The 71,129-nt window shown below is 46.9% G+C and overlaps 2 protein-coding genes across 2 annotated transcripts; both read right to left on the bottom strand.

Moving 5' to 3' along the window:
- Positions 1-18,115: 18,115 nt before the first annotated feature.
- On the bottom strand, positions 18,116-31,421 carry STX17 (syntaxin 17). Its single transcript, XM_053395126.1, has 8 exons — positions 31,309-31,421; positions 29,037-29,187; positions 27,139-27,204; positions 24,974-25,202; positions 22,419-22,537; positions 22,281-22,331; positions 20,998-21,084; positions 18,116-19,765 (listed from the first exon to the last, which is right to left on the bottom strand). The coding sequence occupies exons 2-8, from the start codon at positions 29,157-29,159 to the stop codon at positions 19,514-19,516; spliced, it is 927 nt and encodes a 308-aa protein (XP_053251101.1). The 5' UTR covers positions 29,160-29,187; positions 31,309-31,421; the 3' UTR covers positions 18,116-19,513.
- Positions 31,422-35,824: 4,403 nt separating this feature from the next.
- On the bottom strand, positions 35,825-69,459 carry LOC128416978 (transketolase-like protein 2). Its single transcript, XM_053395104.1, has 14 exons — positions 69,274-69,459; positions 67,838-67,955; positions 64,920-65,033; positions 63,616-63,713; positions 56,476-56,667; positions 54,800-54,927; positions 53,322-53,515; positions 50,948-51,112; positions 47,822-47,978; positions 43,825-43,955; positions 41,360-41,443; positions 38,722-38,818; positions 37,436-37,555; positions 35,825-36,592 (listed from the first exon to the last, which is right to left on the bottom strand). Exons 1-14 carry the CDS (start codon positions 69,381-69,383, stop codon positions 36,420-36,422), a joined length of 1,881 nt encoding a protein of 626 aa, XP_053251079.1. The 5' UTR covers positions 69,384-69,459; the 3' UTR covers positions 35,825-36,419.
- Between the last annotated feature and the right edge of the window lie 1,670 nt (positions 69,460-71,129).

Raw genomic sequence — 71,129 nt, 5'->3', positions numbered from 1 at the left:
GACCTAGCCCGTTCCCCGTAGGGCTAGATACAGGGGTTTTTGGAGAGAGTCAGTTTTAAAGGATTAGAGGGGTCACCTTTGCACGTCCAACTGCCTTCGGACTTCTTCAAACGGGAGTGATGAATCCAGGGGGTCACCTCAGCTACCTTCACCGCTGTTGGAGTAGAGAGCAAGATGGTGTAAGGTCCACGCCACTTAGGTGCAAGTGGATCGCGTTTCCACTCTTTCACCCATACGCTATCGCCAGCCTGGAACTGATGAATCGGCTCGGCAATGCTGCACGGCGTGCGCTCGAGGGCCCACCTGTTAAGAGAAACAAAAACACGGGAGAGAGATTGCACTTGTCCCTGTGTCACATAGTCTCCTATTTGTTTGAGGTCAGCTGGAATATCCTGAACAAAGGAGGGCGGCCTCCCATACAGGAGCTCAAAAGGTGACAACTTAAGTCTTTTTGTGGGTGCGCACCGAACACGAAACAGTGTTATGGGTAACACATCTACCCATCCCAATCCTGTTTCCTGGGTTAATTTTGCCAATTGGGTTTTCAGAGTCCGATTCATTCTTTCAGTTTTCCCTGAACTCTGAGGCCTATATGCTGCATGCAGTCTCCACTTCACTTGTAGGACTCGACATACTTCTTGTACTACTTGATCAATGAACGCTGGCCCATTATCACTTCCAATGCATCTAGGTAATCCAAACCTTGGGATCAATTCAGTGAGGAGTCTCTTAGTTACCTCTCGCGCCTTTTCAGTTCTGGTGGGAAAAGCTTCAACCCATCCGGTAAGAGTATCTACAAACACAAGGAGATACTTGAATCCCTTAGAAGGGACCAGCTCTGTGAAGTCCACAATTAGGCTTTCCATGGGGACGTATCCCACATGTTGGATTCCAGGAGGTTGTACCGGTCCCTGCCTGGGATTGTTTTTAGCACAAAGAACACATTTCTGGGAAATGCAAGTTGCTAATTGTGATAGGTTAATAATATACAACTTCCGACTGAGACTCTCTCTGGTTGCAGTACCGCCAAGGTGAGTAGATTCATGATAATTTCTTACAATTGTACCTGCTAGGTGATGAGGTACATAAATCCTATTGTCTGGCAGGATCATCCAACCGTCCTTCACAATCGCCCCTTCCTGTTCAGCCCACTTCCTCTCTTCTGGGGTATAGTGAGGTTTAACTTCTTCTGGAACTACCTCTGGTATGAGGGCTGCTATAAATCCTCCCACAGGCTTTTGGGCTGCCTCTCGGGCTGCTTTGTCAGCAGCATGATTTCCTCTGGTTATTGGATCCCTTCCACGTCCATGACCTTTGCAGTGCATTACAGCAATCTGTTCTGGAGCCCATACTGCTTCCAACAGGATTTCTACTTCAGGTCCATATTTCAAGGCCTTCCCGTGGGCTCCTATTAGACCTCTTTCTTTCCATAGAGCTCCATGTGCATGCAGGGTTAAGAAGGCATATTTAGAATCAGTATAGATGTTTGCCTTACATCCGGCTGCCAATTGCAGAGCTCTAGTTAAACCTATAAGTTCAGCCTTTTGTGCTGAGGTGCCAGCAGGCAAAGCTTCAGCTTCCACAACTTCCTCATTGGTGACCACAGCATATCCTGCTCGTCTGGCACCCTCATGCAGGTAACTGCTACCATCAGTATAATATACAACATCTGGATTTTTCAATGGTTCATCTTTCAGATCGGGTCTACTGGAATAAACTTCATCCATTATTTGGAGACAATCATGTGATTCTTCATCATCTACCTCTGGTAGGGGCAGCAAAGTTGCTGGATTGAGCATATTCACTACTCGTAGATGAATCCTGGGATTTTCACACAATAGGCCTTGGTATCTAGCCATCCTTGGGTTTGTTAGCCAATAACTACCCTTATATTCCATAAGTGTCAGAACAGCATGAGGTACATTCACATACATCGTCTGGCCAAAGGTAAATTTATCAGCTTCTTTGACAAGGCTTGCAGTGGCCGCTACTGCCCTTAGGCATGGAGGCCATCCTTTTGCTACTGAGTCCAATTGTTTTGACAAATAAGCTACTGGACGGTTCCAACTTCCTAATCTCTGGGTCAGGACTGCCGCTGCAATCCCATTCTGTTCATGTACATACAGCTGAAAGGGTTTTTCCGAATTAGGCAGTCCAAGGGCTGGGGCCTCCATAAGTCGTTGTTTGATAGCTAAAAAGGCTTGTTGCTGCTCAGGTCCCCATACGAATGGGTCCTTTTCTGCACCTCGAGTGCTTTCATGTAAGGGCTTGGCCAGACTGCTGAAATCAGGTATCCATAGTCTACAAAACCCTGCTGTTCCCAGGAATCCTCTGAGTTGTTTCCTTGTGGTAGGTTCCTTAATAAGGCAAATAGCTTCTTTCCTCTCTGGTCTCAATGCTCGTTGTTGGTGTGAGATGTCAAAGCCCAAATATTTGACCTTTTCTAAACATAACTGTGCCTTTTTCTGGGAAACTCGGTAGCCAGCTTCCCAGAGCAAGTGGAGCAGTTCCTCTGTCCCTTCTTTACAGGTATCAAAATCCTTTGCCGCTAGTATAAGGTCATCTACATATTGCAGAACCACCTTTTCTCCAGGTATTGAGGGGTATCTTGTTAAATCTTTCGCCAAGGCAGTACCAAATAAAGTTGGGGAATTTTTGAATCCCTGGGGCAATCTTGTCCAGGTTAGCTGGCCTTTTGTTCCTGTCAAAGGGTCTTCCCACTGGAAGGCAAATATAGGTTGGCTCTGTGGTGCCAGCCAGCAACAGAAGAATGCATCTTTCAAATCCAATACAGTAAAAAATGTTGCTTCTGGTGGGATCAAACTCAGCAGGGTATATGGGTTTGGTACATTTGGGTGCAAGGTCTCGATAGCCTGGTTTACGAGCCTCAAGTCCTGTACTGGCCTGTATTCATCTGTCCCAGGTTTCCGAACAGGCAAAAGGGGTGTGTTCCATTCTGATTGGCAGGGCTTAAGCAGACCATATTTTAATAGGCGGTCCAAATGTTTCTGGATGCCCTCTGCTGCTCGCCGGGGTAAAGGATATTGCTTTACAGATACAGGGGTAGCCATAGGTTTTAGGGTTACTACAATTGGAGCTATATTCTTAGCCATTCCTGGTGGGCTATTTTCGGCCCATACTCCTGGTGGCACCTGTAGGGTTTGGAGGAGCTTGTTTAATTCTGTATCCAATGTGGGTTGGACTTGCAGGGCTGACATTAGGCGCCATGATTGTTCCTTAGGTACTGAGAGGGTAATTATTCCTGCTGCCTTTGATGGCAGTTTCATTTCTGGACCTTGAGGAGTGAAGGTGATTTGGGCCTGCAATTTGGACAGCATATCTCTACCTAAGAGAGGTATTGGACACTCAGGTATATACAAAAACTGATGGGTTAAACGATGTCCCCCAATCTGGCATTCCAAAGGTTGAAGGAAAGACCTCTTAGCTGACTGACCAGTGGCACTTTTAATGACTACACTTTTGGATGCCTTTTTCTGCAATAGTTCTGGGAGTACTGAGTATTCAGCCCCAGTATCAATCATAAAGTCTATTAAATGGCTCCCTAATTGAATCGTGACCGTGGGCTCCTGGAAGCCTAACTTTATGGAGTCCGGTCGTTCCTAGTCTTGGGTAAAATCCTCCTCTGCCAGTCCAATGAAATTGTCTCTACTCTGTCCTTGTCCAGGTCTCTGATATCTTCCATTTTGGATCATTCCCCGTCCCCGTCCCTGGTTTCTTGGGCCGGAGCCTGGGCCTGGGCCTGGGCGTACTTCTTCCAACCTCAGGGGTTCAGGACACTCCCGCTTCCAATGACCCTCCTTCTTGCAATTCGCACATTGATTCCTTCCCAGTGGTGGATTCCTTCCCCGCCCTCTCCCTCCATTTAAAGGGCGGTAGTCTTGCTTCACTGCTGTGGCTAGCATCACCATCTTTTCCTTCTGCCACTTCTTCTTCTCTTGTTTCTCAGCCTCATCCCTATTCCGATAAACTCGGCGTGCAATGGCCATAATTTGGCTCATCAGCATCCCTTCCCATCCTTCTGATTTCTGAATTTTCTTACGAATATCAGAAGCACACTGGGCCACAAATGTAGCAGTAATCATTCTGCTGTTTTCAGGGGCTTCAGGGTCAAAAGGAGTCCATATACGATAGGCTTCCTGCAGCCTCTCTAAAAAGTCTCCCGGACTCTCATTTGGTTTCTGTTCTACTTCTGAGACTTTAGACATATTAGTGGGCTTCTGGCATGCCCTGCGGATACCTTGCACAAGCGTCTGGCGGTAGGTGGTAAGCCTGGCCAGGTGAATTGCATTGTTTGGATCCCAATTAGGATCTTCCAAAGGAAAGTTATCCTGGAGATGACGGTCAATATTAAAAATATTTCCCACTCTGGCCTGCTCACGCAAATATATCTGTGCCTTTTCAATTATGTCTCTTCTTTCCTCAGTGGTGAACAGAGTATTCAGGAGTTGGCGGCAATCTGTCCAAGTAGGACTATGAGTATTTACTATTGAAGTCACCAAGTCCATCATAGCCTGAGGTTTTTCTGCGAAAGATGGGGTGTGTGTTTTCCAATTCATCAGATCCGTAGTTGTGAATGGAATGTACTGGAGGGTCGAAGTTCGAGGTGGCCGTGGTCCGGGTTGCCCGTTAACCAGCACAGGCTCCTCAAGTGCATCAAATACTCTTCTAAGAGGGGCTACTACGTGACCTTTCTCTTCGCTTTGCTCTAGGGGCCTCAAATCATAGGGGATGGTATCTGTCCCAAGGCGTTCTTTTAGCAGCTTTATACGCCTTGCTGTATTGCTTGCTGACCGATCAAGGTCTTCCTGTAACTTCTGTAATAGTTCTCTAGGATTTGGATGTACAGGGGTTTGGGGTGGGCAATTAGTTGGTCCACTAAAGGAGACTGTAGATGGAGTTCTACTGGGACTCACAGGTGGAATAACCACTTCTGCTTGGGCTTTATTATAGGACTCCAAGGCCTCCTGAAGATATTTATCATAATCTATCAAGGAATCAAGTTCTGTGACTCCACCCCCATTATTCGTTCCACTTTCTTGCCTTGGGGTTACAACTGGTGGAGTATTTGGATTAGGCTCCCTTCGATGTGGAGCATAGGGTGGAGGTGGAAGCACCTCTTCCTCTGGTCCCTCAAAAATGGGTTTGAGTTTATTTGGCAAGATTCCTTTCCTAGCTTCGGCTTTTACAGCCAATAATTTGCATCGTTGGACTTTGCATTCCCTTATCCATGGAGGATTTTTATTTAATGTGCTCAGCCAAGAATCTATATATGAAAATTGTTCTGGGCACCCTCCCGTTTCTTTGGCGATATTAGTCCAAAGTTTGCTTACTAAATTTATATCAAAGGTTCCCTGAGATGGCCATTCAGTATTTTGTTTCGGCCACTCTAATTCACATAACGTTCTCAAGCGCTCTGGCGTCATTTTGACTCCATATGCCCCTGAGAAGGCTTTCTTAAAATTATTTAACATACATTCAAGAGGTGTATTTTCCCCCTTTGAACCTCCAACTCCCATTGTATGGCCCTGTGAAGTATCCACTCAGTCACTTACACACTCGCTTCGTGGGGTTCCTTGCCCAGTGAAGTCGCCTTACTGGGAACCGAAGTACTACCCACTCCACACTCAGGTTGTACTTTCTCACACATACAATGCGCTGGATACTTCACCACACTCTACCTCCCAACCTTTCCCTTTTCCCTACACCAGATCACCATCTGATGTACCCAGTCATGTAGCGTACTCAGTTTCCCCCTTACTGAGACGCAGAAGTTTGATCAAGACTTCTCTTCCTCCCAATTAATTGGAGGGCCAAAACCCCTTTGTGCACTTACCCTTAGCGGATCCCTCTTTATTTCTCTGGTTCCCCCCGGTCCGTCGCCGTCGGTGAGCAGGGTATCAGACAGACGAGACTTCTGCGTTCCCCTGGAAAAAATGTTCCAGTGCGCGCTGGGTAAGCAGTTAGTGGTCCTCCCTCTTGTACCCTGCCCAGTAAGGCGAAGGGGCTGCGTTCCAGCAGACCACTTATCCGAGTCACGGCACCATAAAATGTAGCACCCTGCTTGTGGTTAACGCTTAGCTGGAATGAAATATTCAACGCAGCAATAGAGAAATTAAAATAATAATTTATTTGTCAGACAAATAAATGAGAGGCACAGTGGTATATGGTTACCAAGCTCTGGCCTGCCTTCCTGCCCTTATGGCCAGCACTTATATTCCCTCAGCTCAGCCCCCTTGCTCCTCCTTTGGCTGCCTCTGTCCAATCAGCCTGGTTAAAATTCCTATTGGCTGTTTGCTAGAACCAATCATAAAAGATACACCCATTTCCTATTACCTTTTATGGGAGACAAAGAGCTATATTTCCTTCTATTTATAATTGGCAAATAAATAGCCATTAACCTCTACAAGGCACCTTAATTACCAAATAACCTTTTGCCCTAGACTAGGCGCCTTAACTAACATTTCATCTTTTGCCCTGTTGCCCTATTCACTCCAAAACAGATGGTGGCTAATTTTATCTTTGGAGGTCATTAAGCAGAGGCTTGACAACCATATGTCAGGAGTGCTCCGATGGCGTCTCTCTGTCTGGCAGGGGTCCGGACTCAATGGCCCTCATGGTCTATTCCAACTTCTTCTATGATTCTATGATTCTATGAAATAAGAATCTTACTTTCTAAATCCTTTGCATAATTACATTTAAGCCAATATTTCATACATATAACATATATAGATTTTTAGAAGCAAAGATCTTGTTTAAGTAAAAAGGAACTTAGTAAAAGCTAAGTTCTATAAGTTTTCTAAATTCTCTGAAGCTTCAAAGCAGTTTCACAGAGAGAGAGAGAGAGGCCTCTTCCCTTGGCCAGCTGCTGTTTGTATTAGCTCTTGCCCTTTTAACCTTAGGAAGATGTGGCTCAAGTTTAATGGGAGGCACAATAATTATTACTATTTAATTGTGTTTTTGCAACCTTGATTGTCTTCTATCATTTGTATGGTCAGTGTGACCTTTTGTTCCCAGCCTGTTTTATGACCGCAATAAACCAAAGGGGCCTCTGACAAAGACCTTGCCTGCTGGTGTCCTGTCTCGAAAGAAACATTTGTGAATTTAAGCTCATTTTTGGAATACAGGAATCTGATCAAAATATAAGCCTTGATTAAAAATGCAGGCTATGATCAGATGCCTCAAAAGGTGTGCCCGCCCTTATATAGACATTTTAAATTGCCCGCCCTGGAGTCCAAGACCACCCCCAGAAACATCATACATACATCACAGAAAGTGGCGTAGCTCAAGACCACCTCCCAGATACATCATACCTAAATCATAGAAAAGGTGGTCTACTCGAGGAATTTTGCAGAGAAAAACAGAAAAAGATAAAAACACAGAACAGTCAATCGATAAAATATAATTAAACATGGATAGAATTAAAACCATATGCATTTCTAAAATCTGTTTTAAACATAACGGTAATTGCAACAATGACCTCAGAAAGGGGTAGCCTTCTGGAGGTTTTTAAGCAGAGCTTGGATGGCCATCTGTCAGGGATCCTTCAGCTGTGATTCCTGCATGAGGGACGTGGGTGGCGTTGTGATCTAAACCACTGAGCCTGTTGGGTTTGCTGATCAGAAGGTCGGGGGTTCGAATCCCCGCAATGACGGGGTGAGCTCCCGTTGCTCGGTCCCTGCTCCTGCCCACCTAGCAGTTCGAAAGCACGTCAAAGTGCAAGTAGATAAATAGGTATCGCTCCGGCGGGAAGGTAAATGGTGTTTCTGTGCGCTCTGGTTTCTGTTACGTTGCGCCAGAAGCGGTTTAGTCCTGCTGGCCACATGACCCGGAAAGCTGTCTGCAGACAAACACCAGCTCCCTTGGCCTGAAAGCGAGATGAGCGCCGCAACCGCGTAGTCGCCTTTGACTGGAAATTATTATTATTATTATTATTATTATTATTATTATTATTATTATTATTATTATTATTATTATATTTATTTGCACCCCGCCCATCTGGCTGGGTTTCCCAGCCACTCTGAGCGGCTTCCAACCAGGATTAAAAATACATCAAAATGTCGCACATTAAAAACTTCCCTGAACAGGGCTGCCTTCAGATATCTTCTAAATGCCAAGTAGTTGTTTTTCTCTTTGACATCTGAAGGGAGGGCGGGTGCCACCACCGAGAAGGCCCTCTGCCTGGTTCCCTGTAGCTTGGCTTCTCGCAGCGAGGGAACTGCCAGAAGGCCCTCGGCGCTGGACCTCAGCGTCCGGGCAGAACGATGGGGGTGGAGTCCAGGGGTCCTTTTCCTTTACCTGCCCTGTAGAGAGTTGGACTAGATGACCTTGGGGAGTCTCTTCCCTCTCTAGGATGCTATGATTCCCCACACACACACACAAACAATGATGCATGGAAAGAGACCTCATTCCTCTGCGGGTCCAGAAGAATGCAGGGAAGATGTTTTTGTGGCATCTGTCTGTCTGTCTGAGCCCCACCCCACAACTGCCTTCCCCCTTTTTGCTCCCTCGCTGGTCTGGCGTTGGCTTCCTGGACCTTCCCCCCCCCCCCGGCTGGGAGGGGAGGAAGACCTCAGCCGGGCTCTTTCACGACTCTCCTGTGGGGTGACCTCTCCTCTCCTCCATCTCTCCCCACAGATGGAGCCTCAATTAAATTCGGAAATACATTTTTTAATACGACTTTCACCTCAGCTCCCTCTCGGGCTATTAAACCCATTATGGCAGAGTTAAGTAAAGAAGTGGGGCGGAGGCTGGCAGCGGGGGGAGGCAATAAGACTGAGAGCTCTGGCGGCCCCTGTCATCCTCAGCTTTATGGCCCTGACAATGTTTTCTTTATTAAAGATTCAGGAGCCATTTCCTACCGACCCGACTCTCTCTGTCCCTTCCATTAAAGGCTGGGCTCAGGAGAAGAGGGAGGCACCTTGATGACTGTGGGAAAGGAGGAGAGCCAGTTGGGGGGCAGCGAGGGATCGGGGTGCTCACCCCTCTGGGAAGGGGTGAACTGGCAGGCGCATCCGTCCCAAGCCAGACGAGGGAGGTTTGACTCCTCGACAGGAGCAGCATGCCAGTCTCTGAGCGGTGCAAAATTCCTGGGCTAATCATCATCATCGTCATCATTTTATTCTTCATACCCTGCCCATCTGCCTGGGTTTCCCCAGCCACTCTGGGTCGCTTACGGCACATATAAAAACATAGTAAAACTCCAAACATTAAAAGCTTCCCTAAACAGGGCTGCCTTCAGATGTCTTCTAAAAGTCAGATAGTTGTTTATTTCCTTGACATCTGGTGGGAGGGCGTTCCACAGGGCAGGAGCCACCACCAAGAAGGCCCTCTGCCTGGTTTATTTATTTGTATCCTGCCCATCTGATACATCAAAATGTCACACATTAAAAGCTTCCCTAAACAGGGCTGCCTTCAGATGTCTTCTAAATGTCAGGTAGTTGTCCTCTCTTTGACATCTGGTGGGAGGGCATTCCACAGGGTGGGCACCACCACCAAGAAGGCCCTCTGCCTGGTTCCCCGTAACCTCACTTCTCGCAATGAGGGAACCGCCAGAAGGCCCTTGGCACTGGACCTCAGTGTCTGGGCAGAACGATGGGAGTGGAGATGCTCCTTCAGGTATACTGGACCGAGGCCGTTTAGGGCTTTCAAGGTCAGCACCAACACTTTGAATTGTGCTCGGAAATGTACTGGGAGCCAATGTAGGTCTTTCAGAACCGGTGTTAATTGGTCTCACCAGTCTAGCCGCAGCATTCTGGATTAATTGCAGTTTCTGGGTCACCTTCAAAGGTAGCCCCACATAGAGCGCATTGCAGTAGTCCAAGCAGGAGATAACCAGACCATGCACCACTCTGGCAAGACAGTTTGCGGGTAGGGAGGGTCTCAGATGGAGCTGGTAGACTGTTGCCCTGGACGCAGAATTGACCTGCACCCCTGAGTCGAAAATGACCCTCAGGATGCACACCTGGTCCTTCAGCGGCACAGAGACACCATGAAGGACCAGGGAGTCCCCCACACCTGCCCGCCCCCTGTCCCCCCAAAACAATAGAGTCATACCTCGGGTTGCGAACACTGAGGGTTGCGTATTTTCGGGTTACGGACCACACCGAACCTGGAAGTACCAGAACAGGTTACTTCCGGGTTTCGGCACTCGCGCATGCGCATGCACAGAACCACAAAATGACGTCAAGCACATGCGCAGAAGGACCAAATCATGTCACACGCGTGCGCAGATGCGGCGCTGCGGGTTGCGAACATGCCTCCTGCACGGATCACATTCGCAACCCGAGGTGTGACTGTACTGCTTTCTAAAAGCTCGCTGAAGTTTGTGTTTCTTTCTTCTTATGTAACTCTGCAATTCCGCAGACGACAAAACTGCTCAAAGATGCCTGATCAAGTGTGCTTAGAAATGGCCAGATGTTTTTTTAAAAAATTCCTTATTCCTGACACTTAAATACCACCCTCCCTGGGCAGTTTGCAAAGCGGAGAAGCTGCTGTCACGGATGAGGCAAGGAGCTCTTCCTTCCTCTCTTCCTTTCCCCATCTCTCAAGCTGCGCTCAGGATCCCACCCTCCTCACATCAGCCCTTGTTCTCCTGGTGTTTAGCTACAGGGTCTGCTCAACCCCCTGCTGTCCCCTTGAGGTGTCACAGCTGTTTATCTGGGGCCGGGAAGCTTCTGGCGTCATAAAAAGTGGTGCTCAGCGCAGCAGGAGACAAGAGAGGAACAAGGAGATCATTGCGGGAAGGAAAGATGCCTCATTTGGGGAAGGCAAACATCAGCCTGAGGCTGACTGGGAAGGGACCTTGTGCCCAAAGCCAAGAATTATCGCCCCAGCACCCTTGCCAGCTTGGCATGGACCCCGGCAGTCATGTTATGGGGGAGGTGGGCTTCCTGGATCCCCCAAGGGTAGGGGGTGACCTGTGGATATTGCAACTGTTTGGCTGGGTTGGGCAGTTAGTCCATCTGGCATCTTGGCAGGCATTTAGGGCGTGCATCACTTTGAAATGCAGGAAGAAAAGATGGAAGGAAGAAGGTCTAACAATGGCTAGGTATGGTTTACAGTCACACCTCGGGTTACAGACACTTCGGGTTGCGTGATTTCGGGTTGCGCACCGCACCAAACTTGGAAGTACCGGAACTGGTTGCTTCCGGGTTTCGGCGCTTGCGCATGCCCAGAAACGCTAAATCGTGCTTTGTGCATGGGCAGAAGCGCCAAATTGCGACCCTCATGTGCGCACACGCCGTATTGTGGGTTGCGAACGCTGCAGGTTGCAAACATGCTTCCCGCACGGATCACGTTCGCAACCCGAATGTCCACTGTATTCTTTATATTCCACTTTTCCCCCAGACTCAAGGCTTCCCCCAAAGATCTCAGAGACCAGGCCAGTTTATAGGGGAGGATATCCTACAGATAGCCTGGGCTTAAGCCCTTAAGGGATAACTGTGGGATGTGAAACACAAGAGCAGTCAAGTACAACCTTCCTAGAGTGAACATGTTTACACATGGGGAGGAATGTTTGTCCAGCCAGCAGGTAAACTTCCTGTTTCCTTCTGGGCTGGGACAGACTTCCTCTACATGTGACTAGAGGTGGGTGTGGCCTCACCTGTGCAGGTAATGACAAAAGCACAGGGCAGGGCAGCCATCTCTCTCTCTTTGACTACATGCATTGAAGAAGCAACATCTGCTTAGCTAAAGATGCTCTCCTAGCCAAGAGAGGACAAAGGGACTGTCTCCTTATGAGATAGTTTCTAGGTATATGTTACTTTTCTAAGCTAAGTCTGCCTTCTGGGATCCAACTGTGAACAGAATGTGAGTGAGTAAACTCTTTTTATACTTTTATAGAAGACTGTGTCGTGTCTTATCTTTTATGAGGAAATAAGGGGAAAATACCAGCACAGTTATTATAGAGGCTTTAGCAAGCCTGAGCAAACACATCCGCTGTGAGTTTAAAAAGGGGAATGTTACTCTGCTAAAAACTTGTTTACACAAGTTGGAAAGGCTATAATCAAACAATATATCCTCTCCTGAATCCCTGAACATTCCCACAATAACCAGCAGATGAGAGCATAATGTACAAGAACAAACCATGTAAGGAGAAGAACTTAAGAAGAGCGCAGCTAGATTAAGTCAAGGGTTCATGTGGTCCAACTTTCTATTCCCAGATGCCTATGCGAATTCTGCAAGCAGGACTCAGACACAACAGCCATCTCCCCCGTTGTGGATCCTAGCAACCAGGATTCGAGGAGCATCCTGCCTCCATCAGTGGAGGGAGAAAACATCCAATTGGGGGAAGCAGTCCTTGAAAAACTTCTCCTCTATGGATTTGTCTAAACCTTTTTTTACAGCTGTCCAGGTTGGTGGCATCGCTGCATCCAGTGGGAAGGAGTTCCAGAGGTTAACTCTGCTCTGTGTGAAGAAGATCCTTTCTTTCATCTTTCCTGAATCTTCCAACACTGAGCCTCATTGGATGTTTCTGAGTTCTGGAGTTGTGCAAGTAAGTAAACCTTCCTCTACCCACTCTCTCCAGGCTGTGCATAATTTTACAAAGTCTATCCTGCCCCAATACTTGCCTTTCTTCTAAACTAGTAAAGGTAAAGGGACCCCTGACCATTAGGTCCAGTCGTGGACGACTCTGGGGCTGCTGTGCTCATCTCGCTTTATTGGCCGAGGGAGCCGGCGTACAGCTTCCGGGTCATGTGGCCAGCAGGACTAAGCTGCTACTGGCGAACCAGAGCAGCGCACGGAAACGCCGTTTACCTTCCTGCCAGAGCGGTACCTATTTATCTACTTGCACTGGCGTGCTTTCGAACTGCTAGGTTGGCAGGAGCAGGGACCGGGCAACGGGAGCTCACCCCGTCGCGGGGATTCGATCTGCCGACCTTCTGATCGGCAAGTCCTAGGCTCTGTGGTTTAACCCACAGCACCACCCGCATCCCCTTCTTCTAAACTAAACAGCCCCAAATGCTTAAACTTTTCTTCGCAGGGAAATTTCTCCATCCCCTTGATCATTTTGGTTGCTCTTTTCCTTTCTTTAAAATACAGTTTTTATTGGTGTATAGCCAAAATACTGGTTGCTTCTGGTTGCTCTTTTCTGAATGTTTTCCAGTGATACAAGGTTGTTTTTGAAATGCAGCGACAAGACCTAAACACGGTATTGTTCCATTTGTGGTCATACTGCGGACTTGTGATCAGGTTTGGTGAGACGTGAAAAAAGACTTTTGGATTTTTTTCCCCAGGGAGCAGGGAATAAAGACAAACACAGAGTCCAACACAAATCAATACTGCTTAGAGCTGGAACAGGCGCTAAAGGATTCCCTAGGCACCTCGAGATTTGATTCCGGCTTCTGGGAGTTTGAAATATTTGTCTACTTCCATGCAAGGTTGACGCCTAAAAATGTGAAATATTATTTTTCCCTTCCCCGGTTAAAAAGTACAGGAAATATTTGCTCCATTGCAGTGATGAGACAGGGATGCTAAATTGGATTCTGGTTCTGTCAGAATCTTCTCCCAGACCCACTTTGTGGCCAAGTGCTGAGCGTTACTGCAACCATCCATTTAGAGCAAAAGAGAAGGCGCTGTTCGAAACAGAGCTGCAATTCAACATATACCACTATTTACAGGTAGGTAGCCGCGTTGGTCTGCCATGTTGTTGTTGTTTAGTCGTGTCCGACTCTTCGTGACCCCCTGGACCAGAGCACGCCAGGCACTCCTGTCTTCCACTGCCTCCCACAGTTTGGTCAAACTCATGCTGGTAGCTTCGAGAACACTGTCCCACCATCTCATCCTCTGTCGTCCCCTTCTCCTTGTGCCCTCCATCTTTCCCAACATCAGGGTCTTTTCCAAGGAGTCTTCTCTTCTCATGAAGTGGCCAAAGTATTGGAGCCTCCGCTTCAGGATCTGTCCTTCCAGTGAGCACTCAGGGCTGATTTCCTTAAGAATGGAGAGGTTTGATTTTCTTGCAGTCCATGGGACTCTCAAGAGTCTCCTCCAGCACCGTAATTCAAAAGCATCCATTCTTCAGCAATCAGCCTTCTTTATGGTCCAGCTCTCACTTCTGCCGGTCTGCCGTAGTCGAAACAAAATTAAAAAAATCCTTCCCGTAGCACTTTAGAGACCAACTAAGTTTGTTATCGGTAGGAGGTTTCGTGTGCATGCACACGAAAGCTCATGCCAATAACAATCTTAGTTGGTCTCTAAGGTGCTACTTGCTTTTGAATTCTGGTTTTCTACGCCCAATTATTATTTTTAAAAAGTCACTTTCTAGAAGAAAAGCATGGAAGCTCTCTTCTGATGGTGAAGAAAGAGAATGAGGAGGAAAGCATTGCCTTTCCAACACATCTGAAATCTCTCACTTGTATACCAGTATACCCGAAGAAGTGTCTCCACCGCCATCTTCCAGCCCGGACACCAGGGTCCAGCTCCTAGGGCCTTCTGGCAGTTCGCTCCCTGCAAGAAGCGAGGTTACAGGGAATCAGGCAGTCTGCTCCTGAGTCCTGGGGGTCACAAGTGGGGAGAGATTTGCTGTTTCACTCAGGACCTGTTTGCAGGATTGCCCTAAGGGAGCATCTGGTTGGCCAGTGAGTTCAGGATGCTGGGCTTGCTGGGCCATAGGCCTGATCCTGCCTAGCTCTCATTAGGTTTTTACGCTGCAGCAAGTTCCCAAGTGTCAGATACCTGACATGCTTTGAAGTTGCCCCTTGCATTTAAAGAAAGCGCAGCTTCTGGAATGAGCTAAGCTGAGTTCGCTATCAAGCAACATTTTCAATACAGTGGTACCTCAGGTTAAGTACTTAATTCGTTCCGGAGGTCTGTTCTTAACCTGAAACTGTTCTTAACCTGAAGCACCACTTTAGCTAATGGGGCCTGCTGCTGCTGCCGCACCGCCGGAGCACGATTTCTGTTCTCATCCTGAAGCAAAGTTCTTAACCTGAAGCACTATTTCTGGGTTAGCGGAGTCTGTAACCTGAAGTGTCTGTAACCTGAGGTATCACTGTACCTGCCCAATCCAATGAAATAAACACACTCTCAAAACCAGGATTTTCAATGCCCTAGTTAATCATTAAAATGTTTAAAAACAATGTCACGCCTGCAGAACTCACTGGCCATTTTGGTCCATTAAAATATCCGACGGTCTGTAATTTCTCAGATCAAAGGGGTGTTTTGACCTGAGGCCTGTTTAAGTCTCAGGTGCACTCACTTGTATGCAGGTTTACTTGGGAGTAAGTGCCACTGTGTTCATCTTACTCTCAAGTAAGTTATGCATAGGATTGCAGTTTTTAATAGAGATTTCTTTCATTAAAAAATCGAGGTGGGATCAGGTCACTTGAGAAGCAGAGAAGGGAACAGGTCTGCTTTTAAGCTGGCAAATAGGCTGTAGGCTGTGATGGGCAGGTTTTATTTCTATCGGAATTTATTGTAATACCAAAAGGTACCCATGTATTACAGACCCACACCCAGAACTGGCGCAGGTGTGTTCTGATGCTCTTATCTGTATCTAAGCATGTCTCTCTCTCTCTCTCCACACAGAAATATATGCCCACTCAGCACCACTTTTTGCAGAGACGCAGGCACACTTTCAAAACCCACCAGGGAGCGGCAATAATCCCGCACACACACACAGTTGCGCTCCTGAAATCCCTTTAAAGTTCAATGGGGCTTTAAACAGCTTAAACAACACTCCGCTGCCACCTTGCCGCCTAAATCAGCAACTCATCTTTCTGGCAGGGTTGCCAGCTTCCATGGAGCACAGGGCTCCTGTGCTCTTCGGGTGCACCGATGAGTTTCACCCGAGGCATTTTGTCCCAGCCGCTGCCTGGCAATGATGGGAGAAGCTGCGCCGCCGCAGCTTCTCCCCTCGAAGCAGCTCAGGAGCCACAGACCCGCATCCCCACACCTGCGCATGCATGCAGGCACGCAGTTGACACAGCTGCAAGGCAAGAGAAGCCCAATTGCTTCGTGCACACACACACCCAGTAGCTGTTCAGAAACTGATGACCAAGCACATGTTGGAAGTGCAGTCGAGAAGGTTTAACCCTGCCTGTGCTGCAGCGCTCAGAGGTGTCTGCCAAACACAGGTCTGGGCTGCCCTCCAGCGGCTGTTTGTGGAGGTGAGCCTGCGTTGCCGAGGCAAGACCTTCAGAGAGAGAGAGAGAGAGAGCAAAGTTCCGGTAAATTTACTGGGGCTTGCTCCTGAGAAAAGAGCGCAGGATAGTGCGCACCCAGGAAATGATCTCTTTCAGCTTCTGCCTTCTGGGATAAGGTACAGTGTTATAAAGACTAGGACTAGCTGCCTGAGAAACAGTTTCTATCCAAATGCGATTTTTGTAAGGAGTCTCTAGAGGGACACAGAGCCTAGGACTTGTCGATAAGAAGGTCAGCGGTTCAAATCCCTGTGACGGGTCATGTGGTCAGCCTGACTAAGCCGCTTCTGGCAAACCAGAGCAGCGCACGGAAACGCCGTTTACCTTCCCGCCGGAGCAGTACCTATTTATCTACATGCACTTTGACGTGCTTTTGAACTGCTAGGTGGGTAGGAGTGGGGACTGAGTAACGGGAGCTCATTCGAACAGCCAACCTTCCGATCAGCAAGCCCTAGGCTCTGTGGTTTAACCCACAGCGCCACCTGCGTCCCCATAACCATGCATAGACTTGGGCAAATTGGACTCTAGTTCATGAACACTGATGCCCCAATAAAATTGTTCAGTTTTGAAGACTCCACAAGACTCTTTTGTTGTGACATTAGGCAGTGCACTGCCGCCCCCTCTTGGCCTTCTGGGAGAACTGAGAGACTTGTGAATTCCCAAAGGTCTCAGGAGGAGAGAATTATGATCCTCTTGCAGCAGGTTTCTCATTCTTATTGCTATTCCTTTTCCCTTGGGATAGGCTGACATAGTTTGCACTCCCTCCTAGAACCACATAAGGGACCCCCAGGGGACATCTATCCCAACCCCCTGCGATGCAAGGAATCACAGCTTTCTTTCATCGGTCCAGAATCTTCCAACATTCCTTGGACGGACACGAGTTCGAGTGCTACAGGAGAGGGAGGAAAACTATCCTCTGTTCACTTTCTCCACGAAGGGTTTTATAAACTTCTATTGTTTTGCCCCCGACTCACCTTTTGTCTAAACTAGAAAGTCACAGACGCCGAGTCAGGCTGCTGGTCCATCTAGCTCCATACTGTCTACACGGACTGGCAGTAGCAGCAGCTGTCCAGAGTTTCAGGCAGGGAGTCTCTTTCCCAGAGGTGCCATCGGGGACAGAACCAAACTCCTTAACAACCCTGAATTTGCAGCACCTAAGCGCAAGGGAAGGGGCGTGGGTGGTGCTGTGGGTTAAACCACAGAGCCTAGGACTTGCCGATCAGAAGGTCGGCGGTTCGAATCCCCGCGACGGGGTGAGCTCCCGTTGCTCGGTCCCTGCTCCTGCCAACCTAGCAGTTTGAAAGCACACCAGCACAAGTAGATCAATAGGTACCACTCCGGCGGGAAGGTAAACAGCGTTTCCGTGCGCTGCTCTGGATTGCCAGAAGCGGCTTAGTCATGCTGGCCACATGACCTGGAAGCTGTACACCAGCTCCCTCGGTCAATAAAGTGAGATGATCGCCGCAACCCCAGAGTCGTCCACGACTGGACCTAATGGTCAGGGGTCCCTTTACCTTTACATTTAAGCACAAGGGAACAAATCCCTCCATTCTTTATAATATATAGATATACTTATTTCATTAAAATTTATACAATGGTGGATTGTTTTTTTAAAAACCCTCAAAGCGGTTTACAAAACACAGAAAACCATGAAATTATTGGGAAGAATTAACAACAATAATTAAAGGCTCCAGAAATCAAAACAGCAACAATAACAGATTAAAACTCGAATCAACTCTCTGTTAGGCTCACCTAAAAAAAAGTTCTTGGCAGTTGTCAAAAAGAATACAGTGAAGGTGCCTGCCTTGCGTCAAGAGGCAGGGAGTTCCAAAGATTTGATAAATGCAGAGCGGCTATTACGTGGGACCTGAGACAGTGGCAGCTCCACGGATCAAACGGTCGAGTGGTGATTTCTTTTGCTTTTGTAAAAGACAGTCTTTGAACACACAAGTAACTACAATTTTTAAAATGGTTTTTATTTCCCATGTCATTAAGAATTCCGCTTTAATTAAATCACCCAGTAAAACAATTTGCTGCTCCGCTTAACAAATGGCGTATAATAGACGTTCCCCACAACCTCACTACCATCTTTGGGTTTAGGTGGGCAAGTTCAAAATATTTAAGAGTGGTTTTCATGTGGAGGGTGGTGCTTGTGACCCACACAACATAGCGACCCACTGACACCAGAATCCTAATCTCCTGTATACTGTTCTGTACAGGCCAGACAACAATGTTGAAGTCCCGAGTCTGCTGTCAGAGGAACGAAGAAGCCACAGGTCTTGGCCTTTAGGTAAGACACAAACCTTGATGAGAGACAATCGCACAATTTCAAGGAGACCCATCCTGCTACCAAGCCCTGGGTAGGACCGAGTTGCAGAGACATCATCTTCAGATGCTGAATTAAGACTTCTTTTGTGCCGGAGAAAAATGGAACTCCTTTTAAGCACGTATCAAACTTTACTTATAAACCTTGGAGCACTTAAAAAGAAAAAGGCTTCGTATTCAGAAAACTCAACACCCAGAAAAAAAAAACCAACTGTCAGGAGAGCAATGGCACAGTATGGCGTTATCTTTGGCTTATCTTTGATTCCCTCCCATCAGAATTCGGCTGATGTGGCAATGGGGAAAAGGGATTATGGGAGATCAGTGTCCCGTCCAATATATCCAGAAATTTGGCCACCACAGAGTCCTCCAACACTTGGTGGTCGATAGCGGATACTTCCGAAGAGAACCTGAAACACTGTGAAGATTCGTTCGCAAAGCACAGTTCCAATTTTCCTAAAAGCAACACTTTATAAAGAGAGAGAGAGAGAGTGTGCAGGACTTCTGTCCTAAAGCCTGAAAGGTTAAGTTTTGGGAAAGTCTGCGCCTTAAAAAAAAAAAAAAATCCCAGAAATGCAGCACTTGGGCAAAGGAGAGGGTCAGTTACTTCACCTGAGCCAAACAGGTGTATGAAAAGAGTCCAGGCTTTGAACTTCAAACTTGGCTAAAGATTCCACCACAAAGAACCCTGAAGGAGACATTTATTTGTACGCTTGCAGGGAAGATGGACCAGGCACTGAAAAATTTACGACTTAAAATTTCCCTTGTCTGTTTCTCCAGGAAAAGGTGTCTTGCGAACAACGCCCCCTTAATTCTCGGACGAGAAAGCTGCTCCTTTGGCACACGCCTTCTGACCTGCCTCTGGCTTCCCCACTTTTCAAAATGGAAGGGCTCGCCTTCTCTGCCCCAACCGAGAGAGGGACTCGGGGTTACCCTTTCCAAAGGCTGCCAGGGGTGGATCTGCTCTTCAGGTCCGTCGGGCGCAAGGGGGATCCAAAGCGGAGGCGGGTGACTCGCCAGAGGAGCCCCCTTCAGCTACATTCTCGATCGCTTGGTCTGGGGAGGTCTGGGCAGCTGCAGGAGGATGGAGCCGAGAGGCCTTCGATCATCCTTTGCTTCTTCCTCTGGATCAGTTTCCCACCTGTGAAGCCCAAAACTCCGCCGCCCAGCGCGGCAGCAATGCCAGCCACTTTGAACCCGGCCAGGAGGCCGATAGGACCCCCGACGACTCCGCCAAGAAGGGCACCGGCAACAGGCAGGGCGGCCAGCTTGAATTTGGCAGCCTGGAGAAGAAGAAAGACAAGAGAAAGGAGTGAGCTGGTGTTGCGAGAAAGTACCGTACGTTTCCATGTATGAGACAAGTGGGAGAACTCAAGTTGGGGGGCTCAAGTTGGAGAACAGCCTTTACCAAAGATGTCATGGGCTTTGAAGACACTCGAACTCAGGACGCAAGGGAGAAACGTGCTAAGAGGAAGGCACATTTGGCAAATCCACACCGTGATCAACTCCCGCCCAGAAATCTATGTCCCCACTGTGGATCCAGGACGTGTGGATCCAGAATTGGCCTCCACAGTCACTTACGGACTCACTGCTAAGACAGTGTTCATGGAAGACAATCTTACTCGGCTACGAGGGATCACCAAAGAAGATGACATCGGTCTTTTAAAGTTTCCCATAATACATTTCCAAAAACATCATCAAGACATCATAGGTATGTCACATAAAAGGTGTGGTCTCGGGTAGAACCTGAGATACAGGCATGGCCCTGTCACTCAAATATAGACTTTCACACTTACTCCATCACAGTACAAAGGAAAAAGCATTTGCAGTTCCCTGGTCCCGAAGTCAAGTCAAATAAAACCCCTTTGCTTTGACCCGGGTTCATCCCACTAGGGTGGGTAGGCATTGTGACTGAGATGGTTATCTGTCTGACACTCCTGGGGCAGGATATCACCCTGGGATTATGGTGGGTTCACTCCCCCCTCCCCTTATACCTCACTTCCCTGGGTCCTAAATGCCATTAGAACTGATGAGATTGATACGATGTGATTTCTTATGAATTTCTGAAGACTACCTGAGGAGGAGGCACTGAACTGCAGCCTTTTCTATGGTTTTCTTATGGCTCCAGGCTGAGTTGTCATTGTAGCTTTTTAGGGAGGCGTGTCACCTGAAAAACGGTGTTTTCTGCTGTTTCAGAGGCAGAACCTGAACCAATGGATTCAGGTGACAAGAAAAGAGATTGCAACTCAACATCAGGAAGAACCTTCTGATGGTAAGAGCTGCTCCACAGTGGAGTCGGCTCAACTGGTTTTTAAGCAGATTTTTGGGAGGTTTTTAAGCAGAGGTTGGAGGGCCACCTGCCAGGGATTCTTTAGCTGAGATTCCTGCATTGCCGGGGGTTGGACTAGATGGCCCTCGGGGTCCCTTCCAACTCTATGATTCTTTGATTCAATGGAGTATTGCTGGAAAGCAGAGTGCCACTGGTTTGCCAGGAGATGGATGGAGAGAGCCCTACCCTGGACAGATTCCTGGTCCCCTCTTCGACATTCACGGCGGCCGTGTTGACGTTATCTTCAATCCTGTCGATCTTCTCCTGCTGAGCCTAGAAGACACAAAAGAGTTTTCAAGCGAAACGGCAGAAGAAAAGCACACACCCCACTTCAAAGTACCAAGCGCGGAGCCTTCCAAAGTGCTGGATTCCGAAAACTAAAAATAACCACAACAATGGGCTTTGTCCACAAGGCTGCCGTCGAAGACGATGCAGAAATATCAACCGATGCGAAATGTGGCTGCCTAGGTGGTCATGGGCCAGAAAATTGGAACGTGGAGCCCAATTCTGCACTGGCTACTGGTGCATTTGGGGGCCCAATTCAAACTGCTGGTATTAACCTTCAAAGCAGGGTGTGGGCTTCCCCAGCCACTTTGGGCGGCTTCCAACAAAACACTAAAATACAATAACCTATTAAACATTAAAAACTTCTCTAAACAGGGCTGCCCTCAGATGTCTTCTAAAAGTCTGGTAGTTGTTCTTCTCTTTGACATCTGGTGGGAGGGCGTTCCACAGGGCGGGTGCCACTACCAAGAAGGCCTTCTGCCTGGTTTCCTGTAACTTGGCTTCTCGCAGGGAGGGAACAGCCAGAAGGCCCTCGGTGCTGGACCTCATCGTCCGGGCTGAACGATGGGCTTTCAAGGTCAGCACCAACACTTTGAATTGTGCTCAGAAAGGTACTGGGAGCCAGTGTAGGTCTTTCAAGACCGGTGTTATGTGGTCCCGGCAGCCGCTCCCAGTCACCAGTCTAGCTGCCGCATTCTGGATTAGTTGTAGTTTCCGGGTCACCTTCAAAGGCAGCCCCACATAGAGCGCATTGCAGTAGTTCAAACGGGAGATAACCAAAGCATGCACCACTCTGGCAAGACAGTCTGCTGGCAGGTAGGGTCTCATCCTGAGTACCAGATGGAGCTGATAAACAGCTGCCCTGGACACAGAATTGACCTGCGCCTCCATGGACAGAGGTGAGTCCAAAATGACTCCCAGGCTGCGCTCCTGGTCCTTCGGGGGCACAGTTGCCCCATCCAGGACCAAGGAGTCCTCCACACCCGCCCACCTCCTGTCCCCCAAAAACAGTACATCTGTCTTGTCAGGATTCAACCTCAATCTGTTAGCCGCAGAGACTAAACTCTCTGCATATTGCTCTTCTCACTCCAGAGACATAAGAATTGCGCATCTAACTTCTTCTTTTCGCCCCCTTTCTTCTGAACGCAGGAGGAACGTTAAGACCCTAATCATGCCATACTTACGTTAACAAGCAGAGAGAAGTCCGTCACCAGGTTGCTGAGCTCAATCAAGTCCTACAAAGAGATCCAAAAAAATGTGCTGTTACTCTTCTGCTGCTCTAGATTTGTCCAAGGGACCCTCAGAGTAGAAGCCCAGACTACCTCTTCAAGCATTTCCCACGATTCCGCCGCGTTCTGATCCTGGGGGATTTCGGGGAGAGGGGAGAACGTCTGGATGTAACTCTGAGAGAGTCCTTCGTTGCTGGCATCGTAAAAGGTTTCTGAGTGGAAAGATCACAAAGTCTCATAATGCGTCCCAGAGGGTTAACCTAGCAAGAGATAAAGAGCTCCCAGCCCTCCACCCCAATTTGATGTAACTGCCGTCAGATAAACGGGGGTGGACTCTCCTTCCTTGGAAGTTCTTAAGCAGAGACCCTCCCTGCCCGCGGACTGTCTCGCCAGAGTGGTGCATGGTCTGGTTATCTCTCGCTTGGACTACTGCAATGCGCTCCAAGTGGGGCTACCTTTGAAGGTGACCCGGAAACTACAACTACAACTAAACTACAACTAATCCAGAATGCGGCAGCTAGACTGATGACTGGGAGCGGCCGCTGGGACCACATAACACCGGTCTTGAAAGACCTACATTGGCTCCCTGGACGTTTCCGGGCACAATTGACCCTGAAAGCCCTAAACGGCCTCAGTCCTGTATCCCTGAAGGAGCGTCTCCATCCCCATCATCCAGCTCCGAGGTCCAGCTCCGAGGGCCTTCTGGCCATTCCCTCACTGCGAGAAGCCAAATTACAAGGAACCAGGCAGAGGGCCTTCTCGGTGGTGGCACCCGCCCTGCGGAACTCCCTCCCACCAGATGTCAAAGAGAACAACAACTACCAGACTTTTAGAAGACATCTGAAGGCAGCCCTGTTTAGGGAAGCTTTTAATGTTTGATGCATTACTGTATTTTAATATTTTGTTGGAAGCCGCCCAGAGAGGCTGGGGAAACTCTGCCAGATGGGCGGGGTATAAATAAATAAATTATTATTATTATTATTATTATTATTATTATTATTATTATTAAGCAGATGGTGGGCGGCCATCTGTCAGAGATTCCTGCATTACACGGGATTGGACTAGATGACCTGCAGGACCTCTTCCAACTCTACAATTCTTTGAGCGTTATTTACGCAGGGCTGTCAACAGGGGCAAACCCCTGCTGCAGGGAGCTTACAATCTAAAAACGAACACCAGGGAGACAATGGTAGCAGAGACTGTCAGAAGAAGAGTACATAGAAAGAAACACAGTCAAGCCTCGGTTCCCGAATGCCTCCGTTATCGTACGTTTTGGTCCCGGATGCCGAAAACCTGAAAGCAAATGCTTCTGTTTTGAAACGTTTTTCAGAACCCAAATGTGCAACGCAGCTTCGGCTTGAGTGCAGGAAGCTCCTGCAACCAATCGGAAGCTGTGCCTCAGTTTTTGAAAGTTTCGGAAGCTGAACGGGCTTCCGGAATGGATTTCATTCAAGAACCGAGGTACCACGGTAGAGGAACACATTTACGGTCAGATGCCTCGTGATCTTCAAATGGTAAAGGTAAAGGGACCCCTGACCGTCAGGTCCAGTTGTGGCCGACTCTGGGCGCTCATCTCGCTTTACTGGCCGAGGGAGCCGGCGTACAGCTTCCGGGTCATTTGGGCAGCATGACCAAGCCGCTTCTGGCAAACCAGAGCAGCGCACGGAAACGCCGTTTACCTTCCCGCCGGAGTGGTACCTATTTATCTACTTGCACTTTGACGTGCTTTCGAACTGCTAGGTGGGCAGGAACAGGGACTGAGCAACGGGAGCTCACACCGTCTCGGGGATTCGAACCGCCAACCTTCTGATCGGCAAGCCCTAGGCTCTGTGGTTTAACTCACAGCGCCACCCGCATCCCGATCTTCAGACGAAGGGTGGTCTAATAATAATAATGATGATGATAATGATGTGTATTTAAAGGTGGGCCTGGGGGGGATTTTAAAGAAGTAAAAGAACTGGCACTATGTGCAGGTGTGGTGGGGGGGCAACAAGGGAAGGGTCACAGCTCAGTGACAGAGCATCTCCTTGGCAGCCAGAAGGTCCCATGTTCTCCCCTCTGCATTTTCAAGCAGGATGTGAATGTTCCGTCTGAAACCCTGGAGAACTGCTGCCGGCCGGTGTAGACTCTACTGAGATAGAGAGACCAACCGCCCAATGCATTTTGCTGCTTAAACAGCAGATTGAAACACTTCCACTGGTTTTCATATTGGAGTACAGTAGTACCTTGGGTTACAGACGCTTCAGGTTACAGACTCCACTAACCCAGAAATAGTACCTCGGGTTAAGAAGTTTGCTTCAGGATGAGACCCTGATGTTGGGAAAGATTGAGGGCACAAGGAGAAGGGGACGACAGAGGACGAGATGGTTGGACAGTGTTCTCGAAGCTACAAACATGAGTTTGACCAAACTGCGGGAGGCAGTGGACGACAGGAGTGCCTGGCATGCTCTGGTCCAGGGGGTCACAAAGAGACGGACACGACTAAACGACTAAACAACAACAGCTTTCAACATTTGTATGTGACAGATGGGTCATTTAACAGTTAGATGACATCTCAACTCTTGTTTCTCTCCTGTCCAAAAAGATCATACAGATTTCTTTGCAATAAAAACATACTTGTTTGAAAAAGGAACACGGTGCGCTCATACCCCCTGCTACGGTGGTTGATCTGGTTAAAGGGGACTGGAGCAATGCCTCTTTCTCCTTAAACTGCCTCTTCAGTTCTTCTGCGGACTCCAAATGGAGCTGCAGAAACTCCTTGATGGCCCCCGACGCCTGGTCTTTCACCGGGTTGATCATCCTCTCCAAAGCGTGGAGGTCTTCCTTCCGGACCCGAAGGCAGAGCTTCTCCATTTCTCGGATATTTGCTCGCAGCTGCTGCAAATGACAATTCAAAAAGGGGGGGTTGGTTTGTTGTTGTTTTTAATTTTTTATTTCCAAAACCGAAAAAAGAAAAATTACAAACATCAAATTCAACATCCATATTTAATTTTCTAACATAAACCTATTACATAATTAACTAAATTAAAATATACCGAATTACTCTAAACTTCTCTTTGCTGTATACAAATACAACACAGTTAGAAATTTTATATTAAAGCTTTTATATTATAAATAATATTTCAAATTCCCCTATACCCCCCGTTCCTTCACCCATGTGTGATCTCTCTTTTTCTTCTTCTTCTTCCGTCTTGTGTTGTTATAATTTAATCATTGTTCAGCTGATTCTTTTACTATTTCCTTGCTTAACCCTGCACATTTTACACGTTATCTGTTAATATTCCAGTCCCCGAACCCTATTTTTTCATATATTCCTTCACTCCCTCCCACTCTTTAATTATTCTCTGATTTGAATGACCTCTAACAGTTGCCGTCAGGGGATTTGGTTACACACAACCCACTGAATAGCGCTCTCTTCATACCTAACAGAATAGTTCAGGTATCAGGTGCAAATTCCGGGGACAGCAGCTCCATTCTGGCCCAGACAGCCTCAGTTCTTGGACCTGATATAAGCCTCTGAATCTCTCCTGGGCCCTTGCTGGGATAACTGCTCTAGTGCTTAAGTACTAGTCACAGGCAATTTCCAAACAGATCTGGGAAACAGTAAAGGCTGCATAGAGAATGCCTTTTATTTTCCGTGAGACTAGCTCTTGGGCTAATATCCCAGGTATGGCCACTTATACTGTCTGTATTTTAGTGCATTCTTTGGTTTAGAAAAAACAGGATATAAATATTATTATTTATTTCATTTATGAATCACTTCCCCTGAGGCATCGCCAAAGCAATTGACAACCAAAACATGTATAAAACAGTTACACCTAATTAAAAACTATTAAAGCAATTGCACATACAATTTAAGAACAGTAAGGTACACCTTAAAAACAAGAGCAGCACAGAGAGAAATCAATTGAAATCCAACCGAGATCAACTGGGATAAAGACCTCCATGGTTTCCCAACAGAGACATCTACGTGGCCACTGTGAGAACAGGATACTGGCCTAATCCAGCAGGCTCTTCTGATGTATTTATGCTTGGCATTAAAGTCCAAAATGGCTTGCTTATTTCACATCTCATCGTATTTTCAGTTGCTGACAATGAAGTCATTTGCAGTTGTTGTATCATAACTGAGTGAACAGCGCACCTCTGTTGTGTGCATTGCCTCATGCCATTTGCTGGCGTCTTCCTGAGGCAAATTCTGCATATCCTCAAAGGATTCAGGTTCACACCTGGCTACACCCACCCAGACACCTCCACGGGAAGTCAGCCAGGATGTTACGTCACAGCTCTCTGTTGTGTATGCTGTGAAAAGTGCTTTCGTTTTCCAGTCGATCGCTGCTCCGAAGCAGAAAGGAGTCAGAGGAAAATGGAGCTAGATTCTGATGGATTCTGATGGATTGTAAATACTGTATTTGCTTGCTAATAAAATGCTTCTAGGATAGAAAGAAGCTGTCTGGACTTGATTTACTTCCTTTCTCACACGGACCAAGCTGTGCATCTGCTTTATGTACTTTTCTCCCAGGGCTGCGCAGAGGAAGTGCAACTGGACGAAAAAAGTAATAAATCTTCATGTTGTGTGTTGTTACAGGATCGTTGCAGGCAAGGGAGCAGGTCCCTGCCCCAAGGAGCAGACAAATGTAAGATTCAACACAGGTTGGATAGTGGAAGGAGGAAGAAAGCTTGGACAGGCTTTAGGTTAGCTACAGTGCCCTACAAGGAGAAAGGGGAGATCTTTGCATTTTTGCTTCTGCTATTTCCTGGGAAAAACCAGCAACATTCACAACAAACACTGGAATGCACTTTTCTAACTACTTACTTGAACCGTACGGCCGGCATTGATGTGCTCTTCGTGTAACCTGTCCCACAGTCTGCATCTCTGATACTAAGGGCAAGGAGAGAGAGAGGGAAAAAATCTGTGTTTTTATAGGTTTACAGAGAAAGAAAGGACAAAGAGAATCGCCATTTTCCATTCCCTGTGCTGTCTTAAGGCAGAGGAGATGGTGGGGTTTGGGGAACAGGCTATCCCAGTGCCTGCTGGCACGAACCAGTAAGATAAGCTATGTGCACACATTATTCCAAGGGACAGACTCACTCTCTCAACGGCAGCAAACTTTGCTCTCTGATTCTAGCTTAAGCCTCCATCAACAAAGAGAGCCCAGTGTTACCCAACAACGCTGAGAAATGTCACAAAAGCCATTACGCAAGACATTCACAACTCCTTGTCCCAGGGACTCTTCAATTGTGACAAAGTTTGAACCAACATCTGGTGCTTTGAGTCCCCATCCACAATCTGATGAAAAATAATAATAATAATATAATAATAATAATTTATTATTTGTACCCTGCCCATCTGGCTGGGTTTCCCCAGCAACTCTGGGCGGCTTCCAACAAAAATTAAAAATACATCAAAATGTCACACATCAAAAACTTCCCTGAACAGGGCTGCCTTCAAATGTCTTCTATATCTAAGATTTGACGTTTTCATCCCCAAAAAGTTTTTGATTTGAGTTTCTACTGAAATGAGGCTGCATTTTAATGTTGTACTTTAATCTTGTTTTTAAGTTGTATTTTAATCAATTGTTTTATACTTGGTGTTAGCTGCCCTGAGCCCGGTCTTGGCTGGGGAGGGCGGAGTATAAATAAAAATTATTATTATTATTATTATTATTATTAGTAGTAGTAGTAGTAGTAGTAGTATTATCATCATTATCTCAGCAGGTGCACAGACTGAAAGGCAACTCTCAATCCAAACCTTTAGACAGCCTCTTTTCTCTGTTTATAGCAGGACTCTTGAATGGGTACCCAGAGCATGCATTTAAGATCAAACAAAATATTGGCCAATGGAGGCAGACCTCTACACTGCCAACATCCCCTAATAATGACCAGCCATTCAGCTGTTCTGCAGCAAATGGGAGCACCCCCAGGCTGCCTCAGCTGCCTCATTTTAAATAATAGTAAGGCCCCAATTGGGACGTGGGTGGCGCTGTGGGTTAAACCACAGATCCTAGGACTTGCCGATCAGAAGGTTGGCGGTTCGAATCCCCGCGATGGGGTGAGCTCCCGTTGCTCGGTCCCTGCTCCTGCCAACCTAGCCGCCTGAGAACCACTTTCTATCCAAATGCGATTTTGGTTTTAAACGCAGTGTAAGGAACATGTGTGGCACTGTGGGTTGAACCACAGAGCCCAGGACTTGCCAATCAGAAGGTCGGCGGTTCGAATCCCTGCGACCGGGTGAGCGCCCGTTGCTCAGTCCCTGCTCCTGCCAATGTAGCAGTTTGAAAGCACGTCAAAGTGCAAATAGATAAATAGGTACCGCTCCGGCGGGAAGCTAAACAGCGTTTCCGTGCGCTGCTCTGGTTCGCCAGAAGCGGCTTAGTCATGCTGGCCACATGCCCCGGAAGCTGTACGCCGGTTCCCTCGGCCAGTAAAGCGAGATGAGCGCCGCAACCCCAGAGTCGGCCACGACTGGACCTAATGGTCAGGGGTCCCCTTTACCTTTTTAAGGCCCCATTGTAAAGAAAAGAAATGGACTTTTAACAACCATTGAAGGTGGAGGGGGTTTTTTGAGGAGGGGTGCGGAAATTGTCATGCAACAGAGCCAAATACACTTGCCCACCTTTAGTTCCAATCAAAGCATCTCAGCTTTGCCTAAGTTGCGCTAATGTCAGTAAAATTATACAATATCAACTTAATATTCAGGGGAAAAAAGTAAACCTTCTCAATATTTATCTGATGCTTTCTTAACCTCTCCAGATCTGTTGGAACGGCAACTTTAATGAACTTCTGGATGGCTGGCTCAAGGCGACGCAAGTTAAGCTTTTCTTCATCTTCAGACATCGTCAAGTTTCAGTAGCGCTTTATAAACCTGAACACAATAAATAAATAAAAATTAGCCTAGTAGGAGATACTGAACCTTGCAATTGTCCTTTCTGCTGGTGTTTGATCTTCAGTGCTGAAAAGACCAAACTTCCCGTAAAAAGACAGAAGCTAGTCAGGTGAGAAGACAGCATGTGAAAATTACTAAAAGGGCCCTGGGTTACCATTAAAGCACTTTTATTTATTCTATAGGGACGCGAGTGGCGCTGTGGGTTAAACCAGAGCCTAGGGCTTGCCAATCAGAAGGTCAGCGGTTCAAATCCCCGCGACAGGGTGAGCTCCCGTTGCTCGGTCCCTGCTCCTGCCAACCTAGCAGTTCGAAAGCATGTCAAAGTGCAAGTAAATAAATAGGTACCGCTCCGGTGGGAAGGTAAACGGAGTTTCCGTGCGCTGCTCTGGTTCGCCAGAAGCGGCTTAGTCATGCTGGACACATGCCCCGGAAGCTGTACGCCGGCTCCCTCGGCCAGTAAAGCAAGATGAGTGCCGCAACCCCAGAGTCGGCCACGACTGGACCTAATGGTCAGGGGCCCCTTTACTCTTTACCTATTTATTCTATGGGAAAACCACTCTCTCTAACACATTTTTCTGTGCCACCCACATCAACAACCCGCAAGCCAGAAAAATGAGAGTGCTTGCTGCAGGTCTGTCCTCAGCTGCAGAGGAAGGGAATCCACATCAGTCTCCACTGACAGCTCCCATGACAGGCAGAAATGATACAGGGAGAGATATTCTGAAGATCCATCTTCTAAGAAATGCAGTCATGGGAAGAAATCCATACCTGCCAGTTTTCTGCCAGTCATGCAGCTGTTAAAGCAGGGTTGCCAACTCACCCTAACAGCACCAGCCTGGTCTGCTCCTGTGTTTTATTCAGCAGGATGATAAATAAGGGTTGGCAGGCGAAGCTTTTCCATGGAATGGAAAGATAATCGGCTACTGGCGTCACCATATTAGCTAGTGGCAGGCTGAAAAGGTGGCAGCCCTGGGCTAAAGGCACAGGAGATTTGCGGGGGGGGGGGCGGAAACCTAATCCTTGATCAAATAAACACCCACGGACCACCACCACTCCGACATGCGCACTCCATCATCAGTACTGTGGAGATTATAATCTAGCCCAATGGTTGCCATTAATTTGATTTTGAATTGCTTTTAGAATGAATTGATTTTAGAATGCATTTCAATTAATTGATTGTGATTTTATGTAAACTGTGTCATTTTTATTGTTGTTAGCCGCTCTGAGCCCAGCTTCGTCTGAGGAGGGCAGGATATAAATAAAATTTTATTATTATTTATTATTATTCTTCGTGGTTTTAGGGTTGTTATTACTGGATAAACAAGCAAAACATTAGAATGAATCTTTTAGTCCCCTGGCCCCCGCAACCAACAAGGCGGAGGTTCAGACTATGCCAAACTAGGCCCTGGCAGAGACCAGGGTTCGAATCCTGATGCTCACCGGGTGCCGCCCTGGGCCAGTCCCCACCTCGCCTCCCTCGCAGGGCTGCTGCGAGTACAGAAACGGAAAAGGATGTGCGCCACCTGGAAGGGCAGAACACCCCCCTTGGCACCTGGGACCTTTGGCTGCAGCACCAAGGCGGCCTGAACCCCTGAAGATTTGACGTTTTCATCCCCAAAAAAGTTTCTGACTTGAGTTTCTACTGAAATGAGGCTGCATTTTAATGTTGCATTTTAATCAATTGTTTTTATACTTGGGTCTTAACCGCCCTGAGCCCAGTCTTGGCAGGGTATAAATAAAAAATTATTATTATTATTATTATTATTATTATTATTATTATTATTATTATTATTATTATTAAGTCCCCGGCTGCTGCCAGCCCGTGTGGGCATCCCTGAGCTGGAGGGCCTGACTCGGGGGCAGGCAGATTCCTGGGCTCCTGGGAGAGATCCAGGTGCCGCAATGAACTGGGTCTTCTCCTCCTCCTCCTCGCCCGCCTGCCTGCGAGTTTCCCTGGGGCACATTCCGACGTGCAGGGCGACCCGCAGGCGCAGAACCCGGGTGCAGGGTCAGGATCCTGCCTCTCCCGGTCACGGAAGGCCTCCCTCGCCCCCTCCCCGGGCGGCCCTCTTCCCTCCCCCCCGGGGCGCCTCCACTCACCGGGCGCAGCTCCGGCCAAACCTCCGGACCCCAAACCCGGAAGAGAGTCCGGGAACAACAGGAAGCGGGCGGGGCCGCGCACCATCGAGCGCCCAGGGCCAGAGCGGCCGCCCGCTTCCGGGTGGCGGGACTTCCTGGCTGCGCTTGAAGCCACTTCCGCCCTCTTCTCCCAAGAGCGGAAGTGAGGTCGATAGAGAGCGGCGAAGGCAGGACTTCCTGCCTGACTCCTACTTAAATTATTATTAATTTAGCCAGGATTCTTGCAAAGTTGCCTTCCGGCAGCATCCCGCCCAACCGAGACAGCAATTTCAGGGGTTCCTGCCTGGCTCATGCTGATCTCGTACTCCTGCATTGCAGAGGGTTGGACAGGATGACCCTCAGGGTCCCTTGCCACGCTACAGTTCTGTATTAGTAGTAGTAGTAGTAGTAGTAGTAGTAGTAGTATCCCGCCCTTCGTCCATAGGTCTCAGGGTAGTTCACACCATAAAAATACAAGATAAAGGCACAAAATACATTGTTGTTGTTGTTATTATTATTATTATTATTATTATTATTATTATTATTATTATTTATACCCCACCCATCTGGCTGGGTTTCCGCAGCCACTCTGGGCAGCTTCCAACAAAACACTAAAATACAATAACCTATTAAACATTAAAAGCTTCCCTAAACAGGGCTGCCTTCAGAGGTCTTCAAAAATTCTGGTAGTTGTTTTTCTCTTTGACATCTGGTGGGAGGGGGTTCCACAGGGTGGGCGCCACTACCAAGAAGGCCCCCTGCCTGGTTCCCTGTAACTTGGCTTCTCGCAGGGAGGGAACCGGCAGAAGGCCCTCGGATCTGGACCTCAGTGTTGGGCAGAACGATGGGGGTGGAGAGGCTTCTTCAGGTCTACTGGACCGAGGCCGTTTAGGGCTTTCAAGGTCAGCACCAACACTTTGAATTGTGCTCGGAAACGTCCTGGGAGCCAATGTAGGTCTTTCAGGACCGGTGTTATGTGGTCTCGACGGCCACTCCCTGTCACCAGTCTAGCTGCCACATTCTGGATTAGTTGTAGTTTCCGGGTCACCTTCAAAGGTAGCCCCACGTAGAGCGCATGGCAGTAGTCCAAGCGGAAGATAACCAGAGCATGTACCACTCTGGCAAGACAGTCTGCGGGCAGGGAGGGTCTCATCCTGTGTCCCAGATGGAGCTGATAAACAGCTGCCCTGGACACAGTATTAACCTGCGCCACCATGGACAGATGTGAGTCCAAAATGACTCCAGGCTGCGCACCTGATTCTTCAGGGGCACAGTTACCCTAGTCGTCGTCATCATCATTATTATTATTATTATTATTATTATTATTATTATTATTATTATATTCATTCATTCATTCATTCCTCACCCATCTGGTTGGGTTTCCCCAGCCACTCTGGACAGCTTCCAACAAGAGATTAAAAATATGTACATTAAAACATCAGTCATTAAAAACTTCCCTAAACAGGGCTGCCTTCAGATATCTTCTAAACGTCAGATAGTTGTTTATTTCTTTGACATCTGATGGGAGGGTGTTCCACAGGGCGGGCACAACCACCAAGAAGGCCCTCGGCACTGGATCTCAGTGTCTGGGCTGAATGATGGGGGCGGAGATGCTCCTTCAGGTATACTTAATAAAAACAAGAGCCAAAACAAATCAGTAACCCCACCCCCTCCCAGAAAAACATTTAAAGAACTGTACAGTATGTATTATATGATACTGTTTCCGTATGTCTCCGTAAGTGTCAGGTTGTTTCTTTCAGTTTGGAAAAAGCACTTTTTGAGTAATGAGTAAAGCTACAGATGGGGGCTTTGGGGCAGAAAGGGAGCAGTCCCTGTCCCACTGGGAAGGCCATAAGCAGGACTGGGTGCAACAGCCCCCTCCCATCCTGTGGTTTTCAGATGAAGACTGCCTTCTCTACTGCAGGTAGCGCACAGCAATTCTGGCCATGAGCATTGGATAGCCTTTTCCACCATAAATTTGTCTATTCTTTTAAATTGTCCAAGTTCGTGGCATTTTCTTTTCTCTGTCTTGAATCTTCCAACATCCACAGTCATAGAACTGTAGGCTTGAAAGGACCACGAGGGTTATCTATTCCAACCCCCTGCAAGGCAGAAATCCTTTGCCCAGCATGGGGCTCAAACCTGCCACCCAGAGATTAAGCGTCTCTGCCAACCGATTTAGAAAGATTCCAGCAATTAGGTCTTTAGTCACTGCAAGTCCGGTCACATTGACCAGTCAGAGCATATGACGCAGATATTCAGACCCTGCCTATGAGCATAATACTTCTTCCTTCTGCCACGACTTGCTGATCAAAGAATGAGCTCAGGACTTAAGATCCTGGAAAACCTCAATTTGTGAGTAATTATATTTAAGTGCGCGTGAATTGTGCAACGCTCTATATGTTTAGTCTTTGATATTAAATCTTTCAAACTTCTTAATTATATCTCCAGGGAAGTCGTTCTACTTAATGTCCACGCTTAAAGAGTTGAGCCAATCTGTTAAGAAAGAAATCACATCAAACTCCTCCACGCAAACAAAGGTTACCCCTGCAGGCCAGATTCCCCTGTTCCACTACACAGAGCGCTAACTCTCTCGTCACCATTTTTAAATGATTAAACTTGTCCTTTTGCTCTGGGCCCAGATCCCTGCATTTGCTGTCTTTGCGGTTTCTTTAAACTGTGACACCACAGACTCTGTTTTCACTTTCAAAGGCTATGACTGTTGTCCAGCCAGCCAAAACAGCTTTTATGGGGTTAGTTATGGGGTGTTAGGGGAAGGGTAGCCATGCCCCTTCTGGGGTAGTTGCCCACCTTTGGTCCCCACCCAGCACTCAGCTCCCACCTGTTTGTCCTAGTTGTCGTCAGCATGCAACAGCCACAACCCAGGAAACGGCTTTGACTGGCCAGCAAAACCAGGCGAGGGAAGTGAATTGGTCTCAAACCCTCAGTAAGTTAGGGATTTCCCCTGCATGCAAAGACAGGCTCCAGCAGATTGAATTGACAAGATCAACAGTGGGTTCAACGGTCAAGAAGGTGGTGTTCTAAGAATTCTAAGGTCCCAAATATAAATGTACAATGCAAACACATACATAAGTATATAAACCACATACCTGAAACAGTAAAGGTAAAGGGACCCCTGACCATTGGGCCCAGTCGTGGCTGACTCTGGGGTTGCGGCGATCATCTCGCTTTATTGGCCGAGGGAGCCGGCGTACAGCTTCCGGGTCATGTGGCCAGCATGACTAAGCCGCTTCTGGCAAACCAGAGCAGCGCACGGAAACGCTGTTTACCTTCCCGCTGGAGAGGTACCTATTTATCTACTTGCACTTTTGATGTGCTTTCGAACTGCTAGGTTGGCAGGAGCAGGGACCGAGCAATGGCAGCTCACCCCATCGCGGGGATTCGAACCACCGACCTTCTGATCGGCAAGTCCTAGGCTCAGTGGTTTAACCCACAGTGCCACCTGCGTCCCTTCAACGGTCAAGAAGGTGGTGTTCTAAGAATTCTAAGGTCCCAAATATAAATGTACAAGGCAAACACACGTATATAAACCACATGCCTGAAATTATAGTACAGGAGAGCAATCCTGATTCTCCCAAATTGACCTCAACATATTTCTCTGCAAGGAGGGAGAAAATGGGGAAAGCCTTCCCTTTTTCTTTTTGCTTACAAATCCTGTCTTAAGGGCATATTTGTGCATGAATAGGGCGAGCCTGTGACCTGGATTCAGGAACTAAAGTATTAACCGTCACAAAAGAATGGCCGGGCTGCCCTGGTGATGCAATCAGTGACCATTATCAGGTATCCTGGCAGGCAGGATTTCTGCTGTAGACCCGCCTCCTTCAGTGATGTATGTATGATGTTTTGGGGGGTGGTCTTGAGCTACAGGATGGGCAATTTCAAAAGTCTGTATAAGGGCTTGCGCACCATTGTTCAGGGTTCTCCTCCCTCCTGCGTGTGGTGAGTGGGGACCCTGTTGCAACTGTTTGATAAAGATCAGGCTTACGAGCTGCTTTGCTTCTCAATATACTCTGGTTGGCCTCTGTTATTTTCTCCTACCAACAGGAAACCCACGTAAGGACTCTGTACGGGCTCTTGGGTACCCCATAAGGGAAAAGGAGCAGTTTTTTCTTAGAACAGTGGTTTCTGCACGAGATGTAGGTGGGAATCGTCAGCTTGGGAAAGGAGCCCATCTTGGAATTTGCTGACACCAACAGATGAATGTATAGCCTTGTTCTTGCCTCTGATGTTATTTTTGCTTTGCCTGATAAGGCCGCTGGTTAGTTACCAGATGGTAACTCTGTTTGTTATGTGACTTAATTTCTACGTATGCATAAAAGCTAAGGCAAGAGAATGTCTCTAGAAGTTTACGCCTGTGGACTCCATTTTGCAGCCAAGTGATGCGTTCTTAAATGTCACAGTGGTGTGTTTTATTGAAGAAATCCCTCAGAGCTGCCCCTTACTGCAGAGACACCAAACACTTCACGAAGCCAACAGATGAGCACTTTTGTTTTTTATTGACTCGCTGGGTGAACACTGTTTGTGGATAGCAGTTACAGTACAAGGAAAAACAGGGAAACAGGCCTTTCCGTTCCCGACTAAGACAACAGAATTCACAAACGGAACTTTTTGTCAGAGCTATATGCGTTTCCGCAGTCAACATTTACTCATGTGTCAGTAACCTTTAATGGTAGGAATCTCTACCCAACCTGCCCATGGAATGTCAGGCTTGAGAAAACAACAGCCACAGAAGTTAGGCGTCAGGCACAAGGGTAAAAAGGTTCAAGTAAGACAAGCACTATTTATTGTTCCAATAGGACGACCGGGACACTTTTTGGGCCTAGAGAAGTTTGAGAGCAAATAGAATGGCTTGGGGATGGAGGAGAAATGGGAACAGGACGGTCATTTGGTCAGTTAAAAGCTCCATTCGCACTCAGCACAAGGTCAAAAGGGAATGCTAGCAGCATGTCTGTCAAAACTGGGACGGAGAAGTCAGACAAGGGTGTGTTTGGGGAGACACTTTTGGCTCTTCAGAAACGCCTCTCTCAAAACTCCACCGCCCTCCCCACCAACCTCAAGGCAGACAAGGGGAATCAGTTGGCAAAAGTGCTCTTCACGGCGGCCACAATATGCTTGGCGCTGATCCCAAATGCGTCCAGGAGCTCGCTGGGCTTCCCGCTGCGCGGCACGGCCGACACAGCCAAGCTTTGGACCAAGATGCCGGGTTCTCCGGAGACGGCCGCCGCCACAGCCTCGCCAAGACCTCCTAGAAAGAGAGAGGGAGAATTTTGGAGCATGATCCACGAAGAAATAAAGGAAATATTAAGAATATCATATAGTAAAAGGCCAGAGGCATTCCTTTTAGGAATTTTAAATGACAATATTCCAAAAGACAAAACTAATTTTTTCTTATACGCGACGTCTGCAGCAAGAATCCTGGTGGCTAAGTATTGGAAAGGGAATCAGTTACCCACTAGGGGAGAGCGGTTATGTAAGCTCTCAGAATACTTAGAATTAGCCAAATTGACAGACATAATAAGACAAAAACCAAAAAGTGAACTTAAAAAAGAATGGGAGTGCCTAAATGAATACCTCAAAAGTCAAGGTTTGAGGCCAGAAATCTGGCTGAGTCTGGAATAACCTTGTGAAGTGAAAGGATATGAAAGAAGGATTTATATCTAGATGTTAGGATAGAGATGATAAAGAAAACAGGAAAACAGGAAGACACAATGAGAGATAAAGGAGGTGCTGTGGGATTGGTGGAAGTCAATGTCTTGTTGTTTTAGTGTTTATAATATTAACTTGTAAGATATGGATTTGGTTTTTTTTGTTTTTGTTGGGTTTTTTTTTTAGTTTTCGAATGTTGATTTTTGTGTGTTGTGTATTCTTATTTTTTGATATCTTCCGTGTTGTTGTTGTGTAGAAATTACTAATAAAATTTATTTTAAAAATCAAAAAAAAAAGAGAGGGAGGGAGGGAGGGAGGAATCGCTATCCAGAGCGTGTGACCGTCGAAGGAGGGCAGCAGGGAGAAGTCAAGCAACGCACCAGAAATTGATGGGAAATGTGTCGTTCCCAGGTGCCTTGCTCCACAGCCGCAACCCGCTTACCTTCCTTGTAGTGGTCCTCCACAGTGATGATTCGGCCTCCGGTGGCTCTGGCATTGGAGATGATGGTTGCAGCATCCAAGGGCTTGATTGTAAAGGGGTCAATGACCCGGATGTGGGTGCCTAAAGAGGAAGCAAAAGGCTTGTGGGAAGGAGCATTTGGCGCAGGGCGGAAAGGAGAGATGCCATCAACACCCCAAACCTCCGGCGAGACCTGCAGCCATCCGTTATTCCTGCATCGCAGGTGGCTTGGACTAGATCCGGGACGTCCAACTCCCAAGAAGAAGAAGAGTTTGGATTTGATATCCCGCTTTATCACTACCCGAAGGAGTCTCAAAGCGGCTAACATTCTCCTTTCCCTTCCTCCCCCACAACAAACTCTCTGTGAGGTGAGTGGGGCTGAGAGACTTCAGAGAAGTGTGACTAGCCCAAGGTCACCCAGCAGCTGCATGTGGAGGAGCGGGGAAGCAAACCCGGTTCCCCAGATTACGAGACTACCGCTCTTAACCACTACACCACACTGACTCCCAAGAGACTGCGATCTACTCCCAGAAAAAAACCTGGCAGTGATCTACCCAATTTTTTTGAGGGGGGAGATCAGAGTTGTTGAGCTTTCTTTACGGGTGGCAAACCAAAAGCGTTGATCTTTTTTTAGGGGGGGGCAGGTCAAAGTTGTTGACACAGTAAGGGCGCAGAATTAAGGGCGCCGTATTTTTCGCTCTATAAGACACACTTTCCCCCTTCTAAAAAGTAAGGGGGGATGTGTGTACGTCTTATGGAGCGAATGCAGGTGGGAGGCTCTGCTCAGCGCTCCCTTGAAAGAGCACGCAGAGCGTGTGTGCGGCTCTTGGGGGCTTTTCCCCGAGGAGGGAGAAGGGCACCTGCCCTTCTCCCTCCTCGGGGAAAAGCCTGCAAGCGTTCTTTAAAGGCAGCGCTGAGCAGAACCTGGGATGCATACAGGCTCTGCTCGGCGCTCCCTTTAAAGAATATTTTTCCCCTTGCATTCCCCCTCTAAAAACTAGGTGCGTCTTATGGTCAGGTGCGTCTTATGGGGCGAAAAATACGGTAGATCGCTCACCATCAACACAACCGCTAACAGACGAACGCAGCGCTACAGCAAATTAATAAGAAAGGAACACTAAACACAGCACGGGGGAAGACCGAGGGGGACGGAGACATTTTTATAAACAACATGAGCGATAAGGATTTTGTCAATCGCGGTCGACCGATTGGACACCCCTGGACTAGATGAATCACGGGGTCCCGTCTGATGCTACTGTTCCGATTACCTTGCTTGGCCAGCTCATCAGCAGCTGTGAGGGCCTCATGGAGGGTGACTCCTGCCCCAATGACGGTCACCTTGTCCACATCGTTCTTACGCACAACCTATAGGGACACGGAAAATGACTTGTCAGCCAACAAACTAGAACTATTCTATCCCCAGACAGAGATGGCTAGGTTTTAGCCCTGCAGGTATTTGGACTGCAACTCCCATCATTCCTGGCTATTGGTCATGCCAGCTAGGGCTGATGGGAGCTGAAGTCCAAAATATCTGGAAGGCAGAAGGCTGGTGAAGTCTGGTGCTAGTGGTTGACACATGCATGGCTCTGTAATTCAAGTATTCCTGCACACCCTTTTCGGTCTGTCATATGGACACTTTTGGGCTTCATACATCTGAAGGCAGCCCTGTTTAGGGATGCTTTTAATGTTTAACAGACTGTATTTTAATACTTTGTTGGAAGCCGCCCAGAGTGGCTGGGGGAAAATAAAACCGTATTTTTCGCTCAATAACAGCAATAATAATAATAATAAATTTTATTTATATCCTGCCCTCCCCAGCCAAATCCAGGCTCAGGGCGGCTAACAACAATAAAATAGTACAACATTCTAAAATCATTTCTTTATAAAATTAATTCAAATCAAATTGATGGCAACCATTAGGCTAAAGTTCTGTGAAGATTGCCAAGGAGGGAGTCAGGCTGCGCCCTGGCCAAAGGCCTGGTGGAACAGCTCTGTCTTGCAGGCCCTGCGGAAAGATGTCAAGTCCCACAGGGCCCTAGTCTCTTGTGACAGAGCGTTCCACCAGATCGGAGCCACAGCCGAAAAAGCCCTGGCTCTGGTTGAGGCCAGCCTAACCTCTCTGTGGCCTGGGACCTTCAGGATATTTTTGTATAAGACACACTTTTCCCCTCCTAAACAGTAAGGGTGTGCGTATTAAGGAGCGAATGCAGGCTGCGAGGCTAAGCCAGAAGCCAGAACAGCGAGAGGGAGCGTTGCGCAGCGCTCCCTCTCGCTGTTCTGGCTTCTGGATTAGCCTCGCGAAGCCTCCGCAGGGCAGCGGAGAGCCATCATCCCGCTGCCCTGCGGAGGCTTCGCGGGGCTATCCCTGGCCTTTGCAGGAGGTGGGGGAAGGGATGGAGCACGCAGCTCTGTCCCTTTCCCCACCTCCCAGAAATGCCTCAAGAGCCACACTCCCTTTAAAGAGCGCATGGCTCTTGCGGGAGGTGGGGGCAAATCCAGGAGGCTTGCTTTCGCTGAAGCCAGGAGGGCAAGAGGAATCGGTGCGCACCGATCCCGCTTGCTCTCCTGGCTTCAGGGATAGCCCCACAAAGCCTCCTGAGCAAAGAGGGAGGAGCGCTCCCTCTTAGCTCAGGAGGCTTTGCATTCCTTTCTTATTTCTTGTTTTCCTCCCCTAAAAAGTAGGTGCATCTTATGGTCCAGTGCGTCTAATAGAGAGAAAAATACGGTATTATTATTATTATTATTACTAGGCTTCAGAAGATCTGTTTGTTGCAGCCTTGGTGCTAAGAACAGTGTTTACCAAATTTGGGTCTCCCGCTGTTTTTGGACTACAATTCCCATCATTCCTGACCACTGGTCCTGTTATCTAGGGATGAAGGGAGTTGTAGTCCAAAAACAGCTGGAGACCCAAGTTTGGGAAACCCTGCCCTAGAACATGGGGAGACAATGCCCCACCAATTAAGTCCTAGGCCGCCTGCAACAATATCACCTCTAAAATTCACAGATCACCTCGCAGGGGGTGGGACTAGGTGACCCCTGGGTCTCTTCCAACTCTACAATTCCACGATTCTGGACCGGCACAGCTTTGTGGTGTCAATGTGTGAATGAGACGGTGCGGAGAAGAGAGGTTTGATTTTTTTTTAGGCACTGGGGGATATTCTGGGGCAAGCGGGACCAGCGCAAAAGGATGAGCTCCACTTGAACCAGACCACTGGCGCTTAAAATCAAAATGGTTGCTGACCTTTAAAGCCCTAAACGGCTTCTGTCCAGTATACCTGAAGGAGCATCTCCACCCTCATCATTCAGCCCGGACACTGAGATCCAGCGCTGAGGGCCTTCTGGCAGTTCCCTCACTGCGAGAAGCCAAGTTACAGGGAACCAGGCAGAGGGCCTTCTCGGTAGTGGCGCCCTCCCTGTGGAATGCCCTCCCACCAGATGTCAAAGACATAAACAACTACCAGACTTTTAGAAGACATCTGAAGGCAGTCCTGTTTAGGGAAGCTTTTAATGTTTAATAGACTAATGTATTTTAATACTCTGTTGGAAGCCATCCAGAGTGGCTGGGAAAACGCAGTCAGATGGGCAGGGTAATTATTATTATTATTATTATTATTATTATTATTATTATTATTAATAACCCGCCCATCTGGCTGAGTTTCCCCAGCCACTCTGGGCAGCTCCCAATCGAGTGTTAAAAACAATACAGCATTAAATATTAAAAACTTCCCTAAATAATTATTATTATTATTATTATTATTATTATTATTATTATTATTATTATTAATGGGGCAGAGCAGCTTTTAAATTGAGGCACGAAAGCTGACGAGGGTCCTGTTCGGAACGACTCTTTCCCCCTCCCAAAATGCAGACGGTGAAACCGATGAAAAATCAAATCACACCCTTTACCTTGGCATGGCCAACCCCGAACTTTTCGTCCTGAGAGTAGAGGACAGGAGTCTCTGGGCGACTGGTTCGAATGAAGCATATCCCCTGGAGGAGCAAAGATCACATTTCAACGAAAGGGAGGCAGCAGGGCTCCCACTTTGTGTTTACACATGTCCTGGAGCACGACAGGGTCAGGCACGAGGGTTCAAAGAGTTGCTGAAACACCAAGGTTGCGCTGATAAAAACGCAGAGGTTGCCTGGAATGTGCAGCATTGCAGAAAGAACGATGCACTTCCAGGAACGGTGGACTGGAAGAAGACGCCTTCAGATCTGGCTAACGTTATAGTGCAACCTCCACCTCAGCAAGCTGTCGCAGGTAATACAACGATGGTTGGTTTAATCACGGCTGGAGAGGGGGAGGCAGCTGATACGAAGGAAGTTGAGCAGTTGGGGGAGTGGTGCAGGAAAAACAACTTACTCCTTAACTTAAAGAAAGCAAAAGTGATTATTGTGGACTTTAAGGTACGGAGACCCCTGACCATTAGGTCCAGTCATGGCCAACTCTGGGGTTGCGGCGCTCATCTCCCGGCGTACAGCTTCCGGGTCATGTGGCCAGCAGGACCAACCCGCTTCTGGCGAACCAGAGCAGTGCACGGAAACGCCGTTTACCTTCCCACCGGAGTGGTACCTATTTATCTACTTGCACTTTGACGTGCTTTCGAACTGCTAGGTTGGCAGGAGCAGGGACTGAGCAACAGGAGCTCACCCCGTCACGGGGATTCGATCCGCCGACCTTCTGATCGGCAAGTCGTAGGCTCTGTGGTTTAACCCACAGCGCCACCTGCATCCCTTCTATTGTGGACTTTAGGAAATGTAAATTGAATATTCAGCGGCTCATAATTGAGGGGAAGTGTGTGGAACAGGTCTTGGTGTTTCGATTTCTGGGAATGGAGTTGAGAAATGACCTAACCTGGGGAGAAAACAGCAAAGACCTGATGAAGAGAGCACAGCAGAGGTCATATTTTCTGAGAATCCTCTGGAAAAATAATCTCTCAAAGGACCTGTTGATGGCATTTTGCCATTGTACTGTGGAGAGTGTATTAACTTATGGTCTGTGCGTGTGGTTTGGGAGCTGCACGGTCAGGGGAAAAACAACACTGTCCAGGGTTGTAAAGACTGCGGAGAGAATAATTTGTTCCCACCTTGGAGCAAATCTACACTTTCAGGTGTCATAAGGAAGCTGCAGAAATAGCGCAGGATAGTGTGCACCCTGGAAATGATCTCTTTCAGTTCTGCCTTCTGGAAGAAGGTACAGGGTTATAAAGACTAGAACTAGCCGCCTGAGAAACAGTTTCTACCCAAATGCGATTTTGGTTTTAAACGCAGTGTAAGGTAGTCTCTGGGGGAGTATATTGTATTTAATTATGGGGTGTCAGAGTTTTATGGGGCTAACCAGGCTGGGATAGCTGGGATAACAGGCTTGTTGGTTTCTGAATGTCTGATGTAGATTTTTCCAATTTCGTTGTTCTGTATGGGACAATGACAATAAAGATTATTGTATCGTATCGTTGTGGTTTCATTGTAGGAGTGGGGGGGGGCTCAGGGCCAAATTGGACCCCCCAAACATTGCTTTGTGCTTTTGCCTGGCTGAGATGCGTTCCTGAACTCTAATCGTCCCTCTTGCTTCCCTGGGTAGAGAGGGGTGTGTGAGTGAACGCACAAACCAGCCTCTTGCAAAAATTAACATCCCTTGCTCCTCCCACTTCCGCCTCCAGCCTCGCCCACAACCGGCGTGCGGCCCCCGAAAAGCTGCCCCAGAAGATAATGCGGCCCTCAGCTGAAAAAGACGCCTGATTTGCACAATGTGCTTTGCGACAGCCAACACTTGAAGCACTTGTCAGAAGGTGCCAATGGCAATACAGTGGCACCTTGGTTCTCAAACTTAATCAGTTCTGGACGTCCGTCCCAAAACCAAAGCGTTCTTAAACCAAGGCACGCTTTCTCATAGAAAGTAATGCAAAACGGATTAACTTTCAAAAACAACCCCTAAAACAGCAATTTAACATGGATTTTACTATCTAACGAGACCATCGATCCACAAAATGAAAGCGATAAACAATGTACTGCAGTCACACAATCAATCCATCAGTAGCTGAACTGGGTTCCACACAGTCACAAAAACAAACAAAAACAAAAACGCAAAATAAATAGCAAAAACAGAAGTGTAGCACTCAAATTGGAAGTGTGGCGCTGAAATCGTTAGAGTAATACTCAAAACAGAGCACATTCGGCTTCCGAAAAAAGTTCGCAAACTGGAATGCTTACTTCTGGGTTTGCACTGTTTGGGTTCCAAGTGGTTTGAGTACCAAGGCGTTTGAGAACCAAGGTACCACTGTAAATCGGGATTTCGGAGAGCTGTGGTTTCCCCTTCCGCTTTCCCCGAGCCGGCGACAATATTTTAACCGGACGTAGGCAGCCCCGCGTACCTTGGTGTTTGCAGCCAGAAGGACAGCATGCTCAGTGGACACAGCGTCGCTGGGGTAGAAGACGGTGCAGCCCGGAATGGTCCTGAACATGGCGATGTCCTCCAAGGCCATCTGAGAAGGTCCGTCCTCACCTGGGGAGGCAGTGGGAACAGCGTGACCCTCCAGCCACACGCCAGAGAAAGCTCAGGAGCCCATGCCATGCCAGGGAGAGAAAGACAACCACAACAGAGCCATTGGGCCATTGGGGTTCCCTTCCAACCTTACACTTCTGCGCAAATTGTGCAATGCAGCTCTGTACCTCCACTCGGATTTAGTACATGGCTGCTCAACCAAGTAGAGGGGAACCTCTGGTTGCGAACGCGATCCTTTTCAGAGGCCCGTTCGCAACATGAAAAGAATGCAACCTGAAGCGTCATACCTGCGCAGGTGCGCAGCACGATTTGGCGCTTGTGCGCAGCATAACTTAGTGCTTCTGCGCATGCAGCAAAATCCAGAAGTAACCAGGCAGAGGGCCTTCTCGGTGGTGGCACCCGCCCTGTGGAACGCCCTCCCATCAGATGCCCGAGAGAACAACTACCAGACTTTTAGAAGACATCTGAAGGCAGGGAAGGCAGGAATGTTTAACAGACTATTGTAGTTTAATATTTTGTTGGAAGCCGCCCAGAGCGGCTGCGGAAACCCAGCCAGATGGGCGGGCTATAAATAAATAATAAATTATTATTATTATTAAGCATCCGAAGCAGAACACAAGTGTAGCATCCGCAGCACCCCCCCCCCCGCCCCGAGGTGGTGTGTTAACATGCTGGGATAGCAGGAGTTAGGCCCCTCTCACCCCAGCGCTTTAACTGCTCTGCTCCGCTCCGCTCCAAATTAGTTCAAAGCAAAATACAAACCGGAAGATGCAATGAGTCAACTCAGATTATCAAACCACAAAAACACTCCGAGCAGGTACAGTTTCGCAATTCTCAGCCTAACCTACCTGGCAGGACCGAAGATAAAAGGGGAGATGGGGGGAGATGGCAAAGTATAGAGTCTTGGACCCCTGGGGGGGAAAGTAGAATACAAAGGGAACAAGAGCTTAATCTTCACAGCCAAGAAGAAGAGATGGAGAGAGAAGCAACCAGGAACGTAAACCAGGGAATCAGCCACCCTGCTTTTAACAACTTGGGACCTGAAGGAGCGTCTCCACCCCCATATTTCAGCCCAGACACTGAGGTCCAGCTCCAAGGGCCTTCTGGCGGATCCCTCCCTACGAGAAGTGAAGTTACAGAGAACCAGGCAGGGAGGGGGCCTTCTTGGTGGTGGCACCCACCTCCTGTCAGATGTCAAGGAGCTTCACAATCTTCCAATATACCTGAAGGAGCATCTCCACCCCCCATCATTCTGCCCAGACACTGAAGTCCAGTGCAAGGGCCTTCTGGCGGTTCCCTCCCTGCAAGAAGTGAGGTTGCAGGGAACCAGGCACAGGGCCTTCTCAGTGGTGGCGCTGTCCCTGTGGAACGCCCTCCCATCAGATGTCAAGGAAATAAACAACCACCTGACTTTTAGAAGACATATGAAGGCAGCCCTGTTTAAGGAAGTTTTTAATGACTGATGTTTTAATGTATTTTTAAAATTTTGTTGGAAGCTGCCCAGATTGGCTGGGAAAACCCAGCCAGATGGGCAGGGTATAAATAATAAAATTATTATTATTATTGGAACCAGAGGGGACGCAGGTGGCTCTGTGGGTTAAACCACAGAGCCTAGGGCTTGCCGATCAGAAGGTCGGCGGTTCAAATCCCCGCAACGGGGTGAGCTCCCGTTGCTCGGTCCCTGCTCCTGCCAACCTAGCAGTTCGAAAGCACCTCAAAGTGCAAGTAGATAAAATAGGTACCGCTCCAGCGGGAAGGTAAACAGTGTTTCCGTGCGCTGCTCTGGTTCTCCAGAAGCGGCTTAGTCATGCTGGCCACATGACCCGGAAACTGTACGCCGGCTCCCTCGGCCAATAAAGCGAGATGAGCGCCACAACCCCAGAGTCGGCCACGACTGGACCTAACGTTCAGGGGTCCCTTTACCTTTACCTCCAAGATTGCCATACCCCAGAGATGCCCCCAATTTGATCGGTGGGATTGGCACTCTTACAGGTGCCGCGTAATACCAATTCTGCATTTGTAATAACAAGATACTTTAGTGCAGAAGCACATAGACTTTGGAACTCCTTGCCTATTGATGTCAGGCAGGAGGTTTCTCTGTATAGTTTTTGGGTGGTTGCCAAAACCAATTTTCTTTAGACAAGCCTATTCAGGTGCTCAGAAAATTGATGCGAGATTTGTTCCGCTGTTCTTGTGACTTATGAAAATCTTAAACTACTGTTCCCAATTCTTCCAATGGAAAAATTTGTTGTTTATTTTTTTGCAAACCGCTTTGAGGTTTTTCACAATCGAGCGGTGTATCCTTTTTATGAAATAAGTAATAATAAATACCCTGGTACCTTGGTTTACAACCATAATCCGTTCCGGAGGTCCGTTTGAAAACCAAAACAGGTTGTAACCCACGGCGCGCATTCGCCAATGGGGTGTTAAAAAAAAATTTGTTCGTAATCCAAAAAAAAATGGGTGGTAATAAAAAAAAAAAGGTTGCAAACCAGGACACACACTTCTGGGTTTGACGTGTTTGTAATCCAAAACGTATGCAAACCAAGACGTCTGCAAACCAAGCACCACTGTACTTTCCAGGCCAATGCTGCACTCCTGATGTTTTTTACAGGAAAATGCAAACAAATCCGTTTGCCAATCCAGGAGATAGATATAGATATAGATATAGGTATGTATGTATATATAAAAAATACAAAACAGGAGAGAGCACACGAGAAAAAACTCCTGCTCCGAGAGGCTTCCCCCCTCAACAGCTAGTCACTGATAACCAACATCAGTTCATTTACAGCAAATTAATATTTGCCCCTGTACTTTTCTTTTTTTTAAAAAAATATCATTTTTATTGAAAACGGATGTTTTTTTATTAATTGGATAATATATCCAATCATAATATTCCAATTAAAATAAAAAACTAAAATAAAAAGAACCAAATTATAGTCCAAATTACATTTATGCTCCTGTGCTTTTCTGAAACTACAAAGATAGAAGGGGGTGCACCTTAAAAGGGGAAAACAAGAAAACAAACAGGATGGAAGGAAGGAACTCTTGCTTGGGTGGAGGAATGGGGTGCCAGGGGCCGCATAATGTGAGGCCGGGGGCCGCATGCAGCTCCTGAGCTGTCGTTCGCCCACCATGAAGCTCGCTGGGCGATTGTGGACCAGGAACCGCCTCTCAGCCGCACCTACCTCGCAAGGTTGTTGTAATGCCTTTTCCAATTTCCAAAAATTGGAAAAGTGGTATAATCGACAAAAACAGAGTGGCTTGCCAAATTACCGGAGTATTACAATATATCCAAAACAATGGGAGAAATCGGAAGGATCTCAAAAGAGAAGATAGACAAGGACTGGAAGGTGCTTAAAGGATATTTGCAAAATCATATTGAAAAATCAGAATTCCTATTAGAATAAACAAGTTCCGTTTTAAATGCTGAAACACTAAATAAGATGGATAACAATATGTGACAGAAAAAGAAAAAGAAAGTTGGTTTTAAAAGTGTGTGAAAGAAAGTAATAGAAGTGGAAAGAAATTGCAATTGAGTAGATTGGACGTCTAACACAAGGAAAAGGAAGTATGTGTGGGATTGAGTGTGGGTATGTATGAATATTTTTAAGGGCTGTATGAAATGTATGTTTGTATATACGGAATATGTATGTATTAATGTTGAATTATTTTAATAAAATAAATATATTTATTAAAAATTTTTTACAAATTTTAAAATTTTAAAAAGCAAGGTTGTTGTAATGAAAAAGCGGTGGGGAGAAGAAAGAACCGCGAATGCCCCCCTCAAGCTCCTCTGAGACAAGGAAGGCCGTAAGTGCTATGAGTAAGACAGGCAAGCCTTGAGCATCAGGCCCCATACATACCGATGGAAACCCCACAGTGGGACCCACACAGCTTGATGTTGGCGTGGGAAATGGCCGCCATCCGGATGTGGTCGAACGCCCGGGTGAAGAACGCCGCAAAGGAGCTGGCAAAGGGGATCATGCGGTTCCTGGCGGCACAGCCAAGGGCCACGCTGACCTGCACAGCACAAAACAAGGTTAGCAGCAGCAGCAGTAATAATATTAAGAGTAATAATAAGAGTACAGTGGTAACTCTGGTTGCGAACGGGATCCATTCTGGAGGCCTGTTCGCAACCTGAAAAAAACACAACCCACATCTGCGCAGGTCGCGATTTGCCGCTTCTGCACATGCGCGTGACGTCATTTTGCACATCTGCGCATGTGCGAGCGGCAAAACCCAGAAGTAACACATTCCGTTACTTCCAGGTCGCTGTGGGACGGAACCTGAAAACGCACAACCTGAAGCAAACGTAACATGAGGTATGACTGTAGTAGTAACTTGGGAAGACAGGAGAACTCATGCCAGTGTACTGGACGAAGCAAAGATCACCAGTGTTGAAGCAATGATTCTTGAACATCAACTTCACTGGACTGGTCATGTTGTGCAGATGCCTGATTATTGTCTTCCAAAGCAACTGCTCTATTCCAAACTTAAAAATGGAAAGCGTAATGTTGGTGGTCAACAAAAGAGGTTTAAAGACTTGTCTCAAAGCAAAATGTAGTATAAACACCAACAATTGGGAAACTCTTGCCTGTGAGTGCTCCTGTTGGAGAACAGCCTTTCCCAAAGGTGTCATGGGCTTTGAAGACACTCGAACTCAGGACGCAAGGGAGAAACGTGCTTAGAGGAAGGCACACTTGGCAAATCCACACCGTGATCAACTCCCACCCAGAAACCAATGTCCCCACTGTGGAAGGACGTGCAGATCAAGAATTGGCCTCCACAGTCACTTACGGTCCATGAATAACTATAGTTTAGAGGTCCCAGGCCCTAAGGAAGTCAGACTATCCTCCACCAGGGCCTTCTCAGTGATGGCTCCGACCTGGTGGAATGCTCTGTCCCAGGAGACCAGGGCCCTGCAGGATTTAACCTCCTTCCGCCGGGCCTGTAAGACAGAGCTTTTCCGCCTGTCCTTTAATTTGAATTCAGCCTGATCTATTATTTCATTTCCCTCCCCTTTTATGAAGATCACCCACTCTGACACCCCACAGCTAATTCTCCCCTGGTCTCCTCGCTGGCCCAAGTAGGACCAATTCAACCAGCTAGCCCTGGGGATTATCTAATTGATTTCTGAACTTTGAATTTTATTGTTATTCATGTTTTTATACTGCATTTTATGCTGCTTTTATAATTAAGTGTTTTAAATTTGTTGTTAGCCGCCCTGAGCCTGGTTTTTGAACCGGGAAGGGCAGGGTATAAATAAAAAATTATTATTATTATTGTTATTATCTCACATGAGGGTTTGGTCACTTACGGACTCATTCTTAAGACGGTGTTTATGGAAGACAATCTTACTCAGCTACGAGGGATCGCCAAAGAAGTAGTAATAATAATATTTTTTTTACTTGTACCCCACCTATCTGACTGGGTTGCCCAGCCACTCTGTGCAACTTCCAACAGAATTTATTATTGTCAATTTGTTCCCATGTCCCATTCAAGGGTCTCAGGCTGGTGTTTGAAGCCCTAAACCCCTCAAGGCCCCATATATATGAAAGACCATCTCCTTCCCGACAGACCCTCTCAGGTGCTGAGTTTGGTGGAAGGGACCCTCTTGGCAATTCCTCCGCCCTCAGGAGGCTCAGGGTAGTAGTAGCCTGGAAGAGGGTCTTCTCTGTGGTGGCCCCAAAGCCACTCAACTCCCTCCTCACAGAGGCGAGCCTGGCGCTGTCACTGGACAGCTTCTGGAGCATGCTGAAGGAGCACCTCTTTGCCCTGACCTATGGCAGGTCCCAGGGACGCGGGTGGCGTTGTGGGTTAAATCACAGAGCCTAGGACTTGCCGATCAATAGGTCGGCGGTTTGAATCCCTGTGACGGGGTGAGCTCCCGTTGCTCGGCCCTGCTCCTGCCAACCTAGCAGTTCAAAAGCATGTCAAGTGCAAGTAGATCAATAGGTACCGCTCCGACGGGAAGGTAAACGGCGTTTCCATGTGCTGCTCTGGTTGGCCAGAAGCAGCTTAGTCATGCTGGCCACATGACCCGGAAGCGGTACGCCGGCTCCCTCGGACAATAAAGCGAGATGAATGCCGCAACCCCAGATTTGGTCACGACTGGACCTGATGGTCAGAGGTCCCTTTACCTTTATGGCAGGTCCCCCCTTGTTTCTGTGGCTTGGGCAACTCAACCAGATGGGTGGGATATAATATAATATAATATAATATAATATAATATAATATAATATAATAATAATTCATTTTATTACTTACCCTATTTTTCTGTGTAGAAGACACCCCCATGCATAAGACGCCCCCCTATTTTTGGGGACTCCAAATTAAGAAAACACCCCTCAGCATTACCTGTGTATAAGACGAGCCCCAATTTTAAACCTAATTTATTTGATTAAAAAACCCTACTCTTATACACGGAAAAACACGGTATATGCCACTCATCTGGCTGCATATAATATTAACAACACTGTTCAACAGCAACCATTAAAAACTTCCTTCTTCAGATGTCTTCTGAAACTTATACAGTCATACCTCGGGTTACAGCCGCTTCAGGTTGCGATTTTTCAGGTTGCGGACTACCGAAACCCGGAAGTACCAGAACAGGTTATTCTGGGTTTCGGCAGTCGTGCATGCGCAGAAGCGCTAAATCGTGCTTTGCGCATGTGCAGAAGCACCAAACTGAAACGTGCACAGACGCGGGTTGCGAATGTGCATCCCGCACGGATCACATTCGCAACCCGAGTGTCCACTGTGTAGTTATTTATCTCCTAGACACCTGATGGGAGGGTGTTCCAGAGGACAGGTGCCACTACCAAAAAGGCCCTGCAACTTCACTTCTTGCAGTGGGGGAACCGCTGGACCTCAGTGCGTTTTAATACTGTCACCCGCCTCCCGGATCCGAGGATGAAGGGTGGGCGATAAAAAAATTAAGGTGGCGGCACCCGCGCTCTACCCCCGGAGACGCCCCCTTGCAGGCTCACCATGTTCTGCTCGGCAATGAAGCACTCGATGTAGCGCTCTGGGTGGGCTTGCTTGAACAGCTCGGCGAACGTCGAGTTCTTCGTGTCACCATCCAGCGCCACCACGCGAGGGCTGGCGCTGCCCAGCTTGGCCAAGGCTAAGCCGTAGGCCTTGCGAGTGGCCATCTGGGGGGAGGAAAAGGAGAAGATTAACCACGTCAGAGGCCCTTCAAAGGCACTTGCGTTCGGCCGTCAAGGCACACACCTGCTCTCAGCAGGTACAGAGGTGTTTTCCTGTGAGGAAAGGGCACAGCGTTTGGGACTTTTTGTAACTGTGGGAATTGTGGAATTAGACGGCAAGGAAGGCCATAAGTGCTCAATAGTTGGTTTTTTCAATGCAAAATTACAACAAAAATTACAAACATTGAATCCAAAATAAAACAGTACAAACAAGAAAAAAAGCAAAACCCAAGAGAGAGAAAAAACACAACACAAAATAAAACAGTACAAATCCAAAAACAAAATAAAACAGTACAAATCCAAAATAAAATAGTACAAACATGAAAAAAGCAAAACACAAGGAAAAAAACACAAAACAAAAAACAAAAACACACATCTACAAATAAAACTGTATCAGCATTCTAATCATTATGTACATATACACATATTGACTTCCTTCCTTTGTTCTAAGACTTTGAAATTTTTACTCTTTCTAAGTTGTTGTGTCTAATGTAGATTACTTCTATCTTTATACTTTCTGCACCATTTTTCTCTTTCTTTAACCCTGCAAAGCTTCATTCATTACATACCGATATGCTTACTCCAGAACAATGTTTTTTCATATACTCTTTAGCACATCCCCACCCTTTTAATAATTTTTGGTCCGATTGTCCCCTTATGAATGCTGTGAGTCTTGCCAGATGTACTATATACCATATTTTTCACTCCATAAGACGCACCTGACCATTAGACACACCTAGTTTTAGGTGGGGAATGCAAGAAAAAAATATTCTTTAAAGGGAGCGCTGAGCAGAGCCTGTATGCATCCCAGGCTCTGCTCAGCGCTCCCTTTCACAAGCCACATGGAGTGTGCGGAGGTGGGGGAATTCCCCCACATCATAGAAAAGCCCAGAGAAGCCGCACACCCTTTAAAGAGCGAACAGCTTTGGTGTGCTTTTCTATGAGGAGGGAGAAGGGACTGACACGGCCAGTCAGTCCCTTCTCCCTCCTGGGGAAAAGCCCGCAAGAGCCGTGCGGTGCTTGTGTGGGGCTTTTCCCACCTGCCTTCGCTCCATAAGAGCGCACACACATTTCCCCTTACTTTTTAGGAGGGGGAAAGTGCGTCTTATGGAGCGGAAAATACGGTATATCTTCACAAAATTTAATTTGCCATTCTTTCATTGATGGAAGTGCTCAATAGTGTAGTGATCAGGTTGGATTGCTATGAGGAATTATAACAAATAGAGTAAGCCACCTGTGTCAGCAATGAAAGCATTGTGTTGACTGGGTTTAAACTATTCTGATATGATTTATAATCAATCCACACTTCTGCATCCCTGTTCCATTTCTCTTTCTTGACAAGTCACGTACACAGCCCAGTTGCTTTGCCAGGCAGGCATCCTGGGTCATCAAAGACAGTGGGCAGCTCCTTTGAAGTAGCCTTTCCAATATGTTAATCTCAGGATGTTGATCTTAGGGTCTGGAAATAGTTTCACAGGAAGGTGATAAAGATGCCTATTTCCTTGCCATCCTTCCATCCTCTCCTGTTTACTCCTGTTTATGATCTCTGGAGTTTCTCTAGTCCTCTCTTATTTACTCTCAGATTACCGCGTTTTTTGCTCTATAAGACTCACTTTTTCCCTCCTAAAAAGTAAGAGGGAATGTGTGTGTGTCTTATAGGGCAAATGCAGGCTGCGCAGCTATCCCAGAAGCCAGAACAGCAAGAGGGATCGCTGCTTTCGCTGCGCAGGGATCCCTCTTGTTGTTCTGGCTTCTGAGATTCAGAATATTTTTTTTCTTGTTTTCCTCCTCCAAAAACTAGGTGCGTCTCATGGTCTGGTGCATCTTATAGAGCGAAAAATACGGTCTGTATGCATGCTCAGAGTAGTCTTTGTAGTTAAAATAATTTCTTTTGATCTAACTTTGTCCCCACGCGGGGTTTGTTGAAATGCTCAGAAGAAAACTGATTGGTTCTTACGAACACTCTGTAAAGTTCTTTTGTGAATAAAACGACCTGGGCCGAGGGGTGGAGAGACAGATTATTATACGCACGCTTCCTAGAGTCTTGCTGGTTCAAGCCTCTGTGTGTATTCTTATTAATCAGAGTTCAATCCTTCCTTTGCTTTGGGAACGCCTCAAATAGTTCTATGATTCTAACCGGCTGCCTCGGCATTACCTTTTCTCCTATTTTGAAAGCGGGTGGAGACGGCATCTTGATCTCCTCAGTGGTGACCTGGGCTACGTCTCCGGCTGGCGGCAGGATGGTATAAACTTTATTGGCCGGCATTTGGCCCTGGAGAGCGTTGATGATGGACTCCATTTTCTCCTTAGGCATGGGCTTCCCGTGCCAGTTGTCCGCATCTTCCACACCTGAGGCAAGAGAAAACACCGGGAGTCAGCCTTTGCCAACCGGGCGCCCTCCAGGTGCTTTAAACTACAACTCCCATCGTTGTTTTTCCATTGCATTTCACTCTCAATTTGTACACCGCCTTTCTGCATTGCTATAGACAAGGCGGTTTGGGAAATGTAGAAACAGCAAAACATACGACAAAGACCGACACATCCTACGATGATGCAAATAAATCATAATAAAAGACCATTGTAAGAAATTAAAAAGACTAGTAGGGTTATCTGAAGACTTGTAACGAGGAATTTTTTACCTTTCTACATTTATTTAAATTTTGAGGCATTTTGCAATGAGTTATATTAGAACTGGAAAATGTATAAAATGCTGTGATATAAAGGTTAACTTTGAAAGCCAAGAGGTGGGAGGGAAGGAAGTCGATAGGCTCTAAAGACCCAAAGAAGTAAACTGGATAATAATGATGTGATTATATATGTTTAAAGGGAAAAATTAATACAAATTATTTAAAAAACAACAGCAAATAAATCATAATAAAAAGATGACTTTAAAACAAGCAACTTCCATCATAGAAGGTGATGGTCCACGATGCATTTAATATATAATATTACACCATAAAGTTAAGTCTCAAAAGAACAACTGGTCATAAATCAGCAGGAAATCACTCCCAACAATTACAATAAAGCGTTACTGGATCATGATCAATAGAAGTAACAGCCACATCACAATACATAAAATAAAGGTAAAGGGACCCCTGACCATTAGGTCCAGTCGTGGCCGACTCTGGGGTTGCAGCGCTCATCTCGCTTTACTGGCCGAGGGAGCCGGCGTACAGCTTCTGGGTCATGTGGCCAGCATGACTAAGCCGCTTCCGAGCAGCGCACGGAAACGCCGTTTACCTTCCCGCTGGAGCGGTACCTATTTATCTACTTGCACTTTGATGTGCTTTCGAACTGCTAGGTTGGCAGGAGCAGGGACCGAGCAACGGGAGCTCACCCCGTCGCGGGGATTCGAACCGCCGACCTTCTGATCGGCAAGCCCTAGGCTCTGTGGTTTAACCCACAGCGCCACCCACGTCCCTCAATACATAAAATACCGCCATGTAAAAAAAAGATCCAACTGAGGAACAGTCACACAGCGTTGGTCAGGGATGATGGGAGTTGTAGTCCCAGACACCTGCAGGGGTGCCAAGAGGGCGAAGGCTGACCCAGGCACCGTCCAGGGAGCAGAATGACTGCCGCAAGCAGGTCCCCTCCTTCACCCCCCACAGGACAAAGGGGCCACAGGCTCACCTGCGATTCCTCGCCCTTTGAAGGTCTTGGCCACAATGGCGGTGGGCTTCCCCTTCTGCTGGCTGGCTTGCCACAGGGCTTGGCACAGCTCCTCCACCTTGTGCCCATCCACTACGTACGTATTCCACCTGGAAGAAGAAGGGAAGGAGGTCGGCTTTAGGCTTCCCAGATCTGGCTGGCAGCTGCAAGAACAGGATGCCGTTGGCCGGATCCAGCAGCCAAAAGGGCCACTGGCCAGATCCAGCAGCCGAGCTCTCCTTAACTCAGCGGTTCCCAAAAGGTGTGGCAGGAGAGGATAATCATAATAATAATGATAACAATTTATTATTTATAGCCCGCCCATCTGGCTGGGCTTCCCCAGCCACTCTGGGCAGCTTCCAGCACAATGTTAAAATACAATAATTCATCAAACATTAAAAGCTTCCCTAAATGGGGCTGCCTTCAGATGTCTTATAAAAATCAGATAGTTGTTTATTTCTTTGACATCTGATCAGAAGGTGTTCCACAGGGCGGGTGCCACCACCGAGAAGGCCCTCTGCCTGGTTCCCTGTAACCTCACTTCTCACAGCGAGAGAACCACTAGAAGGCTCTCAGAGTTGGACCTCAGTTTTCGGGTAGAACGATGGGGGTGGAGACACTCCTTCAGATATACTGGACCGAGGCCGTTTAGGGCTTTCAAGGTCAGCACCAACACTTCAAATTGTGCTCGGAAACGTACTGGGAGCCAGTGTAGGTCTTTCAAGACCGGTGTTATGTGGTCTTGGTGGCCACTCCCAGTCACCAGTCTAGCTGCCGCATTCTGGATTAGTTGTAGTTTCCAGGTCACCTTCAAAGGTAGCCCCACATGAAGCGCATTGCAGTAGTCCAAGCGGGAGATAACCAGAGCGTGCACGACTCTGGTGAGACAGTCTGCGGGCAGGGAGGGTCTCATCCTGCGTACCAGATGGAGCTGATAAACAGCTGCCCTGGACACAGAATTGACCTGCGCCTCCATGGATGGCTGTGAGTCCAAAATGACTCCCAGGCTGCGCACCTGGTCCTTCAGGGGCACAGTTACCCCATTCAGGACCAGGGAGTCCCCCACACCCATCCGCCCCGTCCCCCAAAAACAGTACTTCTGTCTTGTCAGGATTCAACCTCAATCTGTTAGCCGCCAAGTGTTGCAGAAAGACTCTTTATTATTATTGATTATTAAAGGTTTTCAACATGTAGTACAATAAAAACCAAACAAAGCTAATATTTCAAGAGAAGAAAATACCGTATTTTTCGCTCTATAAGACACACTTTTTCCCTGCTAAAAGGTAAGGGGCTGCACGTTTAAAGAAAGGGGGGGGGGACAAGAAGAAAAAAAGAAACACACAGGCACAAAATTTATATCAACCTTCTACCTTAATCTTCAATTCAAGATTCAAGGGCAATCAAAGAAACTTTTATGAAACTTTTCAGTGTAATATTAAAACATGTTCTTTTAAAAATTGGCAAAATATGGATCAGTATTTTTTCAAAACAAGAAATCAAGCAATACCGAGACAACCAGAGTTGTGTTTTCCAAACCATTTCGTATGAATAAAAAATTCACAAGCAAAATTTTGCTCTGGAGCAAAGGAAGTTTGGGAACCTGCCGTTGCCACAAAGAGGAGGTTCGAAGACAGAAGCAGTCAGCGGCGCTTACTCACCCGAAGGCCTCGCAGCGCTTGCGGTAGACCTCCATGTCGTGGCGCAGGGGGGCGGCTTCGCTTTGCCCCAGCCGGTTGACATCGAAGATGGCCACCAGGTTGTCCAGCTGGTACTGGGAGCCAAAGGCCAGACCTTCCCACACCGAGCCCTCTGAGCTCTCGCCGTCACCCAGCAGGCAGTACACGCGGTAACTGGGGGGAGAGGGAGGCAGGTCAGGGAGCAAGGAAGCGAGGATATGAATAACAAAATTAACGTTATTACTATTAAGGAGGTGAGAAGGGAGAGGGGCCTTGGCAGATGAAATTCTAGGACTAACTTTATCTTAAGAACTGTTGTAAAATTAATGAGTGCTAAAATGTCATGGGTAAGGTAAAACAGATTTGCAGCAGTAAATGATTGGGTAAGAGAAAAAGGATTAAAGAAAGTGAATCATAAGTAATTGAGATTAGGGGTTGCTGAAAAAGTTTAAAACAGAGATGCAGAAAAGGGAGGCATGGGGAAGTCGTTGAAATTGGGTTTAAGAAAAAGAAGTTATGAAATTATACGTGTTTATATGTTTGTTTGTCTATGTATTGTAAGTTGTACTGTGTCTTAATTTATGTTGGAAAATCAATAAAAAATTTATTTTTAAAAAAAATGAAATTCTAGGACTGAGCGGAGGTGGCAAGATTAACTGGGAAAATCAGTAATCAGGAGGGTCAAAACCTCAACAAAGAAGGGGACAAATATAGAACTTCCGGAGGCGGCGCACTTCCGGAGGCGGCGCCATCGGCAATGGCGGATTCCCTCTAGTTCTGAGGGAGTAGCTCCGCGGAAATCGGGTCTTGCCGTTACGGCGAAGCGGGGACCCCTTCGAAATCACAGGCGGGTAAAGCCTGTGACCGTGGGACTCGGCGGGCACCCTTAGCGCCCCCCCCAATCTGCGAGGGAACCCTGTAAGGGACTCCGGAGCGAAACAGGGAGTTTGGCGCGGTGCTGAGAGTCAACTGCTTCTTCCGTGGAGTGAAGCCGCACAGCTGTTGCCGGAGAGCGCTGACCTTTTTCCTGTGACAATTCGGCTACTAAACAACTACCCGTGAGTAGGTCAAGTTTAAAGATCGGGGAATTTAAGGGGGGAAAAGGATTAATTTGGCACTGAAGCGGGAAGGCGTAAACAGGAAGTCCGCCTTCCGTTTTCTGTATATAGATCAAAGCAAAGACTGTCTAAGCTAAGACCTGGAGAGTTGCGTTAAAAGGACTTAAATCCTAACATCAAATCAAAAGAACTCCCTCCCTGAGCTGCAGGAGAGGGGAGGGAAGAGGAGAAAGTATTCTTTGCCTGCAAAATAAAAAGGAGAGAAAAGGGAATAAAGACCACCACTTAATCCCTGGGAACGGACTGCCAGGATTAATAGAATTGCTGTATTGAGAGTCGCACTGTTTATGGACAATGTAACTTTTTGACAGTTAACACTGCAAGTGAGATACTTTCATTCTGAAGGGCTTCTTTGGACTTGAAACTGTTGCTTATTTTGTTGAAGGGGGACTTTGGAAAGTTGGAAAAGAAACTTTATTGTAATATCATTGACTGTTACTGTGTCCCCCTAGAGGAACACTGAAATTGCTACAACCAGTTGGGGAATTTTCCACTTCTAACTGGCCAGGGAAATTTCCACTGCAAAGCAAGCTTTGGCCATGGGACTGACCTTGATCCTCAGATAAAGTGTTATGGCAAACTTGCCTCAGGAAAAAACAACAAGATCGGGCAAGGTTAGACTGCAGCAGACCAGTGCAGTATTGCAGCAGTGCAGAGCATCTGCATCCGGCCCATCTGCACCACAAGGGGAAGACTCTGCACAAGCTGGGCCAAAAGGAGTGGAAGAGGGATTTACTTCAGTATTAAGTAAAATTTATGAAACCTTGGAAAAATTAAATAAACAAGTTACTGAAGCAACAACTAAAACTGATCAAAACACTACCAGCATTAATAACTTGGGGCAGAAGGTGAACTCAAACACAGAATCTATTGAAAAACTGCTGCAAGAATCTACTTCGAATCGAAAGACAGCTGAGGAAGCAAAGGAAAAAGCATCGGCTGTAGAGGAAAAGATAACACCGATATGTAAGCAGCTTGAGGACCACCGGTCGCTTTTGTCTATGAACTGAAGGAGAAACAGACTAATTTGAGGCTCAGGGCGGTACCTGAACTTGAAAAAGACAGCCTAAGGGCCTTTCTTACACAGGAATTTGCAGACTTCTGGAACCTGGATGATAAGCAAGACTTCAAGATAGTAAGCGCTTTTAGACTTGGAAGACGAGGGAGAAAGAACAGGGTGAGAGACTGTTTGATTACCCTCCGAACAAAAGAAGAGAGAGACAAAATACTGAATCTGCATTTCCAGCAGACCTTGGAGATACAAGAATCAAGAGTGGAGATTTTTAAGGACATTCCAAAATATTTATTGGATCTTAGGGTTAACTACGGAGAGTTGGTGGCCCTCTTGAGAAGAAACAGAATTGTTTTCAGGTGGGAGTTTCCCCAAGGCCTTTCTTTTACCTTTAAAGGGGAAAAAATCAAGATTATATCAGTGGAAGATAAAGAAAATTTTTTGAGAGAACACGGAGAAAACCTACAAAAGGAAGCTGAGGAAGAAGAGCCGAGAGCACTAAAACCAGGAATACTAGACCTAGTGTCACTACCTTTGGGATTGGACAAACTAGAGAAAGTGACACCACCGACAGAACAAGAACAATTACTTTGCGCAGTTGGAGGAGAAGCAAAATAACGACATCATGTCTCTGCAACTATTAAGCTGGAACATTCATGGCTTCAATTCCCCGGAGAAAAGGAAAAAGGTTTTTCATTTGTTGAAAAAGGAACAATTGGACTTGATTTGTTTACAGGAAACTCATGTGATAAGGCTACATAGGAAAGTATTGATTAACAAAAGATTGGGCCAAGAGTTTATTTCATCGGATAAGGTTAAAAAGAGAGGAGTTGTAATTTATGCTAAAGAGAGCCTATCACCGAAATTCATTTTTAAAGATGACCAAGGAAGATTTGTGGCAATTGAAATTCAAACTCAAGGAGAGAAATTCTTGATAGTAGGAGTTTATGCACCAAATGACGGGAAATCTGAATTTTTTAAGAAGCAGCATGAGACATTGTTGGAGTATATGGAGTATAACATTATTATGATGGGAGATATGAATGGAGCGGTGTCTACAAATATGGATAAGTCACAAAGACAGGTAGTAACGAAAGACGGCAGACTGCCAAAAACCTTTTTTGACATGACTGACAACATGGACTTGATTGACATTTGGAGAACTAAGAACCCCTTGGGTAGAGAGGGAACTTTCTTCTCTGAAGCCAAAATGACATGGACAAGAATAGACCAAATTTGGATAACTAGAGGACTGGCTCCTAAAATTCGAAAAGCGGAAATTTGCCCTAAAACTTGCTCCGACCATAATGCGGTGAGAATGGAGATGAAATTAACACCAACTGGTTCCTTTAGATGGAGGATGAATGACACCTTGTTTAGAGTTACCAAGAAGGCCCAAAAAATCTTGAGAGACTATTTTGAGATAAATTTGAATACCACGGTTGAAAAAAGAGTAATCTGGGATGCAAGCAAAGCGGTCATGAGAGGGTTCTTGATTCAACAGAATGCAATAAAGAAGACAAATTTGGAAGTGGAAGGAAAGAATATACAGAATCCATTGGAGATTAGAAAGTTTTTCCAGAGATATTTTAGACAACTATATACACAAGGGCCACAGAAAGAGACTGATATAGACCAATTTTTAAGAAAAAATGGATTACAAAAAATTTCTCAAGAAAATAAGTTAATGCTGAACCATAAAATAACGGAACAGGAGGTTGAAGGTGCCATCCAGAATATGCAGTTGGGCAAATCTCCAGGGCCGGATGGTTTAACCTCAAAATACTATAGATCTTTGAAAGACTGGTTAATTCAACCAATAAAGGAGGTTTGTAATGAAATTTTGGAGGGGGGAAAAGCGCCAGAGTCGTGGAAAGAAGCTTACATCACACTTATACCGAAAACTGAGTTTGAAAAAACCCAACTTAAGAATTACCGCCCCATATCCCTGCTCAATGTGGATTACAAAATTTGTGCAGACATATTGGCTAAAAGATTGAAAAAAGTTTTAGTTGAGGAGATACATAAAGACCAAGCTGGCTTTCTCCCGGGCAGACACTTGTCTGACAACACGAGAAATATAATCAACATTTTAGAGAAGCTGCAAGTGAACATTAATACTAAAGCAGTTTTGATATTTGTTGATGCGGAGAAAGCCTTTGACAATATTTTCTGGAGTTTTATGAAGAAAAATCTTCAGGGGATGGGGGTTGGTCAAGGTTTTGAAAATGGTATAGGTGCAATTTATTTAGAACAAAAGGCCAAATTGATTGTTAACAACGTGGTGACAGAAGAATTTAAGATGGAGAAAGGGACACAACAAGGCTGCCCAATTTCCCCTCCACTTTTTATTTCAGTCCTGGAGGTTTTGCTGAATATGATTAGAAGGGACCATTTGATCAAAGGTATTCAGGTCGGAGCTAAACAGTATAAACTTAAAGCTTTTGCAGATGATTTAGTATTGACATTACAGGAGCCAGAATCTAGTACCAAAATAGTATTAGAACTGATTGAGGAATTTGGTCAAGTGGCAGGATTTAAGCTGAACAAGTCAAAGACTAAGGTTCTTGAGAAAAATTTAACACCGTTTGAGAAAGAGTTTTCAGAAGGAGACGGGTTTAACTCTAGTTAAGAAAGTAAAATACCTGGGGGTTACCATGACTGCTAAGAACTTGAACTTATTTAAAGATAACTATGAGAAATGCTGGTCAGAAGTGAAAAAGGATCTTGAAATATGGTCAAATTTGAAGCTTTCCTTGTTGAGTCGAATTGCTGCGATAAAAATGAATGTATTGCCAAGAATGTTATTTTTGTTTCAATCATTGCAAATTTTGGACAAAATGGACTGTTTCAAGAAGTGGCAGAGAGACATTTCTAGATTTGTCTGGCAGGGCAAAAAGCCTAGAATAAAATTTAAAATATTAACTGATGCAAAGGGCAGAGGTGGATTTGCCCTGCCAGACTTAAAACTTTATTATGAATCAGCAGCATTTTGCTGGTTGAAAGAATGGCTGCTTCTTGAGAACACAGACATTTTGGATTTAGAAGGTTTTAATAACGTTCTTGGGTGGCATGCATATTTGTGGTATGACAAGGTTAAAGCACACAAAGCATTTAAAAACCATGTTGTTAGAAGAGCTTTGTTTAATGTCTGGATAAGATATAAGGACTTACTTGAAAATAAAACCCCAAGGTGGCTATCACTGATGGAGACGAAGGCTCAGAAAAAACTTAATATAGAGGCCAAATGGCCGAAATATTGGGAGATTTTGGAACAGGAGGGTGACAAATTGAAATTGCAGAGTTTTGAGAAATTAAAAGACAGAGTGCGAGATTGGCTTCATTATTATCAAATAAGGGAGGTTTACAATTTGGGCAAAAAATTTGGTTTCCAGGTGGAAAAATCAAAACTGGAAACAGAACTGTTAGATCCCAAAACTAAGATTTTATCAAGAATGTATAACTTGCTGTTGAAATGGAATACTCAGGATGAAACGGTTAAATCTGCTATGATTAAATGGGCACAAGATGTTGGACATAATATAATGTTTGCTGACTGGGAACAGTTGTGGACCACAGGTATGAAATTTACGGCATGTAATGCCTTAAGAGAGAATATTATGAAAATGATATACAGGTGGTACATGACACCAGTCAAGCTTGCAGAAGTATATCACTTGCCCGATAATAAGTGTTGGAAATGTAAAGAGACTGAAGGTACATTATTTCACCTTTGGTGGACGTGTCCAAGGATTAAGGCTTTCTGGGAGATGATATATAATGAAATGAAAAAGGTATTTAAATATACCTTCCTGAAGAAACCAGAGGCCTTTCTCCTGGGCATGGTCGGCCAACTGGTGTTAAAGAAGGATAGAACTTTCTTTATGTACGCTACAACAGCAGCAAGAATACTCATCGCAAAGTATTGGAAGACACAAGATTTACCCACCATGGAAGAATGGCAGATGAAAGTGATAGACTACATGGAATTGGCGGAAATGTCTGGCAGAATCCGAGACCAGGGAGAAGAGTTGGTGGAAGACGATTGGAAGAAATTTAAAGACTATTTGCAGAAATATTGTAAAAATAATGAATGTTAAAGTGATGTTGGATTGAAATGAAACGGCTTTAGCAATAAGGTTAAAAAGAATATGTAAAAATGGATTGATAATTAGACGAAAATACGAAGTTATAATATGTTAAGATATAGAATTAAGATAAAAACAAAGAGGGAAAGGATTTGCTGAATTAATCATGTGAACTGGAATACAAAAAAGGGAGGTGTGAGGAGGTCAGGAAACAAGTAATTGAAATATAAGATATGAAAATACTGATTTGTTTTTAATTGTTTTTTCACTTTCTATGTATTTTGTATTTTTTCTGTTGCATTTTTGTACCTTTTTTCTTTTTTTTCTCTTGTTACTTTGTTACTTGTTCCTTTTTAATTTTGTAACTCTTTTTTGTCTGTAAAATCTTAATAAATATCATATATATATATATATATATAAAAATCAAATATAGAACGTGCTTGAAAGATCACTGTAAACACTTGAGCTCTTTGGCAGGCTTCAAATAACTTTGTTTTTAAAAGTCTGGAATGGATTAACGTAATAATAATAATAATTTATTATTTGTACCCCACCCATCTGGCTGGGTTTCCCCAGCCACTCTGGGCAGCTTCCAACCGAATATTAAAAACAATGCAGCGTCAGACATTAAAAACTTCCCTAATCCGTTGTGCATTACTTTCTATGGGAAAGTGCACCTTGGTTTTCGAACGCTTTGGTTTTGGAACGGACTTCTGGAACGGATTAAGTTTGAGAGCCAAGGTACCACTGTATCTGACTGAGGGGAGCTGTTTATATCAATTACGCACAGTTTATATCAATTACGCCAACTGTTTACTTGTGCCGAACCACAGAAAGCGTTTGGAATTGGCACACGGCGCTCCAGCCGGGTGGATCTTCCCAGTTTCCCCAGTAAGTTCCTCACCTGGCCTTGTCAAAGTATTTCCCAGTGTAGGCCATGCCACAGGCAGCTCCCAGGCCTTGTCCCAGCGAACCCGTGGCCACGTCCACAAAAGGCAGCCTCTGTAAACGCGGGAGAAAAAAAGTGCAAGGAACGTGGGGTGAGGATACCATCGCAAACCAATTAGCCCCGCAAGGTCCTGATCCTTTGTTCCCGAACTGTTCTGGATCAGGGTGCAAGGCGCTTTCCTGGCCGCTCCACCAGCAACACACACCCAACAGATTCCAAATTTCATCAGACCTTGTGGGGGGCTGGACTATATTTTGAAAAATATAAATGTGAGGAGCTCCAGAGCTCACAGAGTTAATAGCTCAAGGGACACGGCGTCTGGTCCCCGGGGTGTGCTGCACGAACGAAGGGGAAGTTACTTTTATTTTCTGTTTTGGCTGCGAAGGAGAAGCAACATGTCGCCGCTTTCTCCTGGCTGTTTTGTTGTTTTTTGCCGCTGTAAACCACAGAGCCTAGGACTTGCCGATCAGAAGGTCGGTGGTTCGAATCCCCGCGACGGGGTGAGCTCCCATTGCTCTGTCCCTGCTCCTGCCAACCTAGCAGTTCAAAAGCACGTCAAAGTGCAAGTAGATAAATAGGTACCGCTCCGGCGGGAAGGTAAACGGCGTTTCCGTGCGCTGCTCTGCTTCGCCAGAAGCGGCTTAGTCATGCTGGCCACATGACCCGGAAGCTGTACGCCGGCTCCCTTGGCCAGTAAAGCGAGATGAGCGCCCCAACCCCAGAATAGTCCACGACTGGACCTAATGGTCAGGGGGTCCCTTTACCCTTTACCTAGGATAGCAGAAGCTGTGTCTGAGAGCTTTAAAGATAAAGGGACCCCTTTACTTCCATCCGTAGTGCGTGGGGACTGACCAAGTGGGCAGCAGGCTCCACGGGCTGGATTTACGAGCCTGGGGGGCCGCGTTTGCTGACCCCTGTTCTGAAGCAAAGAGGCCTTAACCTCGTAACCTGCTTCACAAGGTTGTTGTGGGGATTGTAGCGCGTGGGGTTGACCAAGGAGGGGAATAAATCATGGACTCCTTGGAGGAAAAGGCTACGCATTCAATAACTACTGTAAGGTCTTCTGCTCACCTGGCTCAAGGAAGCTGGGGGGGCCAGCCAGAGGGAGATGTCAGTCGCCAACTTGGCGTCCAGAGATCTCCACAGTTGGATCTGCACCAGTTGCCAAACGTGCCAGGCCCCCGGCTAATTTCTAGCACTGGGCCCATTACGCAGCACCGACTACCGAGAGCCAGAGCCGTACAAAGGAAAGCGCTTACCGGGGTTGGGTGGCCTTCCAGGTCGCAGTCGATTTTCCTCAGTTTCAGCAGATCGGACTCGTTGAGGTAGCCGGCCTCAGCCCAGGCAGCATAGAGCACAGGAGCAGCGTGGCCCTGCTCAGGGGTTGAGGAAGCACAGAAAAAACAGGGGTCACCCTTTGCCCAGAGGAAGGAATCTCCTCCTTGCAACCCTCATAATGCGTTGTGGTTTTTTTTGTACAGTCATACCTCACGTTACGTCCGCTTCATGTTACGGTCTTTCAGGTTACGTCCCGCGGCGACCCGGAAGTAGCAGAAAGGGTTACTTCCAGGTTTCGCCGCTCGCACATGCGCAGAAGAGCAAAATGATGTCACACGCATGCGCAGAAGCGGCGAATTGCCACCCACGCATGCGCAGACGCGCCACTGCAGGTTGCGTTCTTTTCATGTTGCAAACGGACCTCCAGAACAGATCCCGTTTGCAACCAGAGATACCACTGTACAGTGGTACCTCAGGTTAAGTACCGTATTTTTCGCACCATAGGACGCACTTTTTCCCCTCCAAAAATGAAGGGGAAATGTGTGTGCGTCCTATGGTGCGAATGCAGGCTTTCGCTGAAGCCTGGAGAGTGAGAGGGGTCGGTGCGCACTGACCCCTCACGCACTCCAGGCTTCGCACACCTCTCTGCAAGCAGCGGGAGCCCAGTGCAGGGCTCCCGCTGCTTGCGGAGACTTGCCTGCATGCTGAAGCCTGTGCGCGCTGAGATCAGCGCGCCCAGGCTTCGCGGACCTCTCCGCAAGCAGCGGGAGCGCTCCCGTTGCTTGCGGAGAGTTGCCAGCATGCCGAAGCCTGCGCGCGCTGAGATCAGCGTGTCCAGGCTTCGCGGACCTCTCCGCAAGCAGTGGGAGCGCTCCCACGGCTTGCAGAGAGCTGCCTGTTTGGGGGCTGGGGTCGGGGGAAGCTCGAGCTTCCCCTGCCCCAGCCCCGCGCCTGGGGGGGAAATAATTTTTTCGCCTTTATTTCCCCCCAAAAAAACTGGGTGCGCCCTATGGTCCGGTGCGCCCTATGGTGCGAAAAATACGGTACTTACTTAATTCGTTCCGGAGGTCCGTTCTTAACCTGAAACTGTTCCTAACCTGAAGCACCACTTTAGCTAATGGGGCCTCCTGCTGCCGCTGCGCCGCCGAAGCACGATTTCTTTTCTCACCCTGAAGCAAAGTTCTTAACTTGAGATAATATTTCTGGGTTAGCGGAGTCTGTAACCTGAAGCGTATGTAACCAGAGGTACCACTGTATTGCATTTTTAGGATGTGAACTGCCCCGAGATCTACAAACGAAGGGCAGCGGACAAATTTAATAAATGAGAATAAATTAATAAACAATGGGGAGGCGGCAAGCGAGGCAGCAGAAGGGGAAGACCAGAGGCATGGTGGTCAAGATGTTCAAAGGGCAAGGAATCGCCGGTGAACCCAGGGACCCCCTTGGGCTTTGGGGAGACGAGAGAGGGGACCTGCTTGCAGCTAGCTCACTCTGGTCCCTGGACAGTGCCAGGGTCAGCTTTTGCCTGCTGGGCGCCCCTCAAGATGTCTTGGACTATAATTCCCATCAGCCTCATCCACCACAGCGTGACCATTGCTCATTTCTCTTTTTTGAAGACAGAGGTCCTTTGGCTGGGTCGGGACGATATGGGATTGAGGGGGCAACTCCCATCTCTTGCAGGGGCACAATTAGTGCCAGCACCGTCCGTTAAGAGTTTGGGTGTAATCTTCGACACCTCCCTTTCCATGGAGGCGCAGATTGCAGCTATAACAAAGGCGCCATTTTTTCATCTCCGCCAAGCTAAGCAGTTGGCTCCTTACCTCTCTCGCCCTGACCTAGCCACTGCGATCCACGCGACGGTCACCTCCAGACTGGATTACTGTAACTTGCTCTACATGGGGCTGCCCTTGAGACAGACCCAGAAACTCCAGCAGGTGCAGAATGCTGCAGCGAGACTCCTTACAGGGTCCTCGCCACGGAATCACATTCACCCGGTGCTATACCAGCTGCACTGGCTCCCGGTGGCGTGCAGGATCAGGTTTAAGGTGCTGGTTTTAACCATTAAAGCCCTATACGGCCTAGGACCCTCGTACCTATGGGACCGCCTCTCCTGGTATGTCCCACGGAGGACCTTACGGTCTTCAAATAAAAACATCTTGGAGGTCCCAGGCCACAGGGAGGTTAGGCTGGCCTCAAGCAGAGCCAGGGCTTTTTTGGCTGTGGCCCCGATCTGGTGGAACACTCTGTCCCAAGAGACTAGGGCCCTGCGGGACTTGACATCTTTCCACAGGGCCTGCAAGACAGAGCTGTTCCACCAGGCCTTTGACCAAGGCACAGTCTGACCCCCCTCCTTCGGTAATCCACATTAGCCCAACGGTTGCCATTAATTTGATTTTGAATTGATTTTAGAATGGATTTTAGAATGCATGTCAATCAATTGATTGTAATTTTATGTAAACTGTGTTACTTTTATTGTTGTTAGCCGCTCTGAGCCTGGCTGGGGAGGGCAGGTTATATATAAATAAATTATTATTATTATTATTATTATTATTATTATTATTATTATTATTACAATGGTACCTCGGGTTAAGTACTTAATTCCTTCCGGAGGTCTGTTCTTAACCTGAAACCGTTCTTAACCTGAAGCACCACATTAGCTAATGGGGCCTCATGCTGCTGCCACACCGCCGGAAAACAATTTCTGTTCTTATCCTGAAGCAAAGTTCTTAACCTGAAGCACTATTTCTGGGTTAGCAGAGTCTGTAACCTGAAGCGTATGTAACCCGAGGTACAACTGTATTATTATTATTATTTTCCCTCTCTCACGGGAATTGTAGTCCAAGACATCTGGAGGAGTGCCCAGCGGGCGAAAGAGAGGCCAGCATCAGAGATTCCTCACCTTGGAGAGTACGAAGCGGTCGTTGCTGCGGTGGCCTGGCTGGTCCGGCTTGTAGCGCATGGTGTGGAAGAAGAGCGCAGACATGATCTCGGCCGCACTGCAGCAGGAGGTGGGGTGGCTGGAGCGAGAGGGCGGGAGGCAAACGGTGAGAAAACGGCAGCGACAGGAAGGAGGAGGGAGCAGCCTCGCTGGTCAAAGGCCGGTAGCAGCCATGATCAGGGAAACCTGCCCAAGTCAGTCCGTGGCAAAGCGAGGACTCGCCTGCGTCCTAAGCGTAGTGTATGCCAAGCCTCAGGTTGCAAGTTTTCTTTTATTATTATTTTTAAAAATATTTTTTTTAACCAACAACCAAAACGAAAACAAACAGTGAAGACCCCCAGGCGGCTGATACATTGGGTATACATAATCAATATTCAAATCAACCATATGTACAATTCTATATACCTTAACACTCCTCCCTCCACAATATTTAACCTTTAACATTTTAATTGCCCCAAATTGTTCAAACCTGCCCAAATAATTCAATATTTTCTCAAGCCAATCCTCCTCCTTCTCACTGACCTTAGACCCTTTCATTTCACAGTTAGATCATAGCTGTCAATGTTTCCCTTTTTTTAAAGGGAAATTCCCTTATTCCAAATAGGATTCCTCGCAAGAAAAGGGGAAAGTTGACAGCTATGAGTTAGATATTCTAATATTTTTCAATTTTTCCCTCCATTGGTTCACCCCTAACTCTTCTGCATTTTTCCAATTGCTCGCTATAACCTGTCTGGCTGCAATAACCATCAATTTTACCCATTTACATTCCTCTTTTGTTTCTAACTCTGTGCTACTCAGACTAATAAGAACCATTAATTTAGATATTTCCACCATCCTACCCTCAATTCCTGATATTTCTATACCAATCTGTTCCCAGGTTGCAAGTGGTCAAAGGACCCCAGTAAAATAAAGCTGCTCTTTAACCCAAAGGCTACAGCAACTGCAGTGAAACCCAGTTCCTAGGCCGAATAAAAAGAATTTAACCCCTGTGTTGCAAACAATAGTCAGTGCAAACCTAAATTTATGCAAGCATAACTTTATGACCACTGCTCCATAGCAATTGTTGTTAAACCTTTCCATTCACCATATAGATGGAGTATGTACCTTCGGTTTTATTTCACATTATAGTTTATGTGTATAGTTCAAGATATTTCAAATTTACTGTAGTTACCATGCATATGCAGGTCATTGTTTTAATATTCTTTTATTGTTTTAATATTCTTTTATAGTTTATGAAGCATGGGAGGGAAGTGATGGCAAGTTCTCTTCCTTGCGTCCCAGGGGTTCGAACTGCTGGTCTCTGGCCTGATCTAGCAGACTCTTCTTATTGCTTCTGCCTTCCATACCTCCCCAAATCATCCCACAATTAGAAAAATTACAGGGTCCCCGTGAATTACCCAGAGTTTGAGGCGCAGGTGGCGCGGATGGAGTGAATCCGAAGGCGAGTGGCAGCATCCCGAAGAGTCTGCAAGGTCTTCTCCTCCGGCTTAGGGTAGCTGCTGGCCATACTGATGTCCAGGCGCTGCAGAGATTGCCTCTTTCGCTCTCGTGTCCCAGTTTTCCGCCTGCAGGAGGAAGCAAGATTGGAAGCAAACAAGAGGCGTGCGAGATAGGCAGAGATCAGATCATCCCACAATTGGCAGAGGACGGAGGCACTGCACAAGGCCAGCACTGTCTGCAGGCGTGGAGAGGAGTCGGCTGCAGCCGAGCACGTGATCCTGGCCTGTTTGCATTCTGGAGCCAGACTCATGATCTCTGACCAGCCACCCACCCTCCCCACACACCCACTCCTGGCCTTGTGATAGCAAGTTTGAGGTCTTAGATATATTAAATGCTCATAAATGTATCAAGCAAGCACATACATAGATCAGCACAGGAAGACCGACCTGAAACCATTTTGATTCCCAAACTGAGCAAATGCTTTCCCTGCAAGGAGGGAGGGGGGTCAGGGAGCCTTCCCATTGTCTCAGGAATTGAGTAATCAGCATTTTAATGGGTGACAGACTATCAGGAAAGGCAATCAGATAACCTGGCAAACAGGAAAAGCAACATTCAAATTTCTCTTTTAGACCGCCTTTTCTGTGATGTAGGTATGATGTATTGGGGGGGGGTCTTAGGTTACACCCCTTCTGTGATGTGTGTATGATGTTTCTGGGGGTGGTCTTGATCTAAAGGTAAAGGGACCCCTGACCATTAGGTCCAGTCGTGGACGACTCTGGGGTTGCGGCGCTCATCTCGCTTTACTGACCGAGGGAGCCAGCGTACAGCTTCCGGGTCATGTGGCCAGCAGGACTAAACCACTTCTGGCGAACCAGAGCAGCGCACGGAAACGCCGTTTACCTTCCCGCCGGAGCGGTACCTATTTATCTACTTATGCTTTGACGTGCTTTCGAACTGCTAGGTTGGCAGCAGGGACCGAGCAACGGGAGCTCACCCCGTCGCGGGGATTCGAACCGCCAACCTTCTGATCAGCAAGCCCTAGGCTCTGTGGTTTAACCCACAGAGCCACCCGCGTCCCATTTGGGTGGCAATTTCAACAGTCTTTATAAGGCCTTGCGCGCCATTGTTCTGGGTTCCTCCTTTCCTGCATGTGAGGGGAGCACCCTGTTGCAACAGATCAATAAAGATCAGGCTTACTAGCTGCTTTGCTTCTCAATATTCTCTGGTTGGCCTCTGTTATTTTCTCCTACCAATAGGGAACCCATGTAAGGACTCTATATGGGCTCTTGGATACCCCATAAGGGGAAAAGGGCAGATTTTTGTTTACAGCAATTCTCAAACTGAGCAAATGTTTTCTCTGCAAGGTCAAAGGAAAATGGAAAAGCCTCCCCATTGTCTTTTCATTCACAAATCCTGCCTTAAGGGCACATTTAAGATATGAAAAGGGTGTGAGGCTGTGACCTGGCTCAGGAACTAAGTATTTATCATTACAAAAGACTGGCCAGGCTCCTCAGGCAATCTAATCAAGTGACCATTAAAAGGTAACCTGCCAGACAGGAGATAAACAACGCACTCAGATTTCTGTTGTAGACCACCCTTTCTGTGATGTAGGTATGATGTATGGAGGGGTGGTATTGAGATCCAGGGCAGGGAATTTAAATTGTCTATATAAGGCCTTGCGCTCCATTGTTCTGGGTTCCTCCTCCCTCCTGCATGTGGTGAGTGTAGATCCTGTTGCAACAGATCAATAAAGATCAGGCTTACTAGCTGCTTTGCTTCTCAATACTCTCTGGTTGGCCTCTGCTATTTTTTC

Source organism: Podarcis raffonei, chromosome 7 (genome assembly GCF_027172205.1).
Source record: "Podarcis raffonei isolate rPodRaf1 chromosome 7, rPodRaf1.pri, whole genome shotgun sequence".
NCBI lineage: Eukaryota > Metazoa > Chordata > Lepidosauria > Squamata > Lacertidae > Podarcis > Podarcis raffonei.
The sequence above is the reverse complement of the archived record's forward strand: the minus strand, read 5'-3'. Positions and strand labels throughout refer to the sequence as shown.

Coding starts and splice junctions, on each gene's coding strand:
- STX17 (XM_053395126.1), bottom strand. CDS start 29,159: ATGTCTGAAGATGAAGAAAAGCTTAACTTGCGTCGCCTTGAGCCAGCC. Junction 25,203..27,138: donor ATGCCGGCCGTACGGTTCAA/GTAAGTAGTTAG, acceptor TGTCATTTGCAG/CAGCTGCGAGCAAATATCCG. Junction 19,766..20,997: donor GGACCAGGAATCTGTCCAGG/GTAGGGCTCTCT, acceptor CTTCTTCTCCAG/GCTGCCAAATTCAAGCTGGC.
- LOC128416978 (XM_053395104.1), bottom strand. CDS start 69,383: ATGGCCAGCAGCTACCCTAAGCCGGAGGAGAAGACCTTGCAGACTCTT. Junction 53,516..54,799: donor CAAAGGGCGAGGAATCGCAG/GTGAGCCTGTGG, acceptor CTCTTGCCTCAG/GTGTGGAAGATGCGGACAAC. Junction 47,979..50,947: donor TCATTGCCGAGCAGAACATG/GTGAGCCTGCAA, acceptor TGTGCTGTGCAG/GTCAGCGTGGCCCTTGGCTG.